Consider the following 72,089-nt stretch of genomic DNA (forward strand, 5'->3'; position numbering starts at 1 on the left):
AAAGTCCTGGACGACAGCCTGCCTTTCTGCATGTGTTCTGGGCATGTATATGTGCCTGCGGACTGAGGGGCGTGCAGTCATGATCGCCAAAACCTGGTGTAGGCAGCATGACTGCGTGGCCTGTGAGACACCCCCAACTATGGCACTTGTCCGCTGAAATGACCTAGTAGCCAAGAAGTGCAGTACATTGAGCACCTTTTCCAAGGGCCTCAGTGCTTGGGAGCACAGGGTGGGTGATGTGAGGTCATCCTCCCTCTCCCTGACCAGTTCTAGGATTATTAGTGGTGGAAACCTGTATCTCCCATACGCCTGGTCATCAGACATCCCAAAAATGTTGATTGTGTGTAAAAAAATGCAGGGCCTGGCTATCCTCCTCCTACTGCGGTGCCCACGACCACTGCTGCGAGGAACGCTATATTCATCGTAGCTTATGAACTTGTTTGTTGTTTGCGTGCACTTTTATGCTGTGCGGGGCCGTTTACATCTGCTTCCTGCTGGCGTGCGTGTTTCCGGATTAGCGTGTCTTTTTTGGCGCAGAGGTTTCCCCTGTTCGATTCCATGAATACCTGTCATTAGGGAAAGCGTGGGCGTTGCAAGCATTTACCTCCTGTACTTCCCCCGTAACGCCCACATTTTCATGCGTTGTTCCCCATTCCGCGTGTTACGCCCCATGTTCTGCCCACTTTTCTTGTGTGCACTACACGATGTGTGCTTTCCCTGTGCTCGTCACGTACACCGTTTAGTGACGTGTGCGCCCGCGTGCGCCAACCACGGATTTGGCACACATCCCATGTTTTACATGCGCAGAGCATTCCATGAATCAATGAACGGCTGTGTGCGCGGCTTTAGCACGCGTACATTGCGATTTTCATGCTTGCACTCCCCTTTTCGGTGCACATTTATTCCATGAATTACCCTGAAAATGTGTACATCTTGCTTGTATCACAGGGTTGAGGACACAATATATTTTCTAATTTCTCCTGTCTAACAGGGTGAGGGCAAACCATCAAACGTTATATCTCTCTTGTCTCACAGGGGTGAGGGCACATACGCTTTTTTTTATTTCTCTCTTGTCTTCCAGAAATGGGGATTCAGCCTGGATTTGAACATCTCTTCAGTCTCACAGTGATGAAGATACACACTCAATTTCTATTTCTCTTCTTTCATACAGGGTTGGGTGAACAGACCACATATTTACATTTATCCATTCTCCCAAAGCGTGGTCATAAACTTAATCTTTCTGTCTCTCCTGACTCGCAAGACTAGTCGGCACAAACTCATTTTATACATCTCTCCTTTCTCCCCTCAGGGTGAGGTCACATTCTCAATTTTGTTGGCTCCCCTTTTGTCAGGGCTGGTAGCAAATACTATATTGTACATCTCTCCTGTCTTGCAAAAGTGAGGGCACACCCTCAATTCCAGAGCTCTAGCATCTCACATTGTTGACGGTACCAACTCGCTTTGTATGTCTCTCTTCTCACGTATGAATGGGGGAGAATCCTTAATTTTTAAATGTCTCTTGTTCAAGGGTGAGGACACACTCTCAATGTCCAGCTACAGTGGGGGAAAATCCTGATATTTTATATCTCTCCATTGTCGCAGGAGTGGGGGCACACACTCAATTTCTAGCTCTCTCCTGTCCCACAGAGGTGGAGTTTCAGCAAGAATGTGTACATACCTCTTGTCATGCAGGGTGAGAGCACATCATCATTTTGTATGTCACAGCTGTCTCACAGGGGTGAGAACACTGACTCAATTTGTATGACTCTCCCTTCTTGCATGGGAGTGCACACAGCCTGAATTTCATTATCTCTCCTGTCTCACAAGAGGGGGGGCACACACTACATGTTTCCATTGCTCCTGTCTTGCAGGGGAAAGGTGTCAGGTCCATCCATGAACTTCTGAGGGAGCTGCTAAACCCCACAGACCCACACTCTCAACTAATAGAGAGAACAGCAAAGCCTGTTACAGCCTTGAGGGAAAGGGGAATTGAATAAAAAAAAAAAAACTTAGACCCCTATCTTCAACACGGTCTGTAAATCTGCATGGGCGAGGAAATATATCACATAGAGAACATTTAACTTCCCAGTGAAAAGACCTTAAGGAATAAAATGATAATTCACATTACCTGAATACCGTCTGCTGGAAGCCCAGAGGGAAAGGAGAGTTCCTAAACTTTAATCTTTCCTGTAAATTGCCAACCTTAAATGATTGCTTGAAAGAGATCCTACTTCTTTTGGCTTTTACTTGCAGACTTAACATGCCTTAACTATTTACACCTCTTCTTTCCTTTGACTAAGTAGGGTTTACTGTAATTGTTCTCATTGAAATTGCTCAAAACAAATCGAATCAACTCCAGAGATTTATTAGACCTACTAGACCTCTGCTTCCCAGGTATCTTCCAGCTTTGATGTTCTAAACTTCCTTTCCTTTTTAGAACTGCCTAGTCTCAGTACTCACTGAGCACAGTTTCTCTTGTCAATGCGCTTGCTGTGCTTACAGTCTTCCAATTACAGAAGTCGCGGCGCACTACATGCTACTCCTTTCCTTAGTCTTAACGTGGACACACGAGGGGATAAAAACTAAGGGAGACACTCTCATGAATCCCCATGTTGAATGAAGACTTGACAAGTATATTCAAATACTGACATGCCAGAGGTAAGCTGCCTGCATGTACAGAGGAGCTTTCCTCTGAAATACAGGTAAATGAAGCAAAACAGAAAGGTTCACCATTTCCAACCTCAGGCACTCTCCTCTTGACACATACTTCACAAATGTAATTCTTGCACTCATAAGTCAAGGTGAACTCTCCCAATTAACACTTAAACAATTAGATACTTGCCCAAAATTAATAATACATTCAGAATTGTTAACTAGTACTTAGCTCAAGTCAATTTCTGGTCTCTTCCTGTTTGTCCTGTAACCTGACTCTTCATGCTAAGGTTGCCTACAATTATTTTCTAAGTGGAACGGAGCTTCACTCCGGACTGCATAAAATTAAAGGCAGTTTAGAACCTTCAACCCTGCCCTTTGTCTTCCATCCACCAATCCAGAATCAGGTGCGCATCCACAAGCATGCCCTGGGATCATTCCAGGAGACTGAGTAGAAATGTTAAGGCCCTGGGAGCTCCGGGGGCGTGGTTTGGCCCCAATGGAAGTGGTTACCTAGCTTGAGCGCTTGGCTCTGGTGAAGCTTTAATGTTTTAATTATCTCTTCAACGTACCTCAACTGTGCCTTTTTGAAGCCCTGTTATGCTTTCCTGAGCCTCCTGATATCCGGGGCTCACTCAGAGAAAGCAGCTTTTTGTTGGCTGCATTTCTGGGTTGAAACCTCTGGAGGGCTGGGCCTGGAGCCGCATCATCCCGCAGTGAAAGCAGCCTGGGTCTCCTGATCGGCTGCTGCGATGTGGGAAGCACGATTCGTGTAGGGATAGATAGCAGTTTCCCTCTCAACAAAGGTTTTTCTTTTCTTTTTTTTCTTTTTGGTTTTCCTTTTCTCCTCATTTAAAGCACTGACTTTGATGTTGGACCAATTTCTATAAAACCTCAAGCATTTTTCAAGTAATTTATGTCAAATTCATCACCTTTTGAAGGACTAATTCTTCTACTAATTGTTCCTGAAGGAAAACTCCCAATATTCTCTTCTTTCATGTTTTCTTCCCTGTCCCACTTCGTATAGTTTCTGCTCCTTCCTTCTAATTCCATCTGTAAGCCAACCTATCACTCAGCTGATGCTTAAAGGCTTTTCCTTGAGTATGCTTTGAATGCTTCACTCTTTCTACCCAGTTTTGTGCAGTAAAAGAAAACCAAAGATAAAGGGAGGAGACAGATAGGGAACACTATCGAATTACTCTGTTTCAACATGTTCTTATGTGTACAGTATGGCTTCTAAAAAGGGACATACAAAAGAGGTTTCTTTGTAGTCCCCTACTACTCTAAAAAGAAGAGTGAATCTCTAACACCCAAAGAAGATACAGTGGACCCTGTCATGCATACCCTCTTGTCAGAAATTAGGGCTCTCAAGCCCTTCATAGAGGACACTAATGCTAAAGTGCAGCAATTAGACAATAAATGGTCTGTATTTAAATCTCGACTGCATGATGTGGAAAGGCGAGTTAGTGACGCAGAAGATGTTTCTAATAAGGTTACTAATTTAGAAATTACAATAGCCTCCTTACAACAGCAGGCTGAGCATCTTGAAAACAGAAATAAGAGAAATAACCTTTGCATTGTTGGCCTTCCGGAAGGAATTGACACAGATAAACCTATTGCCTTCTTATATTGATTTCTTCCTCAGATTCTCAGCCTGCCAGCATCTGTGCAGCTCAGCAGTCAAAGAGCACATCCACCCAGAACCCTTATACTAGCCCTCCTGGACTTCACTCATATCACTCTCATTATGGAAAAAGTCAGGCAAATTAAGCAGCTGGTATGGGAAGGAAAGAGAATCTTCATTACGCAAGATGTCTCCAAAGCAACTGTGGTGAGAAGAAAAGAACTCCTGGCATTTAGACCTGCTCTTAGGCAGATAACTACCAGATATGGCATTATCCATCCAGCTATCCTAAAAGCTACCTTAAATGGGAAGACCTCGACATTCCAGAATTCGGTGGATTTAAGACAATACATCCAGTCTCATAAAAGGAATGTTATGGATACTTCTAACCCTATCACTTGAATTAATTTATGATGTTGTACGTTCTATTTTTCGAATGTTGACCTCCCCCACCTGAGCAGGTATTGGCAGGCCTTTTCTTTTCCAGCTCTCCTCCTCCCCTCACATTACTTTTTGACATTGGTGTGGCTGGTTCCTGTTAGCCACTGTTCTATTGACTTTTTTGGGATATATTTCTCTTTTACCGATTTCCATGACTTCACTGTTCGTTTTACCCTCTTCCTTATGTTTCGCTGCCTTCATGTCTCCAGTGCTCTGCTGGGTCCTTTCCAATATTACATGCTAACATGCTTTACTGTTTTAATGAACATGTATCATTTGATTTGCTGTTTTTGTCAATATACACAAATCCATTCTCAGATCTATTCCCCATAACATAGTCTCTTGGAATGTTAAAGGGTTACATAATCCTATCAAGAGACAACAAGTACTCCCTCACCTCAATACACTAAAGCCCTTAATAACCTGCATACAGGAATCACATCTCTCAGATGAAGAAGCAACAAAACTTAAGTGCCACTGGGTTTATCAGGTCTTTTCTAGTGCTGCAAATGGCAAAAAGAACAGCATCATTAGACTTATTAAAAAAGCCCTTAAATGTGAAGTGTTATCTACGGAATCTGACAAGTTAGGAAGATGGGTCATTCTCATGATATTAGTAGATTCTACAGTATACATGCTTCTGCAGATCCCTCCTTTTGGGGAGCATTTAGCAATCAAGGAATCATGTGCTTCTATGAAACACCCATAATCGGATTGCATGTGGAGATTGTAATCAGGTCGTAGACCCCCTTCTGGATAGGAAATCCGATGTGCGGTTTATCAGCACCACCTCCCATACACAATGTATTAATTCTATATATGAAGTAGGCCTTAGTGATGCATGACATATTATTCACCCTACTGACTCTGAATTTAACTTTTATTCTACGCCCCACAATTCCTTTTCGTGACTTGATTAAGTTTTCATCCCCAACTCTATGGTTAATCTCCTCCTCAATGCCCAGATTGAATCCATTTGGATTTCTGATCATGCCGCAGTTCACATTCAAACTGCTTCCCCAATAAACTCTCTTAACTCTAGCAGATGGAGATTTAATACTAATTTATTAAATGATGAATCATTCACGCAGTCCATCGCACAACAACACAATCATTTTTTCTCTGAAAATAAGAATCAAGACACTTCTGTCACCAATAATTGGGACTGCTACAAAGTGGTTCTTAGATGTCATATTATTTCCTTTGTTGCAAACAAGAAGGAAATATGTACATTTGAATCAGAATCCATTATCAGACAGCTGAAACCCGTAGAAACCCAATATGCACGCACTAACTCTATCTATATTCTCAAGGACCATCTGAAATTAAAATTTCAATATAACAAAATCATGTGCATTATTCATATACCAACCTGCTTAAATATAAAGCTAAGATATACCAATTCTCCAATACGACTAGCAAATCGTTGGCCTCATACCTGAAACTTAAGAGGGAAAAAACAAAATTGTAGTTATTAAAGATCACTTAGGAAATAGAAAACTTTCAGATAAGCAAGTTGTTGAAGCCTTCAAAAAATGTTACTCCAATGTATATACCACTGAAGTCCCTCTTAATAACCCCGTTGTTAATGACTTCCTACATAATATACCGCGTAATTCCTACCTCCAGGCACATCTTCTATCACTTAATGCACCAATTACTCCTCATAAATACATTTGGCTGTTAAGAATCTTAAAAAAGGGAAAGCCCCAGGACCAGAGGGCTTCCTCATTGATTTTGTTGCCCACTTCTCTAATCTATTAGTCCCTAAGATTAGTGAACTCAATTATTATTTAATCTCAAAAGACATGGGCCAAGGTTCATTTCTGGAGGCTATGCTAATTGTATTCTCTAAAACTAATAAAGATCCAGAACCCCCCAAAACTAATGTCCTATCTCTCTTATCAATACTGACAGTTAGATTTATGCCAAGATTTTTTGCCCACAGACTCGACCCTTTTTAGCCAATCTCCTAAAGCAAGATCAAGTTGGATTTGTAAAAGGTAGGGTCTCCTCCTCCAATATTAGACTTCTTTTTTAGATATCATAGACATACTACACAAATTGAATGATCACCATGCTGCGATTGCTCTGGATGCAGAAAAAGCTTTGGACAGAGTTGAATGGGATTTTATGTTTGAAGCTCTTAGGTGGCACGGTTTTGGTCCCCCTTTTCTTTCCATTATTAAGGTCCTATATTCGAATCCCAATACTGCTGTCTTTGTAAATGGCCAAATGTCTTACCTCTTTCCCTTATCTAGAGGGACATGCCAGGGTAGCCCACTCTCTCTGATTCTCTTTATTCTAGTGCTATAACCCTTTCTAGAAGCTATAAGACAAGATGATTACATTTTGGGAATTCAATTTGGACATCTACATATTAAAACGGCAGTTTATGCTGATGACATACTTTTTTTTTTTTTTAAACCCACACCAAAGTGCCCAATATCTAGTAGACTGTAGGGTATTTTGTGGAGATTTGGGGCCTGACGGTATTTCATTACCGCCGAAAAATAACTTAGCAATAATCACTCTTTGTATTCAGATTTGGCCATGTGCAACAATAATACAATGGACATGCATTATTTCAGCACCCAAACCTGCATATTTGGTATACGTGGTTGGTGGTATTTTGGTGAGCATAATTCCCTTGTTTTATTTGTGGCCCCAATGTCCAGAATCCCTTATCTTTGCTTAGATTTTTCGTGTGATCACTAGAGAGACCTCAGACCTACATTTTAGGAATACCACATTTTCAGTGATAGTGTTGGTGTGCCACCATGGGCGAACTCACTGACTTATTTACGACAGAGAGCTATATATGGTAGTCTTGTGGTAATTTCCACCACCTTATATACGGTAGGGAGCTATGTTCAGAGAGTCTCTCTTCCCGTTGGCTCATGTACCTCCAACAAGCTATGCTACAGTCACTCACAATTACTCATACTGATTCTGACATGCACACATCTGTCTTAAAATGACCATTGCACTGTTTAAAAATCTCCCCACATCATCGGCATTGTAATGGTAAATAGTAAATACACCACCCATCTGTTTTCAAATATTTTTCTGTATTATAAAAGTTGCATTTAAACACGATCTCATTCTTTACAGAAATAAATAAAATGGTACAGTAAAAGCATTGTCTATGACACACTGCAAAGAGCGTGGCGGAGAACAGAACTCAAATTGCAACATTGGTATTTGATTAAGACACGCACAGGAATCCTACACTGACTGCATATTACCGTACACACTCAGCTCCCACACTTCTCATTACCTTATCTTTTTAGTTGTCCTCTTTGGCTGTTCTCTTTCGGAATGTGGTTCCCTTGAAGATTAACCCCAGTAAAAGGATCGCCTTTCCTTTTCAAACCGGGGTCATTGCCTGGAATTCTTAGCTTTTGCAGATAGGAATGCCTCCAACCAGGAAAATGTCTTCCTCCCAGCTCTGCCAAATCTTGACTGTAGCAGGACGCAGGAATCTGCATTCAGTCAGGAGTCCCACAGCCAGGTCTTCTCCCCAGTAGTGCAGAAAAATGTCTGCCTGTCTTTTTCCCCGATACTCCCCACTAAAACTTTCATCTCAGCCCTCTGTATGTCGTGTCCCAATGAAATCCATCATCTCTCATCCTCCTACTCTCAACAATAGCTTCGCTTATACATTTGCAATTGTTGCAAATCTGACTTGCTTCTTCCTGCAGTTACTGTGCACAAAAACACGGAGAATCAGGCAAAGAAGAAAAGAAAAAAAAATCTGCACACACATTTAAATGGCTTTCAGAGTATGCCTAATTCTGCAGTGGAGAACACATTTTATTAGTGGGTTATGTTAAATAAGGTTTTATTAGTCAGGTTAATGGTTAATAGGTTAGCTGTTAATTTTCAAATGTGTCTCTCGCACCATAGGCATTTCAGGTGAAAAATAGTGTGCATTTTTAAATGAGCACGTGTGCTTTTAACTGTAAAAATAGATTTGCATCTTATATGTTAAAATCGTTTTTGACTGAATAGCCTGTCTTTCCTTGTTAATCTGGTAACCCATATAGCAATGCACCGCACCCTTGTGGTGGTGCTGCGAAAAAAAATTGCTACCTGTGCAGTAGTGCTGTACTCTGTGCTGTTTGCTACCTGTGTAGTAGTGCTGTACTCTGTGCTGTTTGCTACCTGTGCAGTAGTGCTGTACTCTGTACTGTAACACGCCAAATATCCTTACATATACCCTCCTTTTGTTTTTAGAACTTGGCTATAATCCAAGCCAATTCCTAAAAACAACTTGTTCTTTTTTTTTTTTTTACAATATAGCAATCCAACAAAATGAATATTCATGTGCATCAATGAAAATTTGCAATCAATATTTCATCTGAGTCCATCAGTCCATAAAATGTTCCACATTTGCCTTCTCAGTGGAAGTGGCAATACTTTAAGTTTAAATTTTCCAAGTCAATTAAAAACAACGAAATAAAACAACTAACTAAAACAAATAATTAATATAACAAATTAAAATAAATAATTAAAATAATAAATACGTGGAACTTCATATGCCGGAACTTTTGTTTTGTCTCTTTTGGTATGTCCCGACCAGCGATGTTATTCGGTTCATTCGAGTACTCTTTCATCTTGGCAATCTTGAATCCACAGTAGTCATCTCTTTTGGCATTCCGGTTATTTTGTCTTCACCTCCACCTGGAGGCAGGCATCTTTTGGTCTTCATCCAGGGGACTCCAGGACTCCATCGTCTCCCGTGGCCTCTGATCCCGGAACCTCCGACCAAATAATGTTAATTGTCTAAATCAAAATAGAAAATAAACAGATTAAGTACATAGCACAATACTAATTTCATCCTTTTGCCAAAAATAAAACATGCTTGGTAAAAATATTTCATTTTTTTTTTTCTGAAATTAAACACAAGTTAAAAGAAAACAAGCAGATATTCAATATTTAACACACTTTCTCTCTGCACACCAACCATGAGCTTCCATTATATGTGCATTTATTTATTTATTTATTTATTTATTTATTTATTTATATATTTTTACCTATATTACAGTGTTTATGTGCCATCATAACAATCAACTTTGTTTTTTTTTTAACTTCTTTGTCACTGCCTCCTGACTACACCCACTTATTTTCTCTTTTTGTGTTCAAGGGATTTTATCTGTTTCTACATGCTCAAGCCGCCTGATCTCATGTCTGGGATGGCATGGTTTGATTTGATTTACATGGACAAACTGCTCTATTGCTGTTTCACCTTCATTTTTCAAAATTTTATACACTACAGGAGAGACCTTATCTATAATTCGAAATGGCCCCTGCCAGGCCGCTAGAAATTTAGAATTTTTCTGTTTACTTTTTCCAAAATGAAACTTGTACACCTGATCCCCTACACTGTATTCCTTTTCTGATGTCTTTTTATCATAATATGACTTTGCACTGTCAGCAGCTCTTTCCAGATTTCTCTGCACAAAAGCAAATGCATGTTGCAAATGCCTCCTCAGTTCATCAATATATTCATGAACTGTGGATGCACTCACTAGAGTTTGCTCATGTGTTCTGTATAGTAGGTGTTGTGGTAACACCATTTTCCTACCTGTCAAGACCTCATGAGGGCTAACACCTGTTGCTTTGGCAGGAGTCGATCTGATTGCCATCAAAACCAATGGTAACCGTAAATCCCAGCTGGAACCTGCTTCTGCCACAAATTTCTTTAAAATATCCACAACAGACCTATTGCTTCTTTCAACTGTACCTGAAGACGCCGCCCGATATGCGATATGTAGTTTCCTTTTCACACCTAGTATTTGCCATACTTTACTCATTAGAGTACTTGTGAAATGACTTCCTCTGTCTGACTAAAATTATATCAGAGCAATCTGTCATTTTGGCACTGCAGTTATCATGAGTACTTAGTCACTTTTCGGAAGCCCCCCGGTCATTGCTATGGCCATCAGCCCCCTCTTTGGAAGGTTGTTTTTGCGCTGTATAGAGCTTTCCTATTTGCTCAGCTAACATTTTCCCCTGGGCCTCAAGGCACTGGAACCTTTCCATCTCTCTAGGATCCTCTTTCTGTGGCCTAGGTCGATATTGGTTGTTTTCCCCCTGATTGGATCTATTCTGATACCTCTCAGGTGATTGATGTCGGTTGGGATGGTTTCTGAACTCTTGATTCATTTGTGGAGGGGAGCGGGTTGCACCCATCCTTTGATTATAGTCCCCTGGTGGGGAATCATTGTACTGGCATGGACTGTAGTTCACGTTTTGCCTCATGTCCTGTCTCTCAGATTGTGGGTACTGGCCCCTATGTTGATTTCCATTATCAGTAAATCGATCCACATATCGGGGCCTATCCTGATTACCATATATCATGGTGTTGGGATCAAACCTACTCTGTGTCCCCAATGACTGGTAGGGACCATCATTTCTTTGATCTTGATTTTGTCTCTGGTTATTGTTCATACCTGCCATATCAGGCCGATATCCTACCCGGGGTCTATCCCCTAAATATCTAGGGCTGATGTAGCTCTCTCTATTACTAGGATCATGTGTTTGGAACATTGATACAGGAAATGGCGATCTTTGTTGATTACCCCTTTGTTCAGGTGTCACATTATTTTTACCTTGGCTTTGAGCAGACTCAAGGGACATTTTGGCTGACCTGATTTCCATCACTGTGGCTGAAGGTTCTTTAGATTTAGGCCTGGTATCTTTCATTTTATCACTTTCTCTACCCTGACAATAGAGTACCTCATATAGCTTTGTGCTTTGATGTACAATCCATTCAAGGGACTTGTCACGGTCAAATTCACGGACCAATTGGGATATGATGTCTTTCTGTAGCCCATAGAAGTATGCGGTTTTAAACTCATTGGAATTTGAGTCAAAAGATACATCAAAGCGAGAGAATGCTCTTTTTAAGTCTTGTAAAAATTGGCGAGGGGATGTATTAGGTCCAGGAGTAATTGTGTACGCGACTTTCTTTGCCTCCTGCAATGACTGAAAAGGAGAAAAATGACGCCTAATTTATTTTTCAAACTCCAGCCATGTCATATTCTGCTGTTCATTTAATCCCCGTATGATGCTGGCCGTCGGGGCATCTAAAGTTAAATGAAAATATTTTCTGTACTGTTCCTTAGGTATCTGGAGTGCTTTAAAAATGTCATGCACCGCTTCTAAGTGATCCTCAATGCAGCATTCACCTCCCTTTTTAAATGGTTTGATCAGGGCTTTAATGGATTTCATTATTTTTATGGGGCTACTTGTTGCAATGCATGGAATTGCACTATTTTGTGATTCAATCCTGTTTTCAGGTGTATGAGATTGGTGGCTGCCCCCAATGGGAGTATCAAATCCCCCAAGGGCGCTGCAACCAAGTTCAGTCACCGGCCCAGTCACTGGGGCACTAGCTCTTTGGGCAGAGCTAGAATTCACCTCCACTCCATTGAATGTGGTACCCTGCCGCCTCTCCTGGGACCTGGGAATGCACATTTGCTGTTCTAAGTCCTTACACTTTTTAAGGAGTCTGTTGGCTTCATCTTGCAAATAATTATTTTCATCATTCATTTTATTAATCACCTCCTGCATTTTGCACATTTGCATTTGGCATTCATTGAACTCTTTATTTCTTTTGTCTCTTTCTTGGATCATTTTAATCATTTCTTGTTCTGCACTCTGGAGATCACCTTCTTTTTCGCAATGTTCTTTTTGTAAAATCTGCATTTCTGAAACAACCTCATCTTTATCCTGCCTAATGTGATCCACTAAGGCTTTTAAGTGTGCCAATTCTTGCTCACTATCTTCAAATTGTTTCTTGCTTTTGGATAACTGAGTATCAAAGTCTCTGCATTTTAATTGCATGTCTTTTTGGCATACATCCAATTCTGCTCTCAATATTTCCTGATTTTTACTTGCCCCCTCTAATTCAGTCTTTAACCTGTTAATTAGCTGGGTATCATTCTCTTGCATTCGCAGGGACTTGTTTAAAATAAACCATATTTTGCCGCATAGCCGTATTAAACAGTCTTTCTCTGCACTTTTATCGGCTGCATTCAATAATCTTGTAAGGCAGACCTGAATTATGCTGCCTTCTGCAAAAATATTGTCTAGTTTTTCTTTCTGCACCTCACCCTGAATGCGGTTACTCCATTCTAACGTGCTATTCGAAGACCAATTCCCATGTGCAAATAACTTTGCCTCTAAATATTGCACTAGATCTGAGAATGTGGTTTCCCTTTGTGACATTCTGAAATTCGTTTTTAGTGGCACACTGCTATTATAAAATGGGTTCCCTTTAATGTGCAAATGGCAGTGTCAGACACACTTGCCACGCCCAGTAGGTACTCTATGATCACTCTCCCGGCCTGCAACGCACCATAAATATGTAGGGTATTTTGTGGAGATTTGGGGCCTGACGGTATTTTATTACCGCCGAAAAATAACTTAGCAATAATCACTCTTTGTATTCAGATTTGGCCATGTGCAACAATAATACAATGGACATGCATTATTTCAGCACCCAGACCTGCATATTTGGTATACGTGGTTGGTGGTATTTTGGTGAGCATAATTCCCTTGTTTTATTTGTGGCCCCAATGTCCAGAATCCCTTATCTTTGCTTAGATTTTTCGTGTGATCACTAGAGAGACATCAGACCTACATTTTAGGAATACCACATTTTCAGTGATAGTGTTGGTGTGCCACCATGGGCGAACTCACTGACTTATTTACGACAGAGAGCTATATATGGTAGTCTTGTGGTAATTTCCACTACCTTATATACGGTAGGGAGCTATGTTCAGAGAGTCTCTCTTCCCGTTGGCTCATGTACCTCCAACAAGCTATGCTACAGTCACTCACAATTATTCATACTGATTCTGACATGCACACATCTGTCTTAAAATGACCATTGCACTGTTTAAAAATCTCCCCACATCATCGGCATTGTAATGGTAAATAGTAAATACACCACCCGTCTGTTTTCAAATATTTTTCTGTATTATAAAAGTTGCATTTAAACACGATCTCATTCTTTACAGAAATAAATAAAATGGTACAGTAAAAGCATTGTCTATGACACACTGCAAAGAGCGTGGCGGAGAACAGAACTCAAATTGCAACATTGGTATTTGATTAAGACACGCACAGGAATCCTACACTGACTGCATATTACCGTACACACTCAGCTCCCACACTTCTCATTACCTTATCTTTTTAGTTGTCCTCTTTGGCTGTTCTCTTTCGGAATGTGGTTCCCTTGAAGATTAACCCCAGTAAAAGGATCGCCTTTCCTTTTCAAACCGGGGTCATTGCCTGGAATTCTTAGCTTTTGCAGATAGGAATGCCTCCAACCAGGAAAAGGTCTTCCTCCCAGCTCTGCCAAATCTTGACTGTAGCAGGACGCAGGAATCTGCATTCAGTCAGGAGTCCCACAGCCAGGTCTTCTCCCCAGTAGTGCAGAAAAATGTCTGCCTGTCTTTTTCCCCGATACTGCCCACTAAAACTTTCATCTCAGCCCTCTGTATGACGTGTCCCAATGAAATCCATCATCTCTCATCCTCCTACTCTCAACAATAGCTTCGCTTATACATTTGCAATTGTTGCAAATCTGACTTCCTTCTTCCTGTAGTTACTGTGCACAAAAACACGGAGAATCAGGCAGAGAAGAAAAGAAAAAAAAATCTGCACACACATTTAAATGGCTTTCAGAGTATGCCTAATTCTGCAGTGGAGAACACATTTTATTAGTGGGTTATGTTAAATAAGGTTTTATTAGTCAGGTTAATGGTTAATAGGTTAGCTGTTAATTTTCAAATGTGTCTCTCGCACCATAGGCATTTCAGGTGAAAAATAGTGTGCATTTTTAAATGAGCACGTGTGCTTTTAACTGTAAAAATAGATTTGCATCTTATATGTTAAAATCGTTTTTGACTGAATAGCCTGTCTTTCCTTGTTAATCTGGTAACCCATAGAGCAATGCACCGCACCCTTGTGGTGGTGCTGCGAAAAAAAATTGTTACCTGTGCAGTAGTGCTGTACTCTGTGCTGTTTGCTACCTGTGTAGTAGTGCTGTACTCTGTGCTGTTTGCTACCTGTGCAGTAGTGCTGTACTCTGTACTGTAACACGCCAAATATCCTTACATATACCCAATATCTAGTAGACATATGTCTAGGTTTTCGAAAGCTTCTGGCTACAAAACTAATACAGATAAATCAGAGGTTCTCCCCCTTAACTTACATTGCACACCTTATCACACCCGTACTTTATGTATGACATGGTGTCCCCAAGAATTTAAATATTTCTGCTTCCAATAACAGTATTTGTAAACATAACTCAGAAATCCTGTTAGCCAGGGTTAAAGAGCTAGTATTGTCATTTCCCCCTTTTACCTTTTTCCTGGAATCTATTCAAATGATGATTTCCCCCATTATACTTTATCTTCCCAATATCTTGCCATTACCCCTTTCTTCTTCCTTTTTAAATCATTAGATGCCTGTCTTACTAAATTCTTATGGGGGAAAAGAAACTCAGAATTTCGCTCAGTAAACTAAAAAAAAATCCCACTCTCAAGGTGTTGTTGGTTTCCCCGACTTCAAAAATATCTCATGGCTTTTGTTATCAAGCAAGCACAGTGGTGGTTCACTCATGATGAATCATTCTGTGTACCTAGGTGGCTATGCCTGGAAAGAGCTATGGCTTCTCCGATATCCCTTGCTGATCTTTACTTTATTAAAGGGAAGAATACATTTACTAAATACTCATGTATTTGCCAATCTGTGCTATCTCTTAGGCTACATATGTTCTCATACATAGCCAAACAGTCCTCGCTCATTTCTCCTTTCATTTGGCTTAATCACCTGATTAAAATGAAAGGTAAATCTACTTTTCGGAAGCCATGGGTCTAAAAGCATCACATTTTGTAATCAACTCTTTTTGCAAGGTATTTCCATTACATTTGATGAATTTGCTACCAAGTTCCACATGTCTGCTTCTTCCCTGAAACAATACCTTTCCGTTATTGCCGTAATAGTGGAACATTTTGAATTGTTAATGTATAGCTCCAATATTCCTAATGCGCAAACATTACTTTACATGCTGAACTCAGACACTACAGCGTCTATTTATTATAAACTCCTTCTGTTAACTTTGTCTATCTCAAAAGTTGATTGTCTGCATAATGTCTGGAGAGGTGATTGCTTAATGTTGAGCTGTCAATTTTGCTGGCCCTCTCAATGGCAGTGCACCTTTAAAATACTGCATCTGCCAGCCTGATTCAAACCCTATTCATTTTTCATCATAGAGCCTTTATCACCCCTGTCTCCCTTTTCAAATGTGGTTTATCACCTAATGATAATTGTTGGAGCCGTTTACATTCCCAAGGTTCTTTTAAGCACATGCTCATAGGGTGTCAACATGTCAAGCCATTTTGGAACTCTGTTTGGAATACCATCAAATGTATTTTTAAAATTCATCAAGATTTCCGTTTTGTTTTGCTTATCCTAGTACGTTCTATGTTGCATAATACTTCCATTAACAAACATGCATATTATTTTTTTCATTTATGCTAAAAGGTTGTGATTCAACCATCACTTCTAACTGGAAAAACCTAAGCCATATTCATTACAAATTCCGGTGGAACTCTATTTGCAACATCCACAGATTAGAAAGCTGTACTGCATCCTCTCCTGACATATTTAGTAAATATCAGTTAAAATGGCAATCTTTTCTCGACTTCCTATCTGATGCTGGCTCACATTAGCAACCTGCAAGTTTTTATCCTGCAAGTGTCGCCTGTTATATTTGTACCCTCACATTCCCTCTCCCTCCTCTCTCCCTCCTCTTGTGCATGTCTCGTCCTGTTTGTCTTGTTTTGCTGTTTATAATGTCTTTCCCATTGTATTTAAAAGCTCTTAATTCTACTTTTTATAATAGTATATAAGGATACTTGGCTTACATTTGCTTTAATTATCTACCAATTCTTTTACACCTCTTCTTTATATTTGCCATGACATTTGACACATGATGGTTGAATCAGTTGTCTTGTATACCTAATTTCTACCAATAGAAATCTTTAAAATGAAAAAAGAAATGTTAAGGCCCAACCAACACAGAAGAACAGCACTCTAAAATATGTAAAACATCAATGCAAGCGTCTTCCCAAATCTCCTGTCCCCATTGTGTCAAAGAACAAAGAACAAACTGAACAGTGCCTCTCTAGTGTGCATTGCTTATCCCCAAAAACCTTACAAAAGGGCACAATCTCAATAGTAGTGTCTCTGCTCTCTCTGATGGGTGAGGGCACAAATACATGTTACATCCCTCATGTCTTGCAGTGGCCAGAACATACACTCAATGTGGCCTTGCAGGGGTGAAGGGTGAGGAACACACTTAATTTTCCATTCTTTCCTGTCTCACAGGGGTGAAGGCACAAACTAAATGTGTATGCCTAGCCTCTCTCGCACAGATGGGGAAACAGTCTAAAATTGTACTTTTCTCTAGTCTCACAGGAATGAGGGCACATACTCAATGTGTATGTCTCTCCAGTCTCACAGGAGTGAGGGCACACACTACATTTGGTCTCTCCTGTCTTGCAGGCATGAGAGTTCAGACTGAATTTAAGCATCTCTAATTTATCGCTGGTCTGAGGGGACACACGCAATTTGTATGTCTCTCTTTAATTAATACTGAGGTATTAATACAAGGTGACCTTTGCTTTTCATATGACTACTGTGAGGGGGCAGACATGATAGGAGGACACAAATTTGTAATATTTTCAACATTAGACATCTTTATTAAAATAAAGGGTTTGGATAAAGGCTTTTCTGTCCCTATCTTAAAAAAAGTTTCCCTGCCTAAGAAACTAAAATTAAAGATAAATCTGAACCCAGAGAGCTGGGGTCCTTTAAGATGAGGTAGCAATACTTAGTGATTAATGGGGATGCAGAACTTACTCATACATCAATAATCAAACCAACTCAGGAAGTTGGCAAAACGTAATACTATTTTAATTGCAATTATCTAAAACAGGGAGTACAGCGGACATCATCCGACATCACACAAGCAATCTCAGAATGTTACATGAAAATACACAGTTATATTGAAAAACTCATCATCATTGACGACACTCTACGTGGCAAACTAAGAAAACTTACTTGGGGATGTGATAGGCTTACATGGAACATCTAGGTATACGTTCCATACTGACAGGGTTGTGATTAGGTCTCTAACATCAGGTGGACAACTAAGCCCTCCTCTAGTGCAAGTCATCTTCATTGTCATAAAATACACAACAATGTATTGGTTACACAAAACTATAGGGCTCTCTGATACGTGGCCCTCTACAATTGGTTGGCCTTCTAGAATATTCCACTTGCTAGTAGCATGCAAGCTGGTTACCCCAGATGCTGGGAGGGTTGGACTGGTCATGCCTCCCCACCCAATTAGCCCAACATCTATCATCACAACACTGGTCTGTCATTCAATTAAGGCTTTGAACTTGGCCTTGTAGAAGCTCACTGTGCCTGTAAATTAAAGGGATTGCGGCATGGTCTTATCTTCTGGTTTCGGTGTAGCTTGACCCAAAGTCTATTTCCATCTGACGACGTGACTGGAGACCATGTTTTTGAGTTTTTCATTTCATAAAATACTTTTAGATGATGAACTCTTGACGCTTTCAGTGTTTTTCCATTCCACCTCAAACAGAAGTTTGCTTCTTTCTCAAGATCATGTAGCTTCTTGACAGACAACCAGGCTCACGGTTGCCCTAACTCTTGGTGTGGGCCAGCCAGACTTTCATGGATTCTCCTTCACCATCAGTTATTTTCAAACTGTGTCACACTCAAGACCTTTCTAATCACATGGTTTTAAGTTTGCTAAAGTGCATTGTGGAACATCCAGATTCAATACATTCCTATTTATAGAGATTGGTGCATCGCCGCAATCTATTCACTAATTAGCCACCATCAGGATTACTTTGTCTACTTGTGTTACAGCATCTGTACAAGTGTAAAATAACATTGCATTTTCTTCAGTGTTTCTTCGCACAAGCTTCTTCATTTCGATCCCAAAATGTTACTTAACTACGACATCCCCTTTTCAGATCTTATAGAATATTTATGTTCCTTCTCATCAGTTCTACTTCGCGTGACATCACTTTGTGAATGCATGTAGGGTTTTGTCAATGGATACCTTTTCTCGAAAATTCTTTGCGGTATAGGCGTCCTTACTGGTACTGCACGTGTCGCAATTTCCCGTTCCCAACATATAGGCAACAAGGGGGCGTAGCTTCTGGCAGGGGTATTTGGCTCCTCCTCTACAACTCTTTGTCTCATTGTTAACATATGTAAACTGTCCTTGTGTCCAAAACATATTTGACCATCGCACTAGCAATGAACAACTAAAATAAAAGTGCAAGGACAAATGTCTCTGATCTAAGTTTAGCCAAAAAGTGTTCATATGTAAAGCAAATAGATACATACAACAGATTGGTCTCCTTCAAGGAAGAGCCCTTGGTGCCAGAGGGTGTTTCCCTTCCCCTGGATTATATCAGGAAGGATGGCAAATGTGTCTTTTCCCTACAGAAAATCCTTACACAAGGTAGGAATGTTTCTTTCATACAACAACTTCTCAAGGATCACAAACATGTCTTTTTCACACATCAGCTGCTTCAAGTATGCCAACAATTTCTCTTTCATGCAACACATTCTTAAGAATGATTCCCTGGTAGGTTTCAAAAAGTGTTTGAGCAAGGAAATTCCTCTTTTTTAGGGGGCTGTGGTGATTGAGGAATAAACATAAACAACAAAGCAGAAATATCAACACACATCAGGTATAGGTAGACTACTGGACAGGTGATAATAATTCTCACCTAATTATGTGTCTTACCAAAGGCATGGTATGAAAAACATAATTTAATCAATATATAACAATGCATGTAAATAGTATAAAAAAACAAATTCATAAAACAATTATGATTACAAACGTTTGTTGAAGAGAGAGATAAGGAAACAAATGAAAAAATCACTTTCAGCTGCTTATATATCCAGTACCAAATGCAAGAAAGATAAATATGGCTTATGTGCATTTGCAGTTACGTGATGTTAGTAACATAGGTAAGTGACTTTGGTCATGTAAACATTTCTACACAACATGGACTATCATCGTCAACACTTAATTGTGTTTCTGGGAGCGGCAAGGCACTTAAATAAACTGAGTCTTAATTAACTGAGTCTTAATTAATAGTGATATGCCAGAACCCGTCTTCAGGACGCAGGTAATTAGTAAAAAGTGGGCCAACTAAGCTCATTTTGTGGGGCCCTGTACATAGCCGTTGAGACCTGTTTTCAATTTCTTGTGGAGGGAGAAGCAATTTTAACGTTAATGGGCACTATCATATTAGTGCTGCATCAAAATGAATCCATTATGTCTCTAGTAGGTGGATCATTCATCACATTTACATAAGGCGATATCCCATCTATTGGAGATTCAATGGTGTCATGTTCACTTGGGGGGACGTTAGTGTAACTATGCAGACCATGAAGCATATAAATATGCATAGGCGTCGGACCATAGACCAGCAGGTGTCTGCTATGAAGTCTGCTTGGTAAACATGTCCGTTGGGTATATCACGTCCAGTGTGTGCGAGCCTCCAGTACACTGGTCACTAGCCGTATCCACTACCCTGCCAGGAAGCATAAAGTAGATTCTTTAGATCCGCTGGTATACTATCCGGCCGGGTATCTTTTTCCAATAGCTTTTCTTTTCATATACTATAAATGGATTACCTGGTGTACTCCCCTTCCAGGGAATCCTTTTATGGGTTTTGGAGATCCCCTCGTATACTCTCCTGCCAGGTATTTTTCCCCCAATGGCTCACTACCTGATGCACTTTGTATACCAGGACGTCTATCAATGTTATCTCTTCTTTCAATATAGTACAGTTCATTTCTGTACTGTCTGTACTTCTTTGGCTTTAGATACTACGTGCCCCATATTGACATCTCAGGCATGGAGACTTGCTCAGATTCTATCTTCTAACTTCTCCGTTAACGCTCATCTGCTTGTGATAACATTTGCTCCAACTTTCCTGATATTGGCATCTCAGGCATGAGATTTTACTTGGTCAATATACAAAATGAGTTCTTAAATGTTCATAATCCTGTCGGTACTTCCCAGGGTACTCGTCATCACTGGGCAGACTCACCGGTTTCTGATAGCGTTTCTGACATGTGGCACATTACTGCTATGCAGACCTTACTAGGTAATGACGTCTCTCGCTTTGCAGACCCACTTTCAGCTCTCTCGCAATCTCTGAATTCACTTGCCGGTGAAGCTGCTGCTGTTTTGCACGACTGCATCCTCGACAGCTTTGCTGCCAGATCCTCGGCACATCTCCCCCGGTGCCTGCTGCACTTCCTTGGGTCTTCTGCAACTCTGGTAGATAATGCTTACAAGCAGCAGCTTGAAAGCATCTGCCTCTTTCAGCATGGTCCATTCTTTTGTGTCTGCCTTCACCTGCAGTTTTGCTTCCCGCTTCACCCGCTCTGATTTCCTCTTATCCGACCTTCAGCTGAAGGTGCAAGCCACTTTTAAATGTCCCACCCAGCTGAGCTTCATTGCAACAAATAGTCTGCCTGTTCAGTTTGGGGTTTCTGTCATCCATATTGACTCTGTCTTCCTCTTCCTCGTCTCAGTACTTAATGGATTGTGGGAGTTGTAGTCCATAGGATTCCTAGGCCTTCCAAAATAATATTGGTTAAGATTTTTGTTTAAAACAAAAACATCAAAGAAAGGAGATGTTAAATTTGTTTTATGTGTACATGAATAGTGTTCTGCTCAAAGTGTTTTGCAGGAAAGGGGTTTGAGGTTTTTCGATAGGAGGGATTTGTAAAGTGACAACAAGCCATTAAGAATTCAGGACTTTTGAGGTCTTCTTCTCTGGGAAGGGAAAAGGGAAGAACACTGTGTCTCACCCACCATCTCCTCCCATTTGATTCTCCCTCATAATACCACCCCCAGGTTCAGGATCAGGTAGTGACTGCCATCTCCTGGCCACATGAGAGGAGATCTCTGGCTGGGGATCAGTGATAATTCTGCACCAGACTACCCTCAATTGAATGTGCATTTTTCAACATCCAAAACATTACACCAAACAAACTTGAACATGCCATTTTATGGGTATTTTTTTTTAATTTTGATGTTTTGTATTTATTTTAGTAATTCAATTTTGTGGGATCCAAGAAAAATATGAAGACAACATTAATAGCCACCGCTCCGAAACAAAACAAAACAAACCAAAACATATTTCTCCTGTGCCATGTCATCACAGCATAAAATAACATTCCAAATGTTTAAATGCACATCAGGTGGTGCTTTTCAAAATGATGCTGCACACTGGCCATTGCTGTTTTGTGCACCAATTCTCCCAGCAGAAGTTGTGCCTGATGATTAGGCACAATGCCTCAATCTGCCAAACAATGTTGTCTATGGCAATGCCCTCTTGGACTTTGTCTCTATCTCCCACATTCTATGGTAGGCTTCTTGGGATTAGCATGGACCTTCTCTGGCTAGGTACTGTGATGAATCTAGAAACATTGTCACTACTTCTCTAGAGGGAAGCTTCTCTTACGTGCCCAGGGTAAGGCAGAAGCTACCTGACTGACGCTGGGGCTGGCTATCTGCAGGGAGACCATGTGGGAGAAGACAAACTCCAGAGGTACAAGGCAATATTTGGTCAAAATAACTTAGTAACCAACATTTCTGATGACATCCATGCACCTATACAAGAAACCTATATGGCTTTTTGTGATATAGATGAAGAATATACAGGTATGCCCAGTCAATTACAGTGTCTGCCTCCACTCCACCACTTTAAGTACTGGTACAAGGAAGAGCGACGGAGCAATGAAAATGACTAGGACCGGTAAATGACTAGCCCATCTCTCTATATATATAAATTTAAAAGTCAAAATGTGTTTGTTTGGTGTGGGATTTGTGGAAAAGTGTTGTTCCTTATACAATTCCACACTGCTTGCACAATCTACACCAAATGTTGCATAGTTTCCTGTTAGGACCCTCTGGACATTACTGGCTACGTGACAATTGGACACTCCACCCCTTTCCCCAGATTTCAACAAAAGTAAAAAAGAACTGGTGGGTTTGTGGCAAAACATTGATTCTTAAACAATTCCACACTGTTTCACGAACCTGCAGCACATTTTGCTTAGTTACCTGTTAGGAACCTCCAGACAGTGCTGGCTATATGACATTTGGACACCCCACCCCATTGCCTAGATTTCAGCAAACGTCCACATTTCTTTGTGGGTCTGTGGGTTTGTGGCTTGGTGAAGCATTGCTTGTTATTCAATTCCACACCGTTTCACATAAAATGTTGCATAGTTACCTGTTAGGACCCTCTGGACATTACTGGCTATATTACATTTGGACACGCCACCCCATTCCCTGTATTTCAGCACAAGTCAAAATGTGTTTGTTGGTTTGTGGCTGGCCAAGCATTGTTCCTTATACAAGTCCACGCTGTTTCACCAATCGGCACATTTCACATGGTTACCTTTTAGGACCCTCTGGACATTACTAGCTACATGGCATTTGGACAACACACCCCTTTCCATGGATTTCATCAACTTCACACAGGAGACAGTTGCCTGAAATCACTGAAACATCAATGTGGTCGTAGAAAGACTGGTTCCGACACGAGGAACAAAACTCGTCGTCCAGGCCCTAGGATGCACAGTTTCCAAGATATTTGCACCTCAGTGCACTACAACAAACTGCACCAGGCCAGGGTCAGGGGACAGGTGTGGAGAGAGAACATAAGGTCCCAGTATGCAGAACCACACCAACTCTTGGCTTCCCGCAACGTCTGCTCCGGGGTATGTAAGCCAGCAACACGCGCCCATTCTCAGTACAGTTTACTTCAGGGTGCAAAGCACATCAAGCGATAAGCGAATCGAAAAAGCGACCTACAGGATTAGTGTTATAATGTCTGTCTACAGAACCCGTTCGGAGAATGGGTACTTCGGCTAGTTTTTTCTAAATGTGCACAACACTATAAAACTGATGTAAAGTGGCACTGAGGGGCACCACACAACAGAGGGAACGCACACATGCTGCTGGACATGGGTGCGTTCCCACATATTGAAGTGCGTGTTTAGTATCTAAACCCGGTGCAGATCATTCAAGTTTCTTAGTTCCGTGTGTGAGAAAGCCATCCATTCAACTTCTAGGATTTGTAGTTCTAAACTTACAATGGAAAAGACACAACTGTAAGTCTCAGAATTCCAATAAAAAGTAACTGGGAAATGTGGAATTTATGCAAAGGGTGTTGTATTAGGACAAAGGGTACATCACATGGTGCATAATATTGCAAATATCGATGACAAGTAATATATTAAGGTGTTGTTGCTTAAGACTGCCACAATTGCTTTCTGAAGGGCAGTTAAGAAACTACTGCACGGTACAAAGAAACAATGTAATGCACATCGAGACTAAAGTCTGTGGATCTCGCAAAAACAACCTTTGACTTCGAAAAGTTTAAAAGTGAACTCGGGAAGCACAGCTGCCAGTGCTGATATTTTATTTCCACCACGCGAAGAGGAGCCTTTCCTTCATCAGCCTATCGTGATATCAAAGCACAACCTTAAAAGCGTCATTGACTTGCGTAATGAGAGACCTAACACTTCAGATGTGAACATGAATGTGCCTTTGAACGTCAGTGGGTCAAATGAGATTAGCTCTAATGTTCACCCAGACAATTTACTTTTACAAGGAGAGTTGACCTAAGCCATCCTGCTAAATTGCTTAAGGCGAATGACTCTTGCAATTTCGCTTTGGTGCCTGCTCCAATTACTGAACCTCCCCATTTGTCACAAAGTACATGTACCATTAGAAAAGAAAGGGAAAAACAAGCTAATACTTAGAAACACATACATACAAAGGCATAACATCGGTGCTTACAGTATTCCTGATAGAAAGGAGTGAGTAGATTTTGGGAAGGACGATACTCCCCTTCCATTGACATGCAGAGTTCTCGACAATCAGCTAGGCTTGTCATATTTTAGATGGAAAACCCACCCTTACTAATGGAATCAACCCAATCAATTATGCATACAAACACATACCACATGAACAGGCTTCACAACGGTAACTTGATCATGCAGAGGAAATTAATAATGAATGACTGGATGGGCTAAGTGGGTCGGATATATTCTTTGAGGCATCCTGTGGGCATTTTCGAGTTCTTTTTGTTACCAATTGGATATTTCTGCTTTTCTAAAAATAACCATGAAGTGAGGCATGCATGCAAGACCAACATTTGTCTGTTGTTTGTCCCAGTTCGACACGCTCTTGACTAGCCTGCCCCACACTCCCCTTCACATCTGTATGGCCCCACTGGTAAAGACCATACATTCTCATGGGCTCACCTATTACAGATGACACACAGAACACATACAAAATGACCAACCATGAAAACTCAAGCATCCCTCCCAGCAACTGCCTCTCTTGAATAAGTCAAAGGAAGGCGGTCAACCACCTAAAAACTTTCCCAGACAAAACTGAAATAAGAATAGCCTCTCCTGACACTGCACCAAAAACACTTCTACCATGGTAACTTCTCCAAACCATCTAAAATAATTAAAGGCCTTGACATATTGATGGACAACAGACCCACCATACGTTTGCAAGTTAACACAATATTCAAAAGGTGCTTCTACCATCTCCACTCTATGCAACGGATCATGACCTACCCGTATTTCACACACAGTCCCGGCTGTCATCTCACTTATGATTTCAAGAAACAGCTATGCAAATAGCATTTACCTAGGTATGATGGACTACCTCACAAAAATAATTTCACCAAATCCAAAAAACAGCAGCTAGATTAAAGACTCAACAGGAGGGAACACATAACATGGGCTCATGTCTAGCATGGAAAACAATTGCCAGGTACTGCCGAAGTGGTGTCCCATTGATGGTAGGAGGTGCAAACTGGTGCGTGTAACTGGACATCTAATAGCAGTGTCTGGCAAATGCTTAATACTTATACACAAGCCAAAGGTTTAGGCTTGGCCAATGCTTGTTATTAAAAGGATTTCAGTGAAGGACACGCAGAGTGCTTATAAATCGAGTGGCTTAAGGCAGACCTGGTTGTCATTTTTGTTACACCAATAGCAGGTTTAGAACTCCAACTAGGTCAGTAACTCTCAGAAGATTGCTTTGAAAAAACACTCTCAGGCATTTCAAGTGCAAAGTTTAATGGTAAGGCTTCATTAAACTGAGCTCTAAGAGTTCCCATGAGGAGGAGGTTTTGGGTGGGGAGGGGCAGGAACGGTTTGGGAATGGCCATATGTATTAGCATAGACTTGGGAAGTCAATGGGTGGGCAAATGACCAATTCACACCTTCAGGCTTTGTGTCCCTCCTCATACGCCATTTCTCCTCATCTTTACTGTAATGCAATAGGTTAATTTTATAGGTGTCACAAGCAACACCTAACAGACCAAAACTAAAAAGGATCCCATTCAAGGCGTCCTGCATCACATGAAGAGCCATAGAAAGTCAAGGGACAGAATTTGTTAAAAAACTAATTTCACTCTACTTATCAACCAGCGACCTACGATCAGGAAATGACACACTGATAGAAATTATGTAGGTTTTCTGAATGACGAGCTTGAGAAGGCATTGCGATGAGCACCCTTTATACTTCTTTCCCCCTTTCTCCCTTTCTCCCTTTCTCTCTTTCTTTTAAGATTTTGAATTGGTGAAGCAATAATTCCCCTTAAGAAAATAAATGTCTTGATTGTCTGTCTCATGATTCTGATTTACCACAGAGCGTTCTGCGCATGTACAAATGTGCTAATTTCCCTTACATTTTGAGACCCCCAGCAACTTTGCTGGATTTCTAGGATTTACATTTTTACCTGGAAATAGTGTAAGCCTTTTTTCCCACTCTCTCATGTATTTTGATGTGTGTTTTACTTTGGTCTTCTTGGATATGGAGTTTTAAAACAACTCCATAGGCATCATCTTTTTCTTGTGGTTCACACAGCAGCCCTCCTCTGATGCCTGAGTGTCTGGGGTGGACAGGATGTGGGGGAAGTGCCCAAAACTCCCTGTCCTTTGTCTCCTAGGAGACCTGAATGCACTCTGGCGTGATTGGCCGGCTGGCTGTCCAGTAAAGACAGCCACCTTGCTGTATGAGTGACAGCAGGCTGGAATGAATGGGGGAAAGCAGAGTCGACCACTGGAACAAAAGAACCGAAGACAAGCTGAAGGAAGATGACTGCTGCAACCCCTGGTCAACCGGTGAAGCCCTGCTGCAGTCCAGATTGCCTGAAACTCTATCGACAGAGAAGCCCTTCAAGGTTAACTTCTTCCCTTTAGTTTGGTTGGAACAACCAACTCGCAAGTCACCTGGACACCATCCCTATACTTGTTGAATTTCCTTCAGAGTGCTGTTAAAAACCAGATAGCCAGTGGGAACGATACCAGTTTGTGGTCTTTAAGGCACTCACACCTTAAACCGCCATTTTGCCAAGCTTATGGCATCTTCCCTGGGCAGTGCAGGAACCTCCTGATGTCCTCATTCTTGTCCTCACAACTGAAGCTCAGGAACAGCGAGATCTGCAGGAACTGCCAGGAAGAACTGCCTCAGCTACAGCTCTTCTTCATTTTAAAGGTACTGTGCAAGTGTGGTTCAGAACTGCGTTCGGCCGCGATGAAAGTTTGTGAAACTTTCCCAAATTTGAAGGCTTGTCCTTCCCTAAACCAACATCTAACATTTCGTCTGACCAACTACTTCTAAAAACCGTGGCAAAGACTTAACCGTTTACTACCAGAACTGTGCTATCCTATCCAAGACTCTGAACCATTGACTTTGGCCCAGGCCTATTGAATTGAATTGCTGGTTGTAGTGAACTGAAACTATTTGCCCTACCTCTGAATGTATTATTGCTGTTGATTCTTATAACCTTGTCTTTTTACCCCTTTTTAAAGAAGTAACTGAAGTGCCAATTTGCTCCCACTTCGGGGTAGCTGAACTTGTTCAGAAACTGATTGGTTGTGCATTGTAGTATATTAGCCTGTGATAGTGAGCTGCTCTTGCTAGTGGGGGATGTTTTCCAACTGACTATGTAAATAAATGTATTTTCTTTTACCAAGAAACCTTGAGTATGTTTTTGTTTGAATCACTGTGATTGCTAGTCCTGTGTGTAACCCCGTGTACTGCTCACTCTACTCTTGAGATACGTCTGACTGCTCAGCCACTACTACCACATTACTGTGTAGTAAAGGCTCGTACAAAGGTGAAATTGTACTGACACTTTTAGTCTTAATTGTGTGTAGTGTTCCCAAAGGGTACTGCATATGATTCTGCCTAACACTGGTGGCAGCAGTGGGATAGAGTATTGTTGTTACATTGAGAGTGCTGCTCTTTCCTTTGTTCAAATAACCTTCCCAAGGCTAAGCACCACTAGAGAAGCAAATGTTGTATCATGTCTGATAAGGATAGCTACAGACAGTAGACCCTAGTTACTTTAACAGTTTATCAATTGAGAGAAATGTGTAAAGCTAGGAATCTCACTGTAAAAGGCAAAAAGGTTGAATTGATAGTAAAGTTGTTGGAATGCCAAAGTCTGAGGTGTGGGTCTGAAACAACTACCTCTGCAGCAAATGTGGAAAATGTTGACGAGGATGATAATGTGTAAGAGTCCAACTCAAATGTTATTGATGAGTTAGATGAGGCAGAAGAGTCTCACAATGTAGGCCCTGTTTTACCTCTACCTGCCCATAGGCCTCAACCTTTGACCACAGCCACCCCATCAGGTCCAACACTAAGTACTGAATTTGTCTCTCTAGAAAGAATGAGACTTGAATTGGAATTCAAAAGAATCCAATCACAAACTGAAAATAAACAACAAGAAATGAAACTCAGAGAAATGGAGTTGAAGCATGCACTTGAGATGAAAAAGTAGTCTCTTGAGAATGGTTCTCTCCCAGATTCGTCTAGGTCTTCCAGTCCTAAGAGGCCTTCCATGCCCAAAGATGCAGTTAGTATGTATGAGGTTAGCTTGATATTTTGGATTGGCTGGCAACTTTTGAATATAACCATGGGATTCAGAACATTACAGGGAATCAGATGATTCCTTGGCTCTTTTCTAGGCTACCCCCTGTTGCATCTGATGTTGTAATGGAAATGGGAGAAGTTGATAGAATGGAGTATGAAAGTGTGAAACTAGCTTTAATAGCTAGGTTTGGGTAGACCCCTTCCCAGTATCTTAAGAGGGTTAGAACCATCAAAAAGCATGATGGTACCCCTTGGGCTACTGGGGTATGTGACTGTTTGAAAAACTTAGATGGGTGGGCTAAGGATTACAAAGTTAACACTTATGAAGGTATGCGAAATCTGTTTATGTTGGAGTCTATTTATTATGCCTGCTCTCCTGAACTGAGACAGCACTTGGCGGACTCTAAGGAAATTGATCCCAAGAAGTTGGCAAGAGCTGCTGACTTGTGGGTTGCCAACAGGGCTACTCACAAGGATTATGGGGCAACTCAGAAGAAGGATGAGGGAAAGCAGCACAAGAAAGACAACAAAGAGAATTCTAATATCTCCACTCCAAGAGAGGGCCCCAAACATAACAAGGGTAAGCCACAAGGGAAACCAAATCAGGCTAGTGTACCTCCTGTTGCTAAACCTGAAGGATGTCAGAACAACCATTCATTCATAAAGACATTCGGAAAATGCTATTCTTGTGGGTCAACTGTCCATGTGAAAGGGTATCCCAGATGTAAGGGTAAACCTTCAGGGATCCACACTGTCTCCTTAGCCTTCTCCCCAGAGGATGAAGTACCAATGGTAAGTGGAAACTTTCACTTACTGGCTGAGGAACCCATGAAAGTCTCAGCCAGTGTTTTTTTGGTATCACTGTGTCTGTGGGAACAGCAGAAAGTAGATGTCTACAATTTAATTCCAGACAATACTAAAGAGTATTATAAAGCCAGTGTTCTTGTGAATGGTCAGGACACCCCTGCCATCAGAGACACTGGGGATAGCATAACTGTAGTTGATGAATTATTTCTCAAGGTAGAGGGTGCTGCTAAGGCACACACATACCTCACTAACCTTGCTGGAGGCCCTGTCCAAATGCTTCCACAGTTACCAGCTCTCATCCAGTGCAATGACATGACTGTCAAGATACCTGTTAGTGTGCTGAGTGAAGTACCTGGGAGAGTCCTGCTGGGGAATTACTTAAAAACTATTGGAGTAGTATCAAGCACCCCAGGCCTTCCAGCAAAAGGAAACAGGAGCAGACTAGGGAGACAAGAGAGAGTACCTTAAAAGGGCTCCCAAGGGGAGATTATAGAGCAAACCATACCCCCAGTCCACAGGACTTACTGACTGCAATCTCTAAGAGAAAGGAGGAAAAGGGGAAACCTAACACCTCCAAGAAGAAAACAGCCGGCACTCCTGTGCTACCAACAAGGAAATCCCTGAGAGGACTGCCCAAAATAACACCTGTGACTCCTCCAACAGCTGAGACTGGGTGTGTGGAACAACCTAGTGTGGTTGAATCAGCTGCTGAGGAATCGGAGCTGGAAGAGGACCTTGCTCCTGTTGGAGATCTAGATCTTGTAGACCATCCTGAGATGCAGTCTTTACTGACAGAAGGTGGACCATGTAGGGCAGACTTCAGCAGAGGTGAAAGAGAGTGTCCTACTCTTGAAGGTCTTTGCCAACAGGCAGCTTTCCAGCTGGACGGGCAAGAGCCAGGGAAGCATAGGTTGTACTGGAAAGATTGCCTCTTCTACACTGAACAGACTGAGTCTATCCGAGGGGACTACAGAAGACTTGAAGTGCCTTTAGAAAGCAGATTCCAGTTCCTACAGTTAGCCAATGAGATACCTTTGGCTGGTCACTTAAGTTTCAAGAAGACCAAGGAAAGGCTCTCTTTATATTTCTACTGGCCTAAGTTGGGGTCTGATGTAGATAAGTTCTGTAGGAGCTGTCACACTTGCCAAACCTCTGGCCAGAGTGGAGCCAAGAATGTGGCACCTTTGGTGCCTCTCCCAGTGGTGGGAGTCCCTTTTGACAGTGTATGAATCGCCATTGTTGGTCCCTTAGACCCTCCAACCCCTTCAGGAAACAGGTTTATCCTGGATGTAGTAGGCCATGCTACTAGGTATCCTGAAGCAATACCTATGAGGACTGTTACAGCTCAGGCTGTTGCTAAGGCCCTAGATGGTATTTTTACCAGGGTAGGTTTTCTAAGGAAGTTATCTCTGACAGGGGATCCAAGTTTCTGTCCCACTACATGCAGGCCATATGGAAAAACTGTGGAGAAACTTACAAGTTCTCAACTGCCTACAATCCAAAGACAAATGGATTGGTAGAGAGGTTTAACAGTACAATGAAGAGAATGATAGGTGATTTAGAGGAACCCCTTAGAAGAAAGGGGGACCTTCTACTGCCAGGCCTTCTATTTGCTTATAGAGAAGTCCCTCAGGACGGAGTTGGATGTAGTCCCTTTGACCTTCGCTATGGCCATCCAGTTAGAGGTCCCTTGGCCCTAATTAAGGAGCGGTTGGAGAGTGCTCCTTCCTCCAAGCCAGTGAGAGTCACTAACTATGTGATAGGTCTCCGAAGGAGAATGCCACACATGATGGCAGAAGCATCACATAACTTGAAAGCAGGTCAGGCTCTAGTGAAGCATTGCCATGACCAGAATGCCAACATGGTTGAGGTTACTCAAGACCAGCAGGTTCTAGTTATGGTCCCTACAAGGCAGAGGGAATTGTAGGACAAGTGGATTGGACCCTTCCAAGTTGTAGCCAAACTTGGAGTGGTCAACTATCTGGTGGATTTAGGCAATCCTAAGGAGGCTCCCAGAGTCTTTCACACCAACCGTCTAAAAGCTTATGTTTCAAGACAAGAAGTATGAGCTTTGCTTCTAGCTTCAGCTCTAGAGGAGGAGGAGAGTGAACCTCTACCTGACCTACTCAGAGGACAGCCTTTAGATGCGAAGATAGAAGGAGTCAATCTCTCTTCTAATTTGACACCTGAACAACAGGCTAGTTTCTGTTAAATCAGTTTGCCTCCCTGTTTTCATTATCACGAGGATTGAACCCTTGGGGCAAGCATGATATTCTCACTGGTGACTGTTTGCCTGTTAAGAGCAGAGGTTACAGATGTCAGATCATGTAAGAACCCACATAAAGGAGGAGATCAACAAGATACTTGATCTCAGGGTAATAGAGCCCTCTACCAGTCCATGGTCTAGTCCATTTGTACTAGTGCCAAAGGCAGGATCCAAGGAGTTGAGATTCTATGTGGACTATAGAGCTCTTAATGCAATCACAAAGACTGATGCCCAGCCTTTACCCAGGACAGATGAATTGGTGGATACACTTGGTTCAGCTAAGTACCTAAGTACATTTGATCTCACTTCAGGCTATTGGCAAATGACACTGACAGACCATGCCAAGGAGAAAACCGCCGCCTCAACCCCAGCAGGCCTCTACCAGTTTAAGGTAATGCCTTTTGGACTAAAGAATTCAATTGCAACATTCCAAAGTATGGTTAACCAGGTTCTGAATGGGATGGAGGACTTCTGCATGGCATACTTGGATGACATTGCAGTGTTCAGCCCTACTTGGAAAGAACATGTTGACCACTTAGGATATGTTTTGCAGGCTCTTGAGCAGGCCCATCTGAACATAAAAGTGAGTTTCAACTTGGTTAGAGTAAAGTGGTCTACCTTGGACATGAGGTAGGAGGTTGTGAAATCAGGCCATTGCCTAGCAAAGTACAAGTTGTACAAAACTGAGCCACCCCTACTACTCAAACCCAGGTGAGAGCCTTCCTAGGCCTCACTGGTTACTATAGAAACATCATAGAAAACTATGAGACCATAACATCTCACTTGAATGTGGTATCCTCTCCCGAATTCCCTAAAAAGATCAGGTGGAATGAGGAGTGCACTCAAGCATTTGAAGGCCTAAAGAGAGCCCTTCAGTCCCAAGAGCTCCTGACTATAACCAAACCTTCATTGTGCAGACAGATGCTTCAAATACAGGTATAGGTGCAGTTCTGAGTCAGCTGGATGAGAATGGTAGGAAGCACCCCATTTGCTTCATCAGCAGGAAGCTGAAGGAACCTGAGATAAGGTGGGCAACTATTGAACGTGAGTGCTTTGCTATTGTGTCGTCACTGAAGAAGTTTGGACCATACTTGTATGGATCTACTTTTGTGATTCAGATTGACCACCAACCCTTGAGATGGTTGATGAAAATGAAAGGGGAAAACCCTAAACTACTAAGATGGTTAATCAGCCTGCAGGGGTTTGATTTTACCATTGAACACAGGTTTGGGTGTCACCACCAAAATCCTGATGATCTCTCCTGGGTGTTTGACCAACTGGAGTAAGAAGATTCATCCAGCAGTGGATTAAATCCTTCTGTCCCTTAGTCTGGGGGGACAATTGTTACGGAAAATTCTCAAGAATGTGCTAATTTCCCCTACCTTTTAAGACCCCCAGCAACTTTGCTGGATTTCTGGTATTTTAATTTTTACTGAAAAGAGTGTGATCCTTTTTTCCCACTCTTTCATGTATTTTGATGTGTGTTTAACTTTTGTGTTCTTTGGATATGGAGTTATAAAACAACTAAATAGGCATCATCTCTTTCTTGTGTATCTCACAGCACTTTCAGTGCAGTGGCACAGGGGTGTCTTCCATAATCGCCAGGGTTTAAATACCTTCTCTGGGACTGACTATTGTCTCCCAGAGCTAGTAAAGTTAAAAAGACTTCACTAGTATTTTTAAATTTACAGACTCAGCACCAATATGGCGCTCAAGACCTATCTGTAAAATGAAACTCTGGTCGACTTTTTTCATCATTTCTTTTAGAAAAGTTCCTTCTTGTATTTAACTCTGCGTGCCAAACCAGGTTTTTTCCCTTTGTTCATTGGCCTTTGGCGTGCTTCAGTGCTGAAGCCCTCAGCTGGCACCTGAGTGTCTGGGGTGGACAGGATGTGAGGGAGGTTCCCAAAACTCCCTGTGCTTAGTCTCCTAGGAGACCTGCATGCACTCTGGCGTGACTGGCTGCCTGGCTGTCCAGCAAAGACAGCCACCCTGCTATGTGACTGACAGCCAGGCTGGAATGAATGGGGAAAACTATTTAAAAGTAGGCCTCTGGGACTTGGAAAGCAGAGTCAACCACTGGAAGAAAAGAACCAAATACAAGCTGAAGAAAGACGACTGCTGCAACTCCTGGTCCACTGGTGAAGCCCTGTGGCAGGTCCGAATTGCCTAAAACTCCATTGACAGAGAAGCCCTTCAAGGTTAACTTCTTCCCTTGAGTTTGGTGGGAACATCCAACTCGTAAGTCACCTGGACACCGTCCCTATACTGGTCACATTTTCTTCAGAGTACTGTTGAAAACCGGATAGCCAGTGGGAAGGATACCAGTCTGTGGTCTTTAAGGAACTCACACCTTAAACCAATGTTTTGCCAAGCTTGTGGCCTCTTCCCTGGGCAATGCAGGAACCTCCCGACATCCTCGTTCCTGTCCCCATGACTGAAGCTCAGGAACAGCAAGATCTGCAGGAACTGCAGAGAACAACTGCCTCAGCTACAGCTATTCTTCATTTTAAAGTTACTGTGCAAGTGCAGTTCAGAACTCTGTTCGGCCGCGGTGAATGTTTGTGAAACTTTCCCAAATTTGAAGGCTTGTCCTTCCCTAAATCAACATCTAACTTTTCGTCTGACCAATGACTTCTAAAAACCGTGGCAAATACTTAACCATTTACTACCAGAAATGTGCTATCCTATCCAAGACTCTGAACCATTGACCCTGGCCCAGGCCTATTGAATTGAATTGCATTGCTGGTTGCAGGGAACTGAAACTATTTGCCCTACCTCTGAAAGTATTTTTGCTGTTGAGTCTGATAACCTTGTATTTTTACCCCCTTTTAAAGAAGTAACTGAAGTGCCATTTTGCTCCCACTTCGGGGGAGCTGAACTTGTTCAGAAACTGACTCGTTTTGGATTGTAGTATATTAGCCTGTAATAGTGAGCTGCTCTTGCTAGTGGAATGTTTTCCAACTGACTCTGTAAATAAATGCGTATTCTTTTACTAAGAATCCTTAAGTAAGTTTTTGTTTGAATCACTGTGGTTGCTAGTCCTTTGTGTAACCCCTGGCACTGCTCACTTCACTCTTGAGATACGTCTGGCTGCTCAGCCACTGATACCACATTACTGTGTAGTACAGGCTAGTACCAAAGGTGAAATTGTACTGACACTTGTAGTCTTAATTGTGTGTAGATTTCCCAAAGGGTACTGCATATGATTCTGCCTAACAAGTCCCCACATGTTCTTCTATGGTTGACACACATTGGAACATGCTATAGAGGGATAGTCACACTCTACCAACTGAAATCCAGAAAAAATCTAAAAGCATTGCTCTTCAATGCATAATGGTCAGAAAGTTTAATCTACATTCTTCAAAGAGCAGAAACACCACCTCTCAATAGATTGACTTCCACACTCAGACACAACCAAAGGGAAGACCATGTTTGAAGATAATGCACAGCTTCAATTCAGAAGCTCCTAATGAGTCAACAACAAACAGCCACATTCCTCCCACTGCAATGCAACTAACAGCTAGATCAATCATTTGAAAGCATTACGGAAACCAAGAGAAACACTGCCTTTCTCTTCGGCTAACCTTCATTTTCCTAGTTTCCACCTTATTACACACAAAGCCAAACCAGCCCATCTCGCCAGACTTGAAAAATATTTTTTTTACACATCTAACTACAACTGACATACTTAGCCCTTAACAGTGCATTCTTATGGGCACAAAGACAGACAGAGTTTGGAAACTGGCTGGATATGGCAGGGTAATGTTGAGCAAAAATGCTCACAACATCGCACCATTTAATAACTGTCAAACCCATGGATGGAAAGTATTAAGGGACATGTACCCATGCACCTCAGCCATGTAGTCCATTTTCGCATGCACTATGAGACCGGATGAGGACCTCACAGCATACATACAGCAGATACAGGAGATGAGTCAGTTGGAGACACAGCAGCCATTTGATAGGGACATTCCTGTTTTTATGACATATTATTTAAGGGAACTCCTTGGCAGACATGGAGGTGGGGCTCGGGAAGGTGGTAGGGATCAAGACAAAAGATTGGCTGAAATACATGCACACATATTGCACTATTGTAGAGCAAAGCAGAAGAAAGAGAGAAATACTGCAGCATATGCACAAAACGCAGAAGAAAACTAGTACAAAGGAACATGGCAACATTTAACAGGGGCAGTGCGTACCACCGCTCCAGGGCAACTCGAGATCAGCACAGTGCAGAGAGGGGAAGGCACAACCTGGGTTTGTTCAGCAGCACGGTTATTCTGCCCAGGGGACAGGGCATGTCCAGCAGCGAGGTGTGGTCCAATGGGGGGCATCTCCCACAAGAAGTATACTATTCACAAGGAAGGGGAACTTCCAGAGAGGGAAGGGCTTTGGATTTTGAGGGGATCGGTGCAGGTTTTATTTGTGGGCAGGTGGGACACTTTGCACAAGAGTGTAGGAGTAGACCCCAAGCAATGTATGGCCAGGGTGAAACCCCAGAATATCAGACACTCACCTATGCCTGAGAGCAACAGATGCAGCCCTTCCCAATGCTATCCCAGCCACAGAAGTAGTGCCCTCCAATATAAATACAGCCACAGATGCAACAAATGCTACCACAATAGCCAAATATGCAGCCCCAGCTGACACAAGTACCGCAGCAGTTTCTGCAAAGCACTAACCAGCAACATCCCCAATACCCACAACCAAATACCCAAGCTCAGTCACAACCACCAGTCCAACAATGGGACAATAATTTGATAGCCCAGAATGCAGTACCAAACTACGCAGGAGTGAATGTGTTCATGAGAAACACTTTCTCATTACCAGGGGAAGCCACATCTTCCCAATATGACAGCCCACAGAGACATCTGATGTTCTCAGTGCTTTTATGGTAACTGCGGACTGAGAAGAGGAACCTGAGGTGGGAGTAAAGATAGGCAACAAGGAATTTTAATTTTTGGTCGACATGTATTAGGGAGGGAAGGTTTCCCCTGTCGGACAAAGTAATGAACACGCAGGGCTGTTGCAACATTTCTTGTCACTGAAGGTTTAGCTCTTACCATAATCACAAGAAATGGTAGCACCCTTGTTGTATTCACAAGACACACCAATCAACACACTAATTCAATATATTATGAGCAAATTATATATGACCATTTCATTTTCAGAAAAAGGTATTGTGTGTTCCACTCAAGGCATTTATTACTCCTGAGTTGCAGCACTGAAACAGTCATTCTGCGCTCACTGCACATTGCGAGATACCCCACTCAACCCAGAGGTATTCCTTTATGGAATACAGGTATTGTTAGGATTGGTGCCCAGTATTAAGGACCACATGTTTTGGCTACCCACCAAATTCTTATTCAGACCAGCAGTGTACAAGGAAATAGCAGAGACACCACTATCATCATCAATTTAGAAGCAGCACTCACAAGAAGAGATATGGTGATCTTGCAGTGCACAGATGACAAAGATACTGAATGGCACAGTGTCTTACGAATTGACCCAACACTACAATTTACAGACTTGACCGATGAACAGCTTTTTACTGTTGACAGTGACACAGGGGAAGTGGATTTCCAAATATGAATACCATGTCACTTGCTCGTGGAACACAGAGAGGTTACCCAGAAAATACCAATTACAGAGGCATTATCAGCACATTTACAAGAAGATTTAAATAAGGTGGTCAAAGAAATATGGACCAGGGACCTGCATGATGTCAGCTTGCTGAAGGAAATTGGGGCAGTCTGCATTAAGATGAAACAAGGGGCCAATTTGCCCTGCATAAAACAGTGCCCCCGTCACGGCAAGCAGATGATGGAATTTATGAGACAAATGTGGCCCTGTGGTGACACGAGATTATTAAAATCGGAGAATCCCCATCTAACACACCCATATACCCTGTAAAGAAAGTGAGAGGTGGGTTTTGGAGGTGAAGTTTCTAGTGGAGCAGAATCTGCCCACCATTTTATGTAATACCTCACAGGAGCAGTGTACGTCACAGTAATAGATTTAAAGAATACATTTTTCTCGATTCCATTGCACCCAGACTCACAGTCTCTCACCACGTTTACCTACCGCGGGACCAGGTTCCAATACACTCATTTACCAAAGGGGTACTGAAAATCCCCAAATGTTTTTAACAGAGTACTACAAATGGATTTGGGCAACTTTCAGACACCATGCACAGTGATTCTATATGTTGATCATCTCTTTGTGCGCAATACCACTGAAGAGAAGTATAGAGAGGATTTAGTAAAATTTCTGACACTGTTAGTGTAACGCTCACCTGATTCCCGTAGAGGCGCCGGTCTTGACTGGGCGTATACCGTATCTTCAAAGGTGATGTGTAATACACGGCTGGCTCTTTGGGCTGGACCTCTGTGCACTGTATGTCTGGCTCGAAGGGTAAGATGTCTTAGGTAAGTGAACGCCGTGCTCTCCATCTGCCTCGAGGCAGGGTGCTGTAACCAGTTTCTTCACTGGATAAGGGGAGCAGGCCTCTTGACTTCAGAGGACTGCTGTCCGTCGTTTACTGCACGAACGGTAAGTTTCGAGTAATTCTAATGTCTTTAAAGTCTTTAGTAATGATGTCTCTTGTTTTGCAGGGTTCCGGCGATGGCGGATGGCGGGCTGAAGTGAGTTGAAGATGGAGCCCGTGTGATGAATAGAAGCGCCTGGAAGCACGTAAGTAAGCGCTTGTTGCCTGCTTCACGATGCACTCTAACTGTCTTTTTATTTTGCAGGTACAAGTTCGGGGCGGCTGCAGGGTGCTGGAATACCCACTGGGTTAGATGTGGAAAGGAGTAATGGCACGTGAGTATTAAAGTTCCCCAATGTCTTTAAACGCACCTTGTTTTGTCTTTCAGATGCGGGATGCAGCGCCGAAGGCCTCCGGAGCGTGCGAAGAGTTGGTAAGCTTTTGTCTTTCAGATGCCGGAATGCAGTGTGAAGACCTCCGGAGCGCACGAAGAGTAGGTAAGCCTTTGTCTTTCAGATGCCGGAATGCAGCGCGAGGCGTTGGTGACAGCCGATGGACCAGGTAAGTGAAGAGCTGTCACTGAAGACCGTAATGCTAACCTGTTCTTTCTTGTCTTTATAGGTGTTGCTGAAGACTGGATTCAGAATGGTAAGCCTTTTTCCTTAGGCCCAGGATCAGATGCAGAAGACACGATGAGGTGACAGACCATGCCAAGGAGAAAACCGCCGCCTCAACCCCAGCAGGCCTCTACCAGTTTAAGGTAATGCCTTTTGGACTAAAGAATTCAATTGCAACATTCCAAAGTATGGTTAACCAGGTTCTGAATGGGATGGAGGACTTCTGCATGGCATACTTGGATGACATTGCAGTGTTCAGCCCTACTTGGAAAGAACATGTTGACCACTTAGGATATGTTTTGCAGGCTCTTGAGCAGGCCCATCTGAACATAAAAGTGAGTTTCAACTTGGTTAGAGTAAAGTGGTCTACCTTGGACATGAGGTAGGAGGTTGTGAAATCAGGCCATTGCCTAGCAAAGTACAAGTTGTACAAAACTGAGCCACCCCTACTACTCAAACCCAGGTGAGAGCCTTCCTAGGCCTCACTGGTTACTATAGAAACATCATAGAAAACTATGAGACCATAACATCTCACTTGAATGTGGTATCCTCTCCCGAATTCCCTAAAAAGATCAGGTGGAATGAGGAGTGCACTCAAGCATTTGAAGGCCTAAAGAGAGCCCTTCAGTCCCAAGAGCTCCTGACTATAACCAAACCTTCATTGTGCAGACAGATGCTTCAAATACAGGTATAGGTGCAGTTCTGAGTCAGCTGGATGAGAATGGTAGGAAGCACCCCATTTGCTTCATCAGCAGGAAGCTGAAGGAACCTGAGATAAGGTGGGCAACTATTGAACGTGAGTGCTTTGCTATTGTGTCGTCACTGAAGAAGTTTGGACCATACTTGTATGGATCTACTTTTGTGATTCAGATTGACCACCAACCCTTGAGATGGTTGATGAAAATGAAAGGGGAAAACCCTAAACTACTAAGATGGTTAATCAGCCTGCAGGGGTTTGATTTTACCATTGAACACAGGTTTGGGTGTCACCACCAAAATCCTGATGATCTCTCCTGGGTGTTTGACCAACTGGAGTAAGAAGATTCATCCAGCAGTGGATTAAATCCTCCTGTCCCTTAGTCTGGGGGGACAATTGTTACGGAAAATTCTCAAGAATGTGCTAATTTCCCCTACCTTTTAAGACCCCCAGCAACTTTGCTGGATTTCTGGTATTTTAATTTTTACTGAAAAGAGTGTGATCCTTTTTTCCCACTCTTTCATGTATTTTGATGTGTGTTTAACTTTTGTGTTCTTTGGATATGGAGTTATAAAACAACTAAATAGGCATCATCTCTTTCTTGTGTATCTCACAGCACTTTCAGTGCAGTGGCACAGGGGTGTCTTCCATAATCGCCAGGGTTTAAATACCTTCTCTGGGACTGACTATTGTCTCCCAGAGCTAGTAAAGTTAAAAAGACTTCACTAGTATTTTTAAATTTACAGACTCAGCACCAATATGGCGCTCAAGACCTATCTGTAAAATGAAACTCTGGTCGACTTTTTTCATCATTTCTTTTAGAAAAGTTCCTTCTTGTATTTAACTCTGCGTGCCAAACCAGGTTTTTTCCCTTTGTTCATTGGCCTTTGGCGTGCTTCAGTGCTGAAGCCCTCAGCTGGCACCTGAGTGTCTGGGGTGGACAGGATGTGAGGGAGGTGCCCAAAACTCCCTGTGCTTAGTCTCCTAGGAGACCTGCATGCACTCTGGCGTGACTGGCTGCCTGGCTGTCCAGCAAAGACAGCCACCCTGCTATGTGACTGACAGCCAGGCTGGAATGAATGGGGAAAACTATTTAAAAGTAGGCCTCTGGGACTTGGAAAGCAGAGTCAACCACTGGAAGAAAAGAACCAAATACAAGCTGAAGAAAGACGACTGCTGCAACTCCTGGTCCACTGGTGAAGCCCTGTGGCAGGTCCGAATTGCCTAAAACTCCATTGACAGAGAAGCCCTTCAAGGTTAACTTCTTCCCTTGAGTTTGGTGGGAACATCCAACTCGTAAGTCACCTGGACACCGTCCCTATACTGGTCACATTTTCTTCAGAGTACTGTTGAAAACCGGATAGCCAGTGGGAAGGATACCAGTCTGTGGTCTTTAAGGAACTCACACCTTAAACCAATGTTTTGCCAAGCTTGTGGCCTCTTCCCTGGGCAATGCAGGAACCTCCCGACATCCTCGTTCCTGTCCCCATGACTGAAGCTCAGGAACAGCAAGATCTGCAGGAACTGCAGAGAACAACTGCCTCAGCTACAGCTATTCTTCATTTTAAAGTTACTGTGCAAGTGCAGTTCAGAACTCTGTTCGGCCGCGGTGAATGTTTGTGAAACTTTCCCAAATTTGAAGGCTTGTCCTTCCCTAAATCAACATCTAACTTTTCGTCTGACCAATGACTTCTAAAAACCGTGGCAAATACTTAACCATTTACTACCAGAAATGTGCTATCCTATCCAAGACTCTGAACCATTGACCCTGGCCCAGGCCTATTGAATTGAATTGCATTGCTGGTTGCAGGGAACTGAAACTATTTGCCCTACCTCTGAAAGTATTTTTGCTGTTGAGTCTGATAACCTTGTATTTTTACCCCCTTTTAAAGAAGTAACTGAAGTGCCATTTTGCTCCCACTTCGGGGGAGCTGAACTTGTTCAGAAACTGACTCGTTTTGGATTGTAGTATATTAGCCTGTAATAGTGAGCTGCTCTTGCTAGTGGAATGTTTTCCAACTGACTCTGTAAATAAATGCGTATTCTTTTACTAAGAATCCTTAAGTAAGTTTTTGTTTGAATCACTGTGGTTGCTAGTCCTTTGTGTAACCCCTGGCACTGCTCACTTCACTCTTGAGATACGTCTGGCTGCTCAGCCACTGATACCACATTACTGTGTAGTACAGGCTAGTACCAAAGGTGAAATTGTACTGACACTTGTAGTCTTAATTGTGTGTAGATTTCCCAAAGGGTACTGCATATGATTCTGCCTAACAAGTCCCCACATGTTCTTCTATGGTTGACACACATTGGAACATGCTATAGAGGGATAGTCACACTCTACCAACTGAAATCCAGAAAAAATCTAAAAGCATTGCTCTTCAATGCATAATGGTCAGAAAGTTTAATCTACATTCTTCAAAGAGCAGAAACACCACCTCTCAATAGATTGACTTCCACACTCAGACACAACCAAAGGGAAGACCATGTTTGAAGATAATGCACAGCTTCAATTCAGAAGCTCCTAATGAGTCAACAACAAACAGCCACATTCCTCCCACTGCAATGCAACTAACAGCTAGATCAATCATTTGAAAGCATTACGGAAACCAAGAGAAACACTGCCTTTCTCTTCGGCTAACCTTCATTTTCCTAGTTTCCACCTTATTACACACAAAGCCAAACCAGCCCATCTCGCCAGACTTGAAAAATATTTTTTTTACACATCTAACTACAACTGACATACTTAGCCCTTAACAGTGCATTCTTATGGGCACAAAGACAGACAGAGTTTGGAAACTGGCTGGATATGGCAGGGTAATGTTGAGCAAAAATGCTCACAACATCGCACCATTTAATAACTGTCAAACCCATGGATGGAAAGTATTAAGGGACATGTACCCATGCACCTCAGCCATGTAGTCCATTTTCGCATGCACTATGAGACCGGATGAGGACCTCACAGCATACATACAGCAGATACAGGAGATGAGTCAGTTGGAGACACAGCAGCCATTTGATAGGGACATTCCTGTTTTTATGACATATTATTTAAGGGAACTCCTTGGCAGACATGGAGGTGGGGCTCGGGAAGGTGGTAGGGATCAAGACAAAAGATTGGCTGAAATACATGCACACATATTGCACTATTGTAGAGCAAAGCAGAAGAAAGAGAGAAATACTGCAGCATATGCACAAAACGCAGAAGAAAACTAGTACAAAGGAACATGGCAACATTTAACAGGGGCAGTGCGTACCACCGCTCCAGGGCAACTCGAGATCAGCACAGTGCAGAGAGGGGAAGGCACAACCTGGGTTTGTTCAGCAGCACGGTTATTCTGCCCAGGGGACAGGGCATGTCCAGCAGCGAGGTGTGGTCCAATGGGGGGCATCTCCCACAAGAAGTATACTATTCACAAGGAAGGGGAACTTCCAGAGAGGGAAGGGCTTTGGATTTTGAGGGGATCGGTGCAGGTTTTATTTGTGGGCAGGTGGGACACTTTGCACAAGAGTGTAGGAGTAGACCCCAAGCAATGTATGGCCAGGGTGAAACCCCAGAATATCAGACACTCACCTATGCCTGAGAGCAACAGATGCAGCCCTTCCCAATGCTATGCCAGCCACAGAAGTAGTGCCCTCCAATATAAATACAGCCACAGATGCAACAAATGCTACCACAATAGCCAAATATGCAGCCCCAGCTGACACAAGTACCGCAGCAGTTTCTGCAAAGCACTAACCAGCAACATCCCCAATACCCACAACCAAATACCCAAGCTCAGTCACAACCACCAGTCCAACAATGGGACAATAATTTGATAGCCCAGAATGCAGTACCAAACTACGCAGGAGTGAATGTGTTCATGAGAAACACTTTCTCATTACCAGGGGAAGCCACATCTTCCCAATATGACAGCCCACAGAGACATCTGATGTTCTCAGTGCTTTTATGGTAACTGCGGACTGAGAAGAGGAACCTGAGGTGGGAGTAAAGATAGGCAACAAGGAATTTTAATTTTTGGTCGACATGTATTAGGGAGGGAAGGTTTCCCCTGTCGGACAAAGTAATGAACACGCAGGGCTGTTGCAACATTTCTTGTCACTGAAGGTTTAGCTCTTACCATAATCACAAGAAATGGTAGCACCCTTGTTGTATTCACAAGACACACCAATCAACACACTAATTCAATATATTATGAGCAAATTATATATGACCATTTCATTTTCAGAAAAAGGTATTGTGTGTTCCACTCAAGGCATTTATTACTCCTGAGTTGCAGCACTGAAACAGTCATTCTGCGCTCACTGCACATTGCGAGATACCCCACTCAACCCAGAGGTATTCCTTTATGGAATACAGGTATTGCTAGGATTGGTGCCCAGTATTAAGGACCACATGTTTTGGCTACCCACCAAATTCTTATTCAGACCAGCAGTGTACAAGGAAATAGCAGAGACACCACTATCATCATCAATTTAGAAGCAGCACTCACAAGAAGAGATATGGTGATCTTGCAGTGCACAGATGACAAAGATACTGAATGGCACAGTGTCTTACGAATTGACCCAACACTACAATTTACAGACTTGACCGATGAACAGCTTTTTACTGTTGACAGTGACACAGGGGAAGTGGATTTCCAAATATGAATACCATGTCACTTGCTCGTGGAACACAGAGAGGTTACCCAGAAAATACCAATTACAGAGGCATTATCAGCACATTTACAAGAAGATTTAAATAAGGTGGTCAAAGAAATATGGACCAGGGACCTGCATGATGTCAGCTTGCTGAAGGAAATTGGGGCAGTCTGCATTAAGATGAAACAAGGGGCCAATTTGCCCTGCATAAAACAGTGCCCCCGTCACGGCAAGCAGATGATGGAATTTATGAGACAAATGTGGCCCTGTGGTGACACGAGATTATTAAAATCGGAGAATCCCCATCTAACACACCCATATACCCTGTAAAGAAAGTGAGAGGTGGGTTTTGGAGGTGAAGTTTCTAGTGGAGCAGAATCTGCCCACCATTTTATGTAATACCTCACAGGAGCAGTGTACGTCACAGTAATAGATTTAAAGAATACATTTTTCTCGATTCCATTGCACCCAGACTCACAGTCTCTCACCACGTTTACCTACCGCGGGACCAGGTTCCAATACACTCATTTACCAAAGGGGTACTGAAAATCCCCAAATGTTTTTAACAGAGTACTACAAATGGATTTGGGCAACTTTCAGACACCATGCACAGTGATTCTATATGTTGATCATCTCTTTGTGCGCAATACCACTGAAGAGAAGTATAGAGAGGATTTAGTAAAATTTCTGACACTGTTAGTGTAACGCTCACCTGATTCCCGTAGAGGCGCCGGTCTTGACTGGGCGTATACCGTATCTTCAAAGGTGATGTGTAATACACGGCTGGCTCTTTGGGCTGGACCTCTGTGCACTGTATGTCTGGCTCGAAGGGTAAGATGTCTTAGGTAAGTGAACGCCGTGCTCTCCATCTGCCTCGAGGCAGGGTGCTGTAACCAGTTTCTTCACTGGATAAGGGGAGCAGGCCTCTTGACTTCAGAGGACTGCTGTCCGTCGTTTACTGCACGAACGGTAAGTTTCGAGTAATTCTAATGTCTTTAAAGTCTTTAGTAATGATGTCTCTTGTTTTGCAGGGTTCCGGCGATGGCGGATGGCGGGCTGAAGTGAGTTGAAGATGGAGCCCGTGTGATGAATAGAAGCGCCTGGAAGCACGTAAGTAAGCGCTTGTTGCCTGCTTCACGATGCACTCTAACTGTCTTTTTATTTTGCAGGTACAAGTTCGGGGCGGCTGCAGGGTGCTGGAATACCCACTGGGTTAGATGTGGAAAGGAGTAATGGCACGTGAGTATTAAAGTTCCCCAATGTCTTTAAACGCACCTTGTTTTGTCTTTCAGATGCGGGATGCAGCGCCGAAGGCCTCCGGAGCGTGCGAAGAGTTGGTAAGCTTTTGTCTTTCAGATGCCGGAATGCAGTGTGAAGACCTCCGGAGCGCACGAAGAGTAGGTAAGCCTTTGTCTTTCAGATGCCGGAATGCAGCGCGAGGCGTTGGTGACAGCCGATGGACCAGGTAAGTGAAGAGCTGTCACTGAAGACCGTAATGCTAACCTGTTCTTTCTTGTCTTTATAGGTGTTGCTGAAGACTGGATTCAGAATGGTAAGCCTTTTTCCTTAGGCCCAGGATCAGATGCAGAAGACACGATGAGGTGACAGACCATGCCAAGGAGAAAACCGCCGCCTCAACCCCAGCAGGCCTCTACCAGTTTAAGGTAATGCCTTTTGGACTAAAGAATTCAATTGCAACATTCCAAAGTATGGTTAACCAGGTTCTGAATGGGATGGAGGACTTCTGCATGGCATACTTGGATGACATTGCAGTGTTCAGCCCTACTTGGAAAGAACATGTTGACCACTTAGGATATGTTTTGCAGGCTCTTGAGCAGGCCCATCTGAACATAAAAGTGAGTTTCAACTTGGTTAGAGTAAAGTGGTCTACCTTGGACATGAGGTAGGAGGTTGTGAAATCAGGCCATTGCCTAGCAAAGTACAAGTTGTACAAAACTGAGCCACCCCTACTACTCAAACCCAGGTGAGAGCCTTCCTAGGCCTCACTGGTTACTATAGAAACATCATAGAAAACTATGAGACCATAACATCTCACTTGAATGTGGTATCCTCTCCCGAATTCCCTAAAAAGATCAGGTGGAATGAGGAGTGCACTCAAGCATTTGAAGGCCTAAAGAGAGCCCTTCAGTCCCAAGAGCTCCTGACTATAACCAAACCTTCATTGTGCAGACAGATGCTTCAAATACAGGTATAGGTGCAGTTCTGAGTCAGCTGGATGAGAATGGTAGGAAGCACCCCATTTGCTTCATCAGCAGGAAGCTGAAGGAACCTGAGATAAGGTGGGCAACTATTGAACGTGAGTGCTTTGCTATTGTGTCGTCACTGAAGAAGTTTGGACCATACTTGTATGGATCTACTTTTGTGATTCAGATTGACCACCAACCCTTGAGATGGTTGATGAAAATGAAAGGGGAAAACCCTAAACTACTAAGATGGTTAATCAGCCTGCAGGGGTTTGATTTTACCATTGAACACAGGTTTGGGTGTCACCACCAAAATCCTGATGATCTCTCCTGGGTGTTTGACCAACTGGAGTAAGAAGATTCATCCAGCAGTGGATTAAATCCTCCTGTCCCTTAGTCTGGGGGGACAATTGTTACGGAAAATTCTCAAGAATGTGCTAATTTCCCCTACCTTTTAAGACCCCCAGCAACTTTGCTGGATTTCTGGTATTTTAATTTTTACTGAAAAGAGTGTGATCCTTTTTTCCCACTCTTTCATGTATTTTGATGTGTGTTTAACTTTTGTGTTCTTTGGATATGGAGTTATAAAACAACTAAATAGGCATCATCTCTTTCTTGTGTATCTCACAGCACTTTCAGTGCAGTGGCACAGGGGTGTCTTCCATAATCGCCAGGGTTTAAATACCTTCTCTGGGACTGACTATTGTCTCCCAGAGCTAGTAAAGTTAAAAAGACTTCACTAGTATTTTTAAATTTACAGACTCAGCACCAATATGGCGCTCAAGACCTATCTGTAAAATGAAACTCTGGTCGACTTTTTTCATCATTTCTTTTAGAAAAGTTCCTTCTTGTATTTAACTCTGCGTGCCAAACCAGGTTTTTTCCCTTTGTTCATTGGCCTTTGGCGTGCTTCAGTGCTGAAGCCCTCAGCTGGCACCTGAGTGTCTGGGGTGGACAGGATGTGAGGGAGGTGCCCAAAACTCCCTGTGCTTAGTCTCCTAGGAGACCTGCATGCACTCTGGCGTGACTGGCTGCCTGGCTGTCCAGCAAAGACAGCCACCCTGCTATGTGACTGACAGCCAGGCTGGAATGAATGGGGAAAACTATTTAAAAGTAGGCCTCTGGGACTTGGAAAGCAGAGTCAACCACTGGAAGAAAAGAACCAAATACAAGCTGAAGAAAGACGACTGCTGCAACTCCTGGTCCACTGGTGAAGCCCTGTGGCAGGTCCGAATTGCCTAAAACTCCATTGACAGAGAAGCCCTTCAAGGTTAACTTCTTCCCTTGAGTTTGGTGGGAACATCCAACTCGTAAGTCACCTGGACACCGTCCCTATACTGGTCACATTTTCTTCAGAGTACTGTTGAAAACCGGATAGCCAGTGGGAAGGATACCAGTCTGTGGTCTTTAAGGAACTCACACCTTAAACCAATGTTTTGCCAAGCTTGTGGCCTCTTCCCTGGGCAATGCAGGAACCTCCCGACATCCTCGTTCCTGTCCCCATGACTGAAGCTCAGGAACAGCAAGATCTGCAGGAACTGCAGAGAACAACTGCCTCAGCTACAGCTATTCTTCATTTTAAAGTTACTGTGCAAGTGCAGTTCAGAACTCTGTTCGGCCGCGGTGAATGTTTGTGAAACTTTCCCAAATTTGAAGGCTTGTCCTTCCCTAAATCAACATCTAACTTTTCGTCTGACCAATGACTTCTAAAAACCGTGGCAAATACTTAACCATTTACTACCAGAAATGTGCTATCCTATCCAAGACTCTGAACCATTGACCCTGGCCCAGGCCTATTGAATTGAATTGCATTGCTGGTTGCAGGGAACTGAAACTATTTGCCCTACCTCTGAAAGTATTTTTGCTGTTGAGTCTGATAACCTTGTATTTTTACCCCCTTTTAAAGAAGTAACTGAAGTGCCATTTTGCTCCCACTTCGGGGGAGCTGAACTTGTTCAGAAACTGACTCGTTTTGGATTGTAGTATATTAGCCTGTAATAGTGAGCTGCTCTTGCTAGTGGAATGTTTTCCAACTGACTCTGTAAATAAATGCGTATTCTTTTACTAAGAATCCTTAAGTAAGTTTTTGTTTGAATCACTGTGGTTGCTAGTCCTTTGTGTAACCCCTGGCACTGCTCACTTCACTCTTGAGATACGTCTGGCTGCTCAGCCACTGATACCACATTACTGTGTAGTACAGGCTAGTACCAAAGGTGAAATTGTACTGACACTTGTAGTCTTAATTGTGTGTAGATTTCCCAAAGGGTACTGCATATGATTCTGCCTAACAAGTCCCCACATGTTCTTCTATGGTTGACACACATTGGAACATGCTATAGAGGGATAGTCACACTCTACCAACTGAAATCCAGAAAAAATCTAAAAGCATTGCTCTTCAATGCATAATGGTCAGAAAGTTTAATCTACATTCTTCAAAGAGCAGAAACACCACCTCTCAATAGATTGACTTCCACACTCAGACACAACCAAAGGGAAGACCATGTTTGAAGATAATGCACAGCTTCAATTCAGAAGCTCCTAATGAGTCAACAACAAACAGCCACATTCCTCCCACTGCAATGCAACTAACAGCTAGATCAATCATTTGAAAGCATTACGGAAACCAAGAGAAACACTGCCTTTCTCTTCGGCTAACCTTCATTTTCCTAGTTTCCACCTTATTACACACAAAGCCAAACCAGCCCATCTCGCCAGACTTGAAAAATATTTTTTTTACACATCTAACTACAACTGACATACTTAGCCCTTAACAGTGCATTCTTATGGGCACAAAGACAGACAGAGTTTGGAAACTGGCTGGATATGGCAGGGTAATGTTGAGCAAAAATGCTCACAACATCGCACCATTTAATAACTGTCAAACCCATGGATGGAAAGTATTAAGGGACATGTACCCATGCACCTCAGCCATGTAGTCCATTTTCGCATGCACTATGAGACCGGATGAGGACCTCACAGCATACATACAGCAGATACAGGAGATGAGTCAGTTGGAGACACAGCAGCCATTTGATAGGGACATTCCTGTTTTTATGACATATTATTTAAGGGAACTCCTTGGCAGACATGGAGGTGGGGCTCGGGAAGGTGGTAGGGATCAAGACAAAAGATTGGCTGAAATACATGCACACATATTGCACTATTGTAGAGCAAAGCAGAAGAAAGAGAGAAATACTGCAGCATATGCACAAAACGCAGAAGAAAACTAGTACAAAGGAACATGGCAACATTTAACAGGGGCAGTGCGTACCACCGCTCCAGGGCAACTCGAGATCAGCACAGTGCAGAGAGGGGAAGGCACAACCTGGGTTTGTTCAGCAGCACGGTTATTCTGCCCAGGGGACAGGGCATGTCCAGCAGCGAGGTGTGGTCCAATGGGGGGCATCTCCCACAAGAAGTATACTATTCACAAGGAAGGGGAACTTCCAGAGAGGGAAGGGCTTTGGATTTTGAGGGGATCGGTGCAGGTTTTATTTGTGGGCAGGTGGGACACTTTGCACAAGAGTGTAGGAGTAGACCCCAAGCAATGTATGGCCAGGGTGAAACCCCAGAATATCAGACACTCACCTATGCCTGAGAGCAACAGATGCAGCCCTTCCCAATGCTATGCCAGCCACAGAAGTAGTGCCCTCCAATATAAATACAGCCACAGATGCAACAAATGCTACCACAATAGCCAAATATGCAGCCCCAGCTGACACAAGTACCGCAGCAGTTTCTGCAAAGCACTAACCAGCAACATCCCCAATACCCACAACCAAATACCCAAGCTCAGTCACAACCACCAGTCCAACAATGGGACAATAATTTGATAGCCCAGAATGCAGTACCAAACTACGCAGGAGTGAATGTGTTCATGAGAAACACTTTCTCATTACCAGGGGAAGCCACATCTTCCCAATATGACAGCCCACAGAGACATCTGATGTTCTCAGTGCTTTTATGGTAACTGCGGACTGAGAAGAGGAACCTGAGGTGGGAGTAAAGATAGGCAACAAGGAATTTTAATTTTTGGTCGACATGTATTAGGGAGGGAAGGTTTCCCCTGTCGGACAAAGTAATGAACACGCAGGGCTGTTGCAACATTTCTTGTCACTGAAGGTTTAGCTCTTACCATAATCACAAGAAATGGTAGCACCCTTGTTGTATTCACAAGACACACCAATCAACACACTAATTCAATATATTATGAGCAAATTATATATGACCATTTCATTTTCAGAAAAAGGTATTGTGTGTTCCACTCAAGGCATTTATTACTCCTGAGTTGCAGCACTGAAACAGTCATTCTGCGCTCACTGCACATTGCGAGATACCCCACTCAACCCAGAGGTATTCCTTTATGGAATACAGGTATTGCTAGGATTGGTGCCCAGTATTAAGGACCACATGTTTTGGCTACCCACCAAATTCTTATTCAGACCAGCAGTGTACAAGGAAATAGCAGAGACACCACTATCATCATCAATTTAGAAGCAGCACTCACAAGAAGAGATATGGTGATCTTGCAGTGCACAGATGACAAAGATACTGAATGGCACAGTGTCTTACGAATTGACCCAACACTACAATTTACAGACTTGACCGATGAACAGCTTTTTACTGTTGACAGTGACACAGGGGAAGTGGATTTCCAAATATGAATACCATGTCACTTGCTCGTGGAACACAGAGAGGTTACCCAGAAAATACCAATTACAGAGGCATTATCAGCACATTTACAAGAAGATTTAAATAAGGTGGTCAAAGAAATATGGACCAGGGACCTGCATGATGTCAGCTTGCTGAAGGAAATTGGGGCAGTCTGCATTAAGATGAAACAAGGGGCCAATTTGCCCTGCATAAAACAGTGCCCCCGTCACGGCAAGCAGATGATGGAATTTATGAGACAAATGTGGCCCTGTGGTGACACGAGATTATTAAAATCGGAGAATCCCCATCTAACACACCCATATACCCTGTAAAGAAAGTGAGAGGTGGGTTTTGGAGGTGAAGTTTCTAGTGGAGCAGAATCTGCCCACCATTTTATGTAATACCTCACAGGAGCAGTGTACGTCACAGTAATAGATTTAAAGAATACATTTTTCTCGATTCCATTGCACCCAGACTCACAGTCTCTCACCACGTTTACCTACCGCGGGACCAGGTTCCAATACACTCATTTACCAAAGGGGTACTGAAAATCCCCAAATGTTTTTAACAGAGTACTACAAATGGATTTGGGCAACTTTCAGACACCATGCACAGTGATTCTATATGTTGATCATCTCTTTGTGCGCAATACCACTGAAGAGAAGTATAGAGAGGATTTAGTAAAATTTCTGACACTGTTAGTGTAACGCTCACCTGATTCCCGTAGAGGCGCCGGTCTTGACTGGGCGTATACCGTATCTTCAAAGGTGATGTGTAATACACGGCTGGCTCTTTGGGCTGGACCTCTGTGCACTGTATGTCTGGCTCGAAGGGTAAGATGTCTTAGGTAAGTGAACGCCGTGCTCTCCATCTGCCTCGAGGCAGGGTGCTGTAACCAGTTTCTTCACTGGATAAGGGGAGCAGGCCTCTTGACTTCAGAGGACTGCTGTCCGTCGTTTACTGCACGAACGGTAAGTTTCGAGTAATTCTAATGTCTTTAAAGTCTTTAGTAATGATGTCTCTTGTTTTGCAGGGTTCCGGCGATGGCGGATGGCGGGCTGAAGTGAGTTGAAGATGGAGCCCGTGTGATGAATAGAAGCGCCTGGAAGCACGTAAGTAAGCGCTTGTTGCCTGCTTCACGATGCACTCTAACTGTCTTTTTATTTTGCAGGTACAAGTTCGGGGCGGCTGCAGGGTGCTGGAATACCCACTGGGTTAGATGTGGAAAGGAGTAATGGCACGTGAGTATTAAAGTTCCCCAATGTCTTTAAACGCACCTTGTTTTGTCTTTCAGATGCGGGATGCAGCGCCGAAGGCCTCCGGAGCGTGCGAAGAGTTGGTAAGCTTTTGTCTTTCAGATGCCGGAATGCAGTGTGAAGACCTCCGGAGCGCACGAAGAGTAGGTAAGCCTTTGTCTTTCAGATGCCGGAATGCAGCGCGAGGCGTTGGTGACAGCCGATGGACCAGGTAAGTGAAGAGCTGTCACTGAAGACCGTAATGCTAACCTGTTCTTTCTTGTCTTTATAGGTGTTGCTGAAGACTGGATTCAGAATGGTAAGCCTTTTTCCTTAGGCCCAGGATCAGATGCAGAAGACACGATGAGCGTTCTGCTGCTGAGGATGCAGAATAACGCAAAGCAAGATTCATCCATCGGGTGTGGTTTAAATAGCCTCCTGTAGTGCTTAGGTGTCTCCTTCCACAGCCACGCCTAAGAAAAGAGTTCCTGCTTTCCAGAAGAGTTCCAGTGTTCTGAATCTAGGGAGTGGCTCCTGCCCCACCCAACAGGAAAAGTAGTTCCAAACAGAAGAGGATCAGAGACTCAACTGGCAGGCAAGTAAGCAGCATGGTCTGCTGCAGGTAAGTCCACCCAAGCATTATGAGCCCGGCGCTTCCAGCGCTGGGACTGGGCATATTTATGAGCCTGGTGCCACTGGCGCCAGGACTGGGTCCAAAAGGTCCCAATTGGGACTGGTTGGCACTCGGAACCTGGGTTATGGATCTGCTTCCAAGGGAGTTGGGAAAACCCTGACCTTTTGGAAGCAGAGATCATGACAGTACCCCCCCTCAAGGCCCCTCCCAAACCGGGCTTCTCCGGGGGTTTTGGCTTGTCAGGAAATGTTCGGTGAAATCTTTTGATTAGGCGAGGAGCGTGGACATATTCAGCAGGTTCCCAGGATCTCTCTTGGGGGCCGTAGCCTTTCCAGTCAATTAGGTAGAATAGTTTAGATTTGGAGATCTTGGAGTCCAGAATGCGTTTGACTTCAAACTGGAGTTCTCCATCAACTAGGATAGGTTTTGGAGATTTGGTTAGTCGGGTTTGAGGTTGCACGGGTTTTAATAGAGAGACGTGGAAGACCGGATGTATCTTCATGTGCGGGGGCAAGTTCAACTTGACCGCTACTGGGTTTACTATGGTAGTGATGGAATAGGGACCAAGGTATCTTGGGTTGAATGTGCGTGGCCCTTTTAGAGGTAGATATTTGGTGGATAACCAGACTTGATCCCCTACTTGATATTGAGTGGCTTCCTTCCGATGTTGATCTGCTCCTTTCTTGTATTGTTCTTTAGCCCTTTGAAGGTGAGAAACAGCTTCCTTAAAGGCTTGGGTGATTGTAGAATGCAGGTAGTCTACTGCTGGTGTTTCAAGATCTTGGAGGCGATCCAACTCCGAGGTTCGAGGGTGACTGCCGTACAAAAGAAAAAACGGGGTTTTCCCAGTTCCCGAATGGACAGAGTTATTGTAGGCATATTCGGCTATCCAAAGGATGTCTTTCCAAGTTTTTTCAGTTTGTTGCAGCATGCAGCGTAAATACTGTTCCAGAGTTTGATTGGTCCTCTCGGTTTGTCCGTCGGTCTGAGGGTGGTGACTGGTCGATAGTCTCACATCAATTTGAGCCGACCGACAGCAACTTCGCCAAAAATGAGAAATAAATTGACTACCTCGATCCGAAATTAGAACCGAAGGAAAACCGTGCAGTCGGACGATGTTTTCGAGAAATTCTCGGGCCAGAGTTGCTGCTGTTGGCAAGCCTTTGAGCGGAATGAAATGCGCCATCTTGGAGAATAAGTCCACGATTACTAGAATCGTATTGTATCCAGAGCATGGAGGTAGATCGGTGATGAAGTCCATAGAAAGCGTATGCCAAGGGCGAGGTGGGATGTCAATAGGGCGTAAGAGGCCTGCTGGTCTTTCCTTTTGACTCTTGTTTTGGGCGCATACTCCACAGGACATTATAAAGTCTCTGATATCTTTTTTCCAAGACGGCCACCAGAAGTAGCGCTTGATCTTTTCTGAGGTCTTGGCTATACCGGGATGTCCTTCCATTAAAGAATCGTGATAACAAGAGATTACTTTTTTCTGTAAATCTGTGCTGGGTAGGTATAATCGTTCTTGGAAATACAATAAGTTGTCCTTTACTGCAAAGTCATTTCCCTGCAGATGCCAATTCTGTATGTCTGCTGGAGTTACAAGTTGCCTGGCTTTATCCTTAACTTCCTCTATGGATTCTGTGGCGATTACACCCAGAATTCTTTGTTCGGGAATGATTGGTACAGATTTAGGGTTGATCAAGTGTTCTTCCACTCCCATCCGAGAAAGGGCATCAGCTTTACCGTTTTTTGTACCAGGTCGATAGGTAATTATGAAGTCAAACTCGGCAAAGAATAATGCCCAACGGAGTTGTCTAGAGGATTGGGCTTTTGCGGTTTTCAAATATTGCAGGTTTCGGTGATCCGTAATCACAGTAACGGTGTGTCGGGCCCCCAGCAGATAATGCCGCCAAGCCTTAAAGGCAGATTTGATAGCCAGAAGTTCCTTGTCAGTAATTGTGTAATTGATTTCAGGAGGCGAGAATTTGCGAGACCAAAATGCCACGGGATGCAACTGATTGTTTACCGGGTCCTTTTGTGATAGAACTGCCCCCATGGCAAGGCTTGAAGCATCAGTTTCCACGATGTAGGGGAGTTCGGGGCGAGGGTGTTTTAAGATTGGTGCAGAGATAAATTTAGTCTTCAAATCCTGGAAAGATTTTTCCGCCTCGGTAGACCATTCAAAACGTTTGTTTTTCTTTAACAAGGCAGTGATGGGCTGGACTATTCAAGAGAATTCGGGGATGAACCTGCGGTAAAAGTTAGCGAAGCCTAACATGCTTTGCACACCTTTTACGGAGGATGGTGATGGCCATTTGAGAACTGCATCGACCTTCTATGAATCCATACGCACTCCGCCAGGTGATAATATGAATCCCAAGAATTCAACTTCAGTCACGTTGAAAACACATTTTTCCAACTTAGCGAAAAGTTTGTGTTGACGCAATCATTCGAGGACCATTTTCACGTGTTTTCCGATGTTCAGATTCGGATGAAGAATAAACGAGGATGTCGTCAATGTAAACAACAACACACACATCTATGAGCTCTCTGAGGACATCGTTCATAAAATATTGAAAGGCGGCCGGGGCATTACAAAGTCCGAAGGGCATGACCTGATATTCAAATAGCCCATACTTGGTGCGGAAGGCCGTCTTCCATTCATCGCCCTCTTTTACTCGTACCAAGTGGTAAGCTCCTCTAAGATCCAGCTTTGTATATATGCATGCTTTTCTGACTTGGTCCAGGAGTTCAGGGATCAAAGGTAACGGATATCTATTCTTAACGGTAATCTGGTTCAGGGAGCGATAATCTATACAAGTTCTAAGGTCTCCTTCCTTTTTTGGAACCAAGAACAAAGCTGAAGAAGCAGGGGACTTGGAAGGACGAATAAACCCATTTGCCAGGTATTGATCCAGGTATTGTCGAAGGTGAAGGTTCTCAGGCTCGGTGAGGGCATAAATTCTACTACAAGGAGGAGTAGATCCAGGTATCAGGTCGATCTGGCAGTCATAAGACCTATGAGGAGGTAGTGAGTTAGCCTGATCCTTCCGGAAAACATCTTGGTATTCTAGGTATTCGGGAGGTAACTGGGGAGTCTCTGAAGAAATTGCTGCCAGTGCAACACCAGGTGGAGGGTGACAAGTAGAGACACATTCTGGAAACTGGACCGTTCTTGCTCGCCAATCGATCAGAGGATTGTGTTTCTCTAACCAATGTATTCCTAGAATAATCTGAAACTGAGGGGCCTTGATCACATCAAACACGATCTTCTCATGGTGTCCATCTTGACTTACTAGCGTCACTTCTTGAGTGGTATGCGTTACTGGCCCGGAGGCTATCTCCGTACCATCCACCGTAGTAATGACGTCCTTTACAGGCTTGGGACAAAGAGTTAGATTCATCCTCAAAACCATTTCATGATCCACATAATTGCCGATGGCACCGCTGTCGACGTAAGCTTCAATTGCATGTAATCGATCCGGATTATCAGGGCTAATGAGGACCATAGGTATCACGAAATGCGAGGTCACGGAACTGATTTTCACGCTCGGCAAGAGGACCTCTATTCTTGTCGGGCGAGGTCGTTTCCCTGCTCAGAGTTTGTAACTTTGGTAACTGCAGCTCCTACTGCCTTCTTGGCAGGTTTCACCGGACAGTCTCGAAGAAAGTGCCCTGAGTTTCCGCAATAGAGGCATAATTGCAACTGTTTTCTCATTTCCCGCTCCTTTTGTGTTAGAGGACCTTTCAGACCCCCTTTTTGCATGGGTTCCCCAGAGTCTACTCCTTTGGAAGGAGTTGGCGGTTTGGAAAATACTCGAGCATCAAACTTGGAACGATCGGCCTTCCTGTTCTGCAGTCTGTGATCTATTTGAACGACTAAGTCTATATAGTCCGAACAATCTTGTGGGGGATTCACTACTTGGGCTAACACATCTTTGAGCTCTCCGCGTAGACCTCTATAAAACAGCGTAATCCTTTTGTCCTCAGGCCAGTGAGTTTCCACTATCAGTCTGTTGAAAGACGCAATATAAGCCAAAAGGTTTTGATTACCTTGTCGCAACGAAAGAAGCTCATTGTCCAAGGCCTGCCCCTGTGAATGTCTTGCGAACAGTTTTTCCATACTGAGCTGAAAAGCTTGAAAATCATGGAGGACCGGATCATCTTGATTTACTAGAGGGATCGACCAGGCTGCCGCATTGCCACTAAGGTACGAAAGCACGAAAGCTACTTTAGCTTGATCAGTTGGAAAGGCTGCTGGCCGGCATAAGAAATGCAACCGGCACTGATTGATAAATACTGCAAACCTCTTTGGGTCACCAGAAAATCGTTCGGGCGGAGCCAGAGGTACATTCCCAGGTAGGTTGATCTGCACTGGATTCATAGAGGATGTAGAAGGAAGATTTCCCCCAGATGCGGGTAATGGGGTCTGTCCGGCTTGTGACTTTAGCAATTGTCTAGCGAAATCATCTGTTCGCTCCTTGGAAATAATCAGTTCCCTTCTTAGAGCGTTCGTTTCCTGACGGGCTGCATGCACTTCTGCCCTTAGTTCCCCAAGCAACTGGGCTAGCTGGTCGGTATCCGAGGTTTCCATAGCGCCTGGACGGGAGTTTTGTGGTGGGCTTTGCGTTCTGTAACACTCACCTGATTCCCGTAGAGGCGCCGGTCTTGACTGGGCGTATACCGTATCTTCAAAGGTGATGTGTAACACACGGCTGGCTCTTTGGGCTGGACCTCTGTGCACTGTATGTCTGGCTCGAAGGGTAAGATGTCTTAGGTAAGTGAACGCCGTGCTCTCCATCTGCCTCGAGGCAGGGTGCTGTAACCAGTTTCTTCACTGGATAAGGGGAGCAGGCCTCTTGACTTCAGAGGACTGCTGTCCGTCGTTTACTGCACGAACGGTAAGTTTCGAGTAATTCTAATGTCTTTAAAGTCTTTAGTAATGATGTCTCTTGTTTTGCAGGGTTCCGGCGATGGCGGATGGCGGGCTGAAGTGAGTTGAAGATGGAGCCCGTGTGATGAATAGAAGCGCCTGGAAGCACGTAAGTAAGCGCTTGTTGCCTGCTTCACGATGCACTCTAACTGTCTTTTTATTTTGCAGGTACAAGTTAGGGGCGGCTGCAGGGTGCCGGAATACCCACTGGGTTAGATGTGGAAAGGAGTAATGGCACGTGAGTATTAAAGTTCCCAAATGTCTTTAAACGCACCTTGTTTGTCTTTCAGATGCGGGATGCAGCGCCGAAGGCCTCCGGAGCGTGCAAAGAGTTGGTAAGCTTTTGTCTTTCAGATGCCGGAATGCAGTGTGAAGACCTCCGGAGCGCACGAAGAGTAGGTAAGCCTTTGTCTTTCAGATGCCAGAATGCAGCGCAAGGCGTTGGTGACAGCCGATGGACCAGGTAAGTGAAGAGCTGTCACTGAAGACCGTAATGCTAACCTGATCTTTCTTGTCTTTATAGGTGTTGCTGAAGACTGGATTCAGAATGGTAAGCCTTTTTCCTTAGGCCCAGGATCAGATGCAGAAGACACGATGAGCGTTCTGCTGCTGAGGATGCAGAATAACGCAAAGCAAGATTCATCCATCGGGTGTGGTTTAAATAGCCTCCTGTAGTGCTTAGGTGTCTCCTTCCACAGCCACGCCTAAGAAAAGAGTTCCTGCTTTCCAGAAGAGTTCCAGTGTTCTGAATCTAGGGAGTGGCTCCTGCCCCACCCAACAGGAAAAGTAGTTCCAAACAGAAGAGGATCAGAGACTCAACTGGCAGGCAAGTAAGCAGCATGGTCTGCTGCAGGTAAGTCCACCCAAGCATTATGAGCCCGGCGCTTCCAGCGCTGGGACTGGGCATATTTATGAGCCTGGTGCCACTGGCGCCAGGACTGGGTCCAAAAGGTCCCAATTGGGACTGGTTGGCACTCGGAACCTGGGTTATGGATCTGCTTCCAAGGGAGTTGGGAAAACCCTGACCTTTTGGAAGCAGAGATCATGACAGTACCCCCCCTCAAGGCCCCTCCCAAACCGGGCTTCTCCGGGGGTTTTGGCTTGTCAGGAAATGTTCGGTGAAATCTTTTGATTAGGCGAGGAGCGTGGACATATTCAGCAGGTTCCCAGGATCTCTCTTGGGGGCCGTAGCCTTTCCAGTCAATTAGGTAGAATAGTTTAGATTTGGAGATCTTGGAGTCCAGAATGCGTTTGACTTCAAACTGGAGTTCTCCATCAACTAGGATAGGTTTTGGAGATTTGGTTAGTCGGGTTTGAGGTTGCACGGGTTTTAATAGAGAGACGTGGAAGACCGGATGTATCTTCATGTGCGGGGGCAAGTTCAACTTGACCGCTACTGGGTTTACTATGGTAGTGATGGAATAGGGACCAAGGTATCTTGGGTTGAATGTGCGTGGCCCTTTTAGAGGTAGATATTTGGTGGATAACCAGACTTGATCCCCTACTTGATATTGAGTGGCTTCCTTCCGATGTTGATCTGCTCCTTTCTTGTATTGTTCTTTAGCCCTTTGAAGGTGAGAAACAGCTTCCTTAAAGGCTTGGGTGATTGTAGAATGCAGGTAGTCTACTGCTGGTGTTTCAAGATCTTGGAGGCGATCCAACTCCGAGGTTCGAGGGTGACTGCCGTACAAAAGAAAAAACGGGGTTTTCCCAGTTCCCGAATGGACAGAGTTATTGTAGGCATATTCGGCTATCCAAAGGATGTCTTTCCAAGTTTTTTCAGTTTGTTGCAGCATGCAGCGTAAATACTGTTCCAGAGTTTGATTGGTCCTCTCGGTTTGTCCGTCGGTCTGAGGGTGGTGACTGGTCGATAGTCTCACATCAATTTGAGCCGACCGACAGCAACTTCACCAAAAATGAGAAATAAATTGACTACCTCGATCCGAAATTAGAACCGAAGGAAAACCGTGCAGTCGGACGATGTTTTCGAGAAATTCTCGGGCCAGAGTTGCTGCTGTTGGCAAGCCTTTGAGCGGAATGAAATGCGCCATCTTGGAGAATAAGTCCACGATTACTAGAATCGTATTGTATCCAGAGCATGGAGGTAGATCGGTGATGAAGTCCATAGAAAGCGTATGCCAAGGGCGAGGTGGGATGTCAATAGGGCGTAAGAGGCCTGCTGGTCTTTCCTTTTGACTCTTGTTTTGGGCGCATACTCCACAGGACATTATAAAGTCTCTGATATCTTTTTTCCAAGACGGCCACCAGAAGTAGCGCTTGATCTTTTCTGAGGTCTTGGCTATACCGGGATGTCCTTCCATTAAAGAATCGTGATAACAAGAGATTACTTTTTTCTGTAAATCTGTGCTGGGTAGGTATAATCGTTCTTGGAAATACAATAAGTTGTCCTTTACTGCAAAGTCATTTCCCTGCAGATGCCAATTCTGTATGTCTGCTGGAGTTACAAGTTGCCTGGCTTTATCCTTAACTTCCTCTATGGATTCTGTGGCGATTACACCCAGAATTCTTTGTTCGGGAATGATTGGTACAGATTTAGGGTTGATCAAGTGTTCTTCCACTCCCATCCGAGAAAGGGCATCAGCTTTACCGTTTTTTGTACCAGGTCGATAGGTAATTATGAAGTCAAACTCGGCAAAGAATAATGCCCAACGGAGTTGTCTAGAGGATTGGGCTTTTGCGGTTTTCAAATATTGCAGGTTTCGGTGATCCGTAATCACAGTAACGGTGTGTCGGGCCCCCAGCAGATAATGCCGCCAAGCCTTAAAGGCAGATTTGATAGCCAGAAGTTCCTTGTCAGTAATTGTGTAATTGATTTCAGGAGGCGAGAATTTGCGAGACCAAAATGCCACGGGATGCAACTGATTGTTTACCGGGTCCTTTTGTGATAGAACTGCCCCCATGGCAAGGCTTGAAGCATCAGTTTCCACGATGTAGGGGAGTTCGGGGCGAGGGTGTTTTAAGATTGGTGCAGAGATAAATTTAGTCTTCAAATCCTGGAAAGATTTTTCCGCCTCGGTAGACCATTCAAAACGTTTGTTTTTCTTTAACAAGGCAGTGATGGGCTGGACTATTCAAGAGAATTCGGGGATGAACCTGCGGTAAAAGTTAGCGAAGCCTAACATGCTTTGCACACCTTTTACGGAGGATGGTGATGGCCATTTGAGAACTGCATCGACCTTCTATGAATCCATACGCACTCCGCCAGGTGATAATATGAATCCCAAGAATTCAACTTCAGTCACGTTGAAAACACATTTTTCCAACTTAGCGAAAAGTTTGTGTTGACGCAATCATTCGAGGACCATTTTCACGTGTTTTCCGATGTTCAGATTCGGATGAAGAATAAACGAGGATGTCGTCAATGTAAACAACAACACACACATCTATGAGCTCTCTGAGGACATCGTTCATAAAATATTGAAAGGCGGCCGGGGCATTACAAAGTCCGAAGGGCATGACCTGATATTCAAATAGCCCATACTTGGTGCGGAAGGCCGTCTTCCATTCATCGCCCTCTTTTACTCGTACCAAGTGGTAAGCTCCTCTAAGATCCAGCTTTGTATATATGCATGCTTTTCTGACTTGGTCCAGGAGTTCAGGGATCAAAGGTAACGGATATCTATTCTTAACGGTAATCTGGTTCAGGGAGCGATAATCTATACAAGTTCTAAGGTCTCCTTCCTTTTTTGGAACCAAGAACAAAGCTGAAGAAGCAGGGGACTTGGAAGGACGAATAAACCCATTTGCCAGGTATTGATCCAGGTATTGTCGAAGGTGAAGGTTCTCAGGCTCGGTGAGGGCATAAATTCTACTACAAGGAGGAGTAGATCCAGGTATCAGGTCGATCTGGCAGTCATAAGACCTATGAGGAGGTAGTGAGTTAGCCTGATCCTTCCGGAAAACATCTTGGTATTCTAGGTATTCGGGAGGTAACTGGGGAGTCTCTGAAGAAATTGCTGCCAGTGCAACACCAGGTGGAGGGTGACAAGTAGAGACACATTCTGGAAACTTAACCGTTCTTGCTCGCCAATCGATCAGAGGATTGTGTTTCTCTAACCAATGTATTCCTAGAATAATCTGAAACTGAGGGGCCTTGATCACATCAAACACGATCTTCTCATGGTGTCCATCTTGACTTACTAGCGTCACTTCTTGAGTGGTATGCGTTACTGGCCCGGAGGCTATCTCCGTACCATCCACCGTAGTAATGACGTCCTTTACAGGCTTGGGACAAAGAGTTAGATTCATCCTCAAAACCATTTCATGATCCACATAATTGCCGATGGCACCGCTGTCGACGTAAGCTTCAATTGCATGTAATCGATCCGGATTATCAGGGCTAATGAGGACCATAGGTATCACGAAATGCGAGGTCACGGAACTGATTTTCACGCTCGGCAAGAGGACCTCTATTCTTGTCGGGCGAGGTCGTTTCCCTGCTCAGAGTTTGTAACTTTGGTAACTGCAGCTCCTACTGCCTTCTTGGCAGGTTTCACCGGACAGTCTCGAAGAAAGTGCCCTGAGTTTCCGCAATAGAGGCATAATTGCAACTGTTTTCTCCTTTCCCGCTCCTTTTGTGTTAGAGGACCTTTCAGACCCCCTTTTTGCATGGGTTCCCCAGAGTCTACTCCTTTGGAAGGAGTTGGCGGTTTGGAAAATACTCGAGCATCAAACTTGGAACGATCGGCCTTCCTGTTCTGCAGTCTGTGATCTATTTGAACGACTAAGTCTATATAGTCCGAACAATCTTGTGGGGGATTCACTACTTGGGCTAACACATCTTTGAGCTCTCCGCGTAGACCTCTATAAAACAGCGTAATCCTTTTGTCCTCAGGCCAGTGAGTTTCCACTATCAGTCTGTTGAAAGACGCAATATAAGCCAAAAGGTCTTGATTACCTTGTCGCAACGATAGAAGCTCATTGTCCAAGGCCTGCCCCTGTGAATGTCTTGCGAACAGTTTTTCCATACTGAGCTGAAAAGCTTGAAAATCATGGAGGACCGGATCATCTTGATTTACTAGAGGGATCGACCAGGCTGCCGCATTGCCACTAAGGTACGAAAGCACGAAAGCTACTTTAGCTTGATCAGTTGGAAAGGCTGCTGGCCGGCATAAGAAATGCAACCGGCACTGATTGATAAATACTGCAAACCTCTTTGGGTCACCAGAAAATCGTTCGGGCGGAGCCAGAGGTACATTCCCAGGTAGGTTGATCTGCACTGGATTCATAGAGGATGTAGAAGGAAGATTTCCCCCAGATGCGGGTAATGGGGTCTGTCCGGCTTGTGACTTTAGCAATTGTCTAGCGAAATCATCTGTTCGCTCCTTGGAAATAATCAGTTCCCTTCTTAGAGCGTTCGTTTCCTGACGGGCTGCATGCACTTCTGCCCTTAGTTCCCCAAGCAACTGGGCTAGCTGGTCGGTATCCGAGGTTTCCATAGCGCCTGGACGGGAGTTTTGTGGTGGGCTTTGCGTTCTGTAACGCTCACCTGATTCCCGTAGAGGCGCCGGTCTTGACTGGGCGTATACCGTATCTTCAAAGGTGATGTGTAACACACGGCTGGCTCTTTGGGCTGGACCTCTGTGCACTGTATGTCTGGCTCGAAGGGTAAGATGTCTTAGGTAAGTGAACGCCGTGCTCTCCATCTGCCTCGAGGCAGGGTGCTGTAACCAGTTTCTTCACTGGATAAGGGGAGCAGGCCTCTTGACTTCAGAGGACTGCTGTCCGTCGTTTACTGCACGAACGGTAAGTTTCGAGTAATTCTAATGTCTTTAAAGTCTTTAGTAATGATGTCTCTTGTTTTGCAGGGTTCCGGCGATGGCGGATGGCGGGCTGAAGTGAGTTGAAGATGGAGCCCGTGTGATGAATAGAAGCGCCTGGAAGCACGTAAGTAAGCGCTTGTTGCCTGCTTCACGATGCACTCTAACTGTCTTTTTATTTTGCAGGTACAAGTTAGGGGCGGCTGCAGGGTGCCGGAATACCCACTGGGTTAGATGTGGAAAGGAGTAATGGCACGTGAGTATTAAAGTTCCCAAATGTCTTTAAACGCACCTTGTTTTGTCTTTCAGATGCGGGATGCAGCGCCGAAGGCCTCCGGAGCGTGCAAAGAGTTGGTAAGCTTTTGTCTTTCAGATGCCGGAATGCAGTGTGAAGACCTCCGGAGCGCACGAAGAGTAGGTAAGCCTTTGTCTTTCAGATGCCAGAATGCAGCGCGAGGCGTTGGTGACAGCCGATGGACCAGGTAAGTGAAGAGCTGTCACTGAAGACCGTAATGCTAACCTGTTCTTTCTTGTCTTTATAGGTGTTGCTGAAGACTGGATTCAGAATGGTAAGCCTTTTTCCTTAGGCCCAGGATCAGATGCAGAAGACACGATGAGCGTTCTGCTGCTGAGGATGCAGAATAACGCAAAGCAAGATTCATCCATCGGGTGTGGTTTAAATAGCCTCCTGTAGTGCTTAGGTGTCTCCTTCCACAGCCACGCCTAAGAAAAGAGTTCCTGCTTTCCAGAAGAGTTCCAGTGTTCTGAATCTAGGGAGTGGCTCCTGCCCCACCCAACAGGAAAAGTAGTTCCAAACAGAAGAGGATCAGAGACTCAACTGGCAGGCAAGTAAGCAGCATGGTCTGCTGCAGGTAAGTCCACCCAAGCATTATGAGCCCGGCGCTTCCAGCGCTGGGACTGGGCATATTTATGAGCCTGGTGCCACTGGCGCCAGGACTGGGTCCAAAAGGTCCCAATTGGGACTGGTTGGCACTCGGAACCTGGGTTATGGATCTGCTTCCAAGGGAGTTGGGAAAACCCTGACCTTTTGGAAGCAGAGATCATGACAGTTAGCTGACAAGGGATACAAGGCTGAAAAACAGAAACTGCAATACTGCCAAAGGGAAGTTGTGTATCTAGGACAGATAATATCATCAAATGGGAAGAGGGTTACTCCAGGAAGGGTGGCTGACATACACAACACACCACAACCGCACACAGTAAAAGAGGTGCAGTTATTTCTGGGGCGTGCAATCACTGCAGGTTCTGGATATTTGATTATTCCACCTACACCAAGCCCCTCCTCCAGAGTTAGAAGGAATCACAGAATGAAAAGGGGCCCATATATTAGACAGCAGAAATGATTAAGTTGTTCAAAGAATTATACGATGCATTCAGTAATCCACCCATTTTAGCAACTCCAGATTATACTCAAATGTTTTTTGGTTTCTCCATTCTAATGGTCAGCAGATGGTGGCTGTTCTCACCCAGAAAAGACCCGAGGACACAAGAAATTGGCATATTATAGTAGTCATTTAGATCCAGTAATGCAGGCATACTATCCATGTGAACAGGCACTCACAGCAGCAGTGTTTGCGATACAGATATCCTCCACAATCACTATGAGCTGTCCTGTGATGCTCTATTCATTGTCACCACCAACAAGCTTTGGGGTATTAGGGAATACTATCAAACCACTCCATTAACATATTGAGATGCCACCTGGTTAACCCAGCTACATTTTTCATGTGCCAGTGCAGGAAGAAGATTATATACACGATTGTACCAGGACACATTCGACAATTTGAACATGGTTCAGTAACATCCCTTAGTGGAAGGGGAGTTAATTTCTTTGACGGGTCATCAATGATCAATCAGAACTTTGGGTATCAGCACATGGGTCAGTAGTGGGGCACTATAATGAGGGGGAGCTTGAGGTTATGTCAAAATTACGATCGCCCCTACACTATTGTGCAAAAGCAGCAATAGAACTGTTGGAGGGTGGTGTGTTAACGTTTATTCAGATTCAGCATATGTCACACCCACTGTGCACTCAGGGCAGTTGAGATGGAAGAGGAAAGGCTTCAGGAAAAGTGATGGCACACCAGTGTAACATGCATATTTACTTTCAAGATAATAGAGGTGTTACCTCTTCCCTCAGCATTGGCAATTGTAAAATGCACAGTACACACCAAGGGCAAAGACTTAGTTTACCGGGGTAATGATGCAGCAGACACAGCAGCTAAAGAAGCAGCATATTTACCACATATCACGGAACACGTTTCGATGTTCACAAACATTTTCCGGCAACATGAACCTCTCACAGAACCTTACAATGCTCTGCCTGTAATGCAAATAATAGACCTACAGGGATGTGCTCCACAAGAATAAGATATATGGACACAGAGAAGGTTCTGACTATCGCCCAGAGATATAATATGGAGACATAACAGTACAGGGATGCCTGTAATGCCCCAGGAGGTGCTCACGGTTTCCCTGGATCAATAACATTACCAAGCACACACATCCAAAGAGTATATTGCAGTGGACCTCCAGGAACAATGGTTAATATTCCCAAGCTTACAGGAACTGGTAGCTGAATACATCACCAACTAGGTGACCTGCCAGCAGTGCACAGATAGTCACACACTTGAAACAATAGAATCAACCCAGCCATACCCGTTACAGCTATTTCACCACCATTATGGGCAGTATTAAAGCATGCAATTTAGTGATAGAATTCCTGAACCTGCGATCAGGGACTGCAGCCCTGATGAACTTATTTTCGGCCTGAGCCACCCAAGAGTACGCCCAGCTCCCATCACACATGTGCAGACTCTGCTCCCTGATCACCTTGCATTCACCTGCACTCTTTGTGCCCCCATCAGACATTTTACCAGTTTCTGAACATCCTGCTTTTCGAGGAATCCCTCCAGTATGCACTTAAAGGTCCCTGAACTTGGATGTGAATGTGAAGCTGTATAGGCACCGCAGAGACAACAATTATTGGTAGCAAAGGTACGCAGATAGGTTGGCACCAATACCTGTGGAATTTCACCTCTTTAGCAAGGCAGCTGTCTTTGAGATCACTTCTTGACCCTAGCATATAGAATGCTACTAATGTCAAGTGGTTGCAGATAACGTGCTACGAGTGCTGCAGCTGGCAAATGGCATAGAAAGGGGGCTACATGCAATAAACAAGGAGTTAAGAGCAGTTAGGTGGACCACTCTGCAAAATAGGCATGTGGTAGATTTAATTACAACAATGAAAAATGGTCTGCATGAAAACAGGCTGCAGTTGCTGCAGATTCATGCCTGCAAATAAGGCAGCAAATGGAACATTATCTGAGGCAATAACATTATCTGAGGTTGCAGAAGACCAAATCGAGATAACTACGTCAATACGGTATCTCAGAATTATCTTTAGTACATCAATTCGAGAATGGCCATGGTATCAAGATCTGAGAAGTTGAATGACCACATATGCATTACAAGGCCTGAAACTGCATAATGAATATGGGAAATGTTCACTCCAGATGATACTTGTGTTCTATTAGAATAAAGTATTGCCAGCAATAAAATTCGGGGCTGATCCAGCATGGAACTTTAGCTTCAACTTTTGGGAACTTCTCGAAGGCATGTTTTGGCACAAAGTACCGAGACTTCCACGTCACGTATCAATGACGACATTGCGACACGAACTGGCAATCAACCCTCTATATTGTGCAACAGTCTGGAAAGCATGTGCAACCCTACGTAAAATGAGAAAACATCCTAGAGAACCTGCATATAACATTTTTAAGTCATCCCAATCCGGGAGGATTTCAAACATGCTAAAAGTTTGGGCCAATAAAATAGACCAAATTATTGTGGCTGCCGACATTGACAAAGAGTCACTTCAAAAACTTCCAGAACTGGCAAAGAAACGCCTCCAAACGTGGAGTTGGATTTCAAATTTAGAAAAAAGAGCAACTCTGCGTACTGCTCTCCCACTTGGGAGTATAACGAATAAACTAGATGTACAACCAAAATACCTAGTAAAATGCCCATCCCTCCATCATCGCGATCAGTTTTTGCATTTATGGCTAAATGCATTAAAGATGCGCCGGCTAAGAAAAGAAGCCGACATGACAGACAATCTCTGCAGATATTGTAAAAAGGACATAGAATCGCTGTACCACTTGATCGTAACATGTAGTGCAATTACGGCCCAAAGGACATGTCATTTGGGATTTTTATTTCCATTAAATGGAAACTTTGATGAATGGTGGACTCGTGTGATATCAGGTTACAACACGAGGATAACCTGTGCAATTGTTGACTTCATGGATGAAATTTTGAAAGAAACTTAGAAAAGCATGGTACCTAGGGAACCATAATGTTTAATGAAGCAAATGATATTTTTTTCTTTTTTATTAGGGGATATAATGGAAGTAAAATTGTGATAAAAGTTTGTATAAACTAAAAATTGCAATAAAAAAAACATTATCTGAGGCAGTAAATACGAGGCACACAGTTCACATCACGACAGAAAAAGACACTAGCAGAGTGGTTGATGAGGACTGGTTTGATAATTATTTTTCTTTTGGTTTCTGCGTGGCTATCTAACATCTTAAAAGTACTTGTCCCGCCGATTCACATAGTGGTTCTTGTTCCTGTCTGCGCATTTCAGATAAGGTTGATGTGTTGCAAGGGGGGCATACGGACAAATATATGATGTCACTCACGGAAAAAGGGTCACATGAAGCCAAAACCCTGTCCAGACGTATTCATAAAAAAATGGCCCATGGAAGGGCAACAAGAGAACCACATGATTTTAATAGGTGATCCAATTGGTCCATCAGGAGTACTTTCTAGCCCCCGCACCCGACCCAGAAAACTACAAGGAATATTGGCTGAACTGTAATGGTGAAGGTGGGTGCTCTTTGCTCACTTGTACAGCAGAGGAGTATGCAGCTAGCAGGGAAAGCTTACATGGGATTCAAAAGATATGGATCCCAAAGGGTGAAAGAGATAAGGATAAGGAGATAAGGAGAAGTGGGGAGTGTAGAAGTGAAGATCCATTGTTCCACAGAAAGGTGCAAATTCAAACTATGAAAAGTATTTAAGCAACGCCTTAAACCCAAGTATTGATGTGGTGATCATGAGGGTTGATGACATCACCTATCAACTAGAATATACTCACCCGGATCTAATAGGGAGGGGGGTGATGCCATGCAAGGGGTAGGGTAAGAGATAATTTGGGTCAGTGCACCCATATTATTAGATAGAAGGGCAGGTAGGTTGTGCATGGTTTTATTATGTAGCTTGGATTATATTAAGAATCATTGTTAGTTGTTGCAGGGAGTGAGAGGATAGCCATTTTGGGGTGGTTAGTGTTGACAATTGCTGAGTACTATGACTTAGCTAAAGGCTGCAACATTCATTTAATTGAAATGTATTTTTACTGCTCGGTGTATGAGCTCATGAAGTGAAGGACAGAATGGAAAAAGATGCCAAACAGGATAAAATTAATTGTTGCAATGGAATAGTTTCTCAGGGGAATGAAGTTGCTTTCCAGACATCAGGTGCCTTACCAGATGATAACCAAATGAATACAAAGTGATTGTAAAGGACACAGTATGATAAACAAGGGGGCTTGAATTACAGAAATAACAAAATATAGCATAAGGGGGAACAACAGCACCCGCATTGACAAGCAAGGTATTTGTACAGGAAAAAAGTGTGTGGTAGATGCAGCTGTCTATCATGATACAATAACCCAGCGGTTGTGCCTGAAGTTGGGCACATATATCAACAGAATATATCAACAGGTACAGAGGGAGCAGGTGCATGGGGTGAGGGAAGAGGTGATTACATCCGGCGAAGGGGGTGGTGTGCTCCAAGGGCTGAAACATAGTTTAGCTCTGGCTGATTTCTACACATAATATCACTAGTCAGTCTCAGGGGGATGCTGCTGGCTGAACTGTCTCCAATATAGTGGTCCAATTACCATGAAACTTTTTTTTATCAAATTGTGCTATGAAGCATCCCAGGCAATCAATTTGTCACATTTTGTGCTGCCTAGCAGAGCATGTCGTCATCAAGGGGTGGTAGCTCTTAGGGGTGGGAACAGTGAAAACTCCAATTTGATCGTTTAACCTATAGGGTTCTTTAGGGGATTGATGACGAGCAGCCAATCATCATGTCAGAATTGTACTAATTGTTGCAATTGTAGAAAATGTTATTTCCTATTTAAAAGATGTAGCCCAGAAGTTACAATTCAAGAAATATTTTTTCAGTTCAGTTCGACATAGCTGTCTGTTTTTTCTCCAAGCTGCTAAAACAGCTTGTTTGTTTTGTTGCACTTTGTACGCTCATTTTTATCTACTTTTGGGTATTCTTTAGTTTACTTTCAGGGACCGCATCTCTACACCTACACTTCAAGAAATCGGCTACCTTTGTGGATCGAAGCCCATGATGCCTCCTAAACTTCACATCTAGAAAGCCTCCATCCACACAGAACTCGGTACTTACAGTCTGCAACTTCAACACTAAGCATTGCAATGTGTCCTTCCCCTCTCCCTCCAACCAACCAAACCCACTGATTCTCTTTCAGATTCACCAGAGCTCTAGGACACCATGTAAATGTCAACAGGATGTGGCACACATCCTAATATAATAAGGGCGATGGCAACACAATGCAAACTCTGAATGACAAGCAATCCATGGGCATTTCTGCAGACAGCTAGCTAGCAGTGTCCTTTAGTGTAATTACTCAAGGATCCCCATCCTTCATAATCCCTATCAAAAACAAACATGCCATATTTACTTCACCTGAAGATAACAACTGACACCTTCCATATCTAGAGCACAGCAGCCAGCAGATACATTGAATCAAAGTCAGCTCTACAGATAAGCTCAGTAACAGCCATTTTTTCTCCCTAAAACAGGAAATATTCGCAACAAAACAAATACGGCATAGGAATGCTCCAAAAAATTAGGAAGCAACTATCAAAGAGGATTTGTCCACCCCACTTTCACCTGCATAGTTCCATGGTTATCCTTGGCTCATTGGTAGAGTAGTGCAACAGGAATGCAGTGTAATATTATTACTTGCTGACCTGAAGCGGAGCTTAATGGTAAAGATATATCTTTTAATTCACATGATTACTAAGCATGGATTGCAAGAAAATCTAACAGAGTAAAATATTAATTTCGAATCACGTAGGATAACCTCAGTTGGGAGCGGGAATTAACTTTTTACCCCCTAAAAAGATATGTTGACCCTGTCTTCATAAAATATGGAGTAAAATACTCCCACTTACAAATCTTGGGCCATCATCATATAATTGCATACTGTTTCTCAAGAGAAACTGATACGAAGCCTACCAGTACAATCTGTGCTTTATTAAGCATTATCAGTAGGCATTTAGCAGGCCTAAACAGCAAGGGAGCTGATGCTGATTGTAAAGAATTCATACCACAAGTTGATGCCATAATGCTACAGAAAATGCATGCTTTGTCTGAATATCATTTTACAAATGTAAACGGAGACTGTTCTGGGGCATTGTTACTTTCAATTGATGCTTAATCTGATCTGGCATTGATTAGACACTGGACACATTTTAATCTAATCCAGTCCCTCTCACTTACTGCTAAAGGTGAGAACTGTCTGCGAATGGTGCATGTTACGAATTTAAAGCAGGACAGTATAAATTACATGTATCAAAATAATGACTGCATTTCTAGAATCTAGGGCAGATCAAGCTAAAGAGTAAAGTCATACAGTGATTAGGGAGTAGATTTTAGCACAAACATGCCCCCTGAGTTGGGGAAGAATATTGGGGTCTGCAACCTGAAGCTTGGAATTACAACTCCCATGGTCCCTTACCATTGCCAGTGAAGGTTAATGTTGATGGGTTAAATAGTACAAAATATCCAGAGAGTCAATGGTTGCAGAGCTTTCATTCATATGAAGAGGGCAGCGTTTTGGCCATCCCTACCCTGATTCTGCAAAACTGCTTTGTAGACACGAAGGGATTACACTTATTGGCAAACTTCATAGAACAGCGTTTAGGAAAAGTGAACAGACGTTTGGCTCCATCCATTCCTGTGTAAACATACCTTTGAAAATGGCAGCACAATGTTATAGTGTTCAGCTAAAATTGCAGTTATTGGGATTATGTCAAAGAATGATGTAGTAAAGTCTGTTTGCTTTGGCAATTCATGGGGCTGCAAGCTTAGGCTCGTGCAACTTTTTTTCTGCTAACATAATTGTGTGAGGATCCCGACTGTGCCACAGGGTAGGCTTAAGAGGTTTGCCCAGTGTTTCTTCTTACCTCAGCAGCAATGTTTTT

The sequence above is a fragment of the Ambystoma mexicanum genome, chromosome 3p (genome assembly GCF_040938575.1).
Source record: "Ambystoma mexicanum isolate Mex_15411 chromosome 3p, UKY_AmexF1_1, whole genome shotgun sequence".
NCBI classification, from domain to species: domain Eukaryota; kingdom Metazoa; phylum Chordata; class Amphibia; order Caudata; family Ambystomatidae; genus Ambystoma; species Ambystoma mexicanum.